This window comes from Cryptomeria japonica, chromosome 4 (genome assembly GCF_030272615.1).
Source record: "Cryptomeria japonica chromosome 4, Sugi_1.0, whole genome shotgun sequence".
Taxonomy (NCBI): domain Eukaryota; kingdom Viridiplantae; phylum Streptophyta; class Pinopsida; order Cupressales; family Cupressaceae; genus Cryptomeria; species Cryptomeria japonica.
Window position 1 is genome coordinate 735,312,384 of NC_081408.1, and position 72,089 is coordinate 735,384,472.

Here is a 72,089-nt window from a genome sequence, read left to right on the forward strand (position 1 = left end):
CCACACATACCTCGACTCCGCTTATTTGAATGCTATAGGGAGGTTCCCATCATTTCTTTGTCTGTTTTGAGGGAATTTCTTTATTGTGCAGTTCGGGTCCATGCGTAATCTGTCCAAGGATATGAACGAGGAAAAAGGGTCATTGCAGACAAGATAATTAATATTGCACATGAAAAGAAAGGAACTCTAATCTACCTGCTATGTTTGTAAAATGCTCAATGATGAAAATTAAGCTTTTCAAATCCAGTGACTAGGTTTCGGTTGCATCTCATTTTGCATTTTGTGAATTTAGAGTGATTTTGGTATAATAACAATGCTCTCTTTATCTTCTAAATGAGAGTTGGAAGCTTCATCATTTCTCAGCTAAGTGGTCTCTTTTTCATCATTGTTTCTCCAATTGAGTACTTGTGTATTGAGATGTTAGTTGCATACATGAGCATCTTCTATAGACCCATACATTTCATTGTATACTTATTTACATTCATATTATTGCATGAAGAAAAATAAACATTTGCATTACTAGTTACCCATTCTCCTCATTTATTTGCATAAAAAGAAACAAAAATAAATATCCATATTCCATTTGCATTCATTCATCTATACTGAAAAGATATGCATACATATAGAATAAAGCATATGGAACAACATCTCATAATCAATCAACACAAGTACGATGAAATCAAATCAAGAGCTCGTAAATCGGCTGTCCTAAGTCCATTTTCAGGATCGAAATCGAAATCTGACATCAATTCTCTCATCGAAATTTCACGACGTTGACCACTTAGCACTTTCATCAACTACTCAGTCTTTTCTTCAATTTGCGCTCAATTTCTCGTTAATCAACACTAAATCTCAATTAAATTCTCACATTAACTCTGATTTTTATCTTCAACATTAATCTTTGTGCTCAAATAAATTATCATCGCTACAAAAAAAAAATTGCCAACAATCACTGCACAACCCTTGCTATCTTTCAATTTCGCTCCCGAGGGGGCATACTCATGACCTCAAAGTTGAGAATTTCTTTCAAAAATCTTCGTTGCAAGTCGAGCAGCTAATCTTTTCTAAACATCAAACAAGACCTCATCACTAGGGGCATATCAACTTCATCGCTTTATATCAAGTTGAGATCTCTCGATCATCTAAATCGAATCAATCGCTAGGGGCATATCAGTTTTATCGCTTCATATCAAGCTGACATTATCTTTGTTTGAATCAGTCTCTTAACGTTAATCAATTTCATCGCTTTTCATCAAGTTGATTGTTCGTTTAAACTCAATCAAGGGTTTAAAGAGTATCTTTGATCACGCTAAATCTAAGCAGGTGTTCAGTTTCATCACATCGAATCAAGCTGGAGAGTTTATCTTCGCTCATCGTATCTTGATCAATCAAGTTCAAGATCGATTTTATCTTCACTCACTGTGTCTAGATCAATCAAGATCTAGATCAGTAAGATCTGCTTCTTGATCAATCAAGTTCAAGTTCGGTATCTTTTGTTTTCTATCATTCCTAAGTTCAATCAAGTTCGGGATTGGTATCGCTTTAATCAAACTTCATTTAGCTTTGTCGCTTTGAATCAAGCTAAACACCTCGATTTTCATCTAATTCGTGATTAATCAAGTTCAAAACTGGTATCTCCTAGACATCAAATTTTCTTTGAACCAACGCGTTGCTCGCACATTAATTCAAAGAGGGGCAAATGTAATACCGTAAAAATGGTCATCTAAACCATGAGCCCCTAATCTCGACAACATCACCAAGGTCCTAGCCAAAGGCAATTAAATAAATCTTGAGCACACAATTAATTTCTAAAATCATCAAATGTCACATGGCAAAATTAATCACTCAATATTAATTAAATATTTATTTAATTAATTAATTATTCCAAGTAAATCATTTTAAACAATTATCAGTTTTTTCTTGATTTTATCTTAATTTTAGTTCAATTTCCTTTAAAAACTGAGAAAAGCATCCAATCACATCAATTCACCTAGATTGTGCTTCCTCTTGGAAAATCTTGACCGCTCATCATCATTTGATCTCAGCCATTGGTTTCTTTCTGAATTTTCTATAAATTCAGGCTCTCATCTCTCATTCAAAAAATCCTGGAGAATTTATTGTTATTATGTTGTTTTTGCTCTAGGTTCATTGATATGTGTGCATTTAGATATTCACATATTATTTATTGCATACATATTTAGATCATTTAGCTCATTTATTGCTTAAATCATGTTAGATTAATCTTGCATATCTAGCTTAAATCTTGCATCCATTTAGCTCATATAGATTTAAAAATCCTTCGTTTAGGTGTTGTCTAGTCACTGGATAGCTTAGCAATCTGAGAGGAATCTAAACTCGCATCTACTAGAAGACAATGGGTCGCTTTGTAATGGTTTATTATTCATTGATTATTGATTTACTAACCATGCATCTAATGACTTAATTGAAGTGTTGTGTATTCCAGATACAGATACAGGTCCACTTTTCACACACACAAACCTCACCCAAGTATCCATGAGCACCTACAACTAATCAATCCATGCTAAGCTCCAAATGTTACACAACACTATCATAAAGCTCTCAAGTACATGACCAATGTACTCAAGACCAAGAAAACCAACAAGACCATTATCAAAGCTCCAACTACACATCTACAAATTTAGGAACCCAATCATGACATCATGATATCACATCTCCTAGATCTCATGCATGAATGCACACATCCTAGTCTTAGGAGAACATGTATCATGTCAAAACTCTTATCTAGAATCAAGAGTAAACTAAGACACAATACCAAACATTCTCTAACCCAAAGATCGGCATCTCAAATCACATGAAAATAACCATCTCTTGGCCATGAAACTAAAAATGTAAAAGAATGCTCACTATAAAAACATGATCCAAGAGCTACTCCATGACACCAACCACCACTATATAAGATCATCCATCACTAGTTGGTGAATACACATCACTACCAAAGTTACTACTAAATCATGATACAAGCTATCCATGGTATCATGAAAAACTCTCATAATCTAAAGATCATCATGGTCCCCACACATAACTATAATGCCAATAACACCAAAGCATAACTAAGATCTTAAGTCAAGAAGATAAACCATCACTACCAAAAATTCACACAAAATTGTGTATCCAAGCTATCCACGACGTCATGATAAACATACTACAAGTCCCAATAACCAACTATCAACATACTCCAATCATGCATCTTCCCATTTCAATGCATACATACCAAAGCACAAATGATTATTAAAAAGACCACCTAACGAAATCTACGTCAATATTGGATCAATCTCATGGATATAGATAGTCTGCATCCAAGTCATCCCACTACAAGCAAATTGATAGCTAATCTTCAACTTGCATATCTCAAAGATCTAAGACAATGAAACATGCAAACTCATCATCACACTAGTAACCTACAAACCAAGATATCAAAGAAGATAATCCTATAGACCTCAAAAAGAAAACACCAAATCAAACACAAATCTAATTTGCCAAATAAGTCCACAAATGAGTAAGCATAATCGAGAAAAAAAACAAGCATCTAGGAGATAAGAACAATTTCCATATATTGAACCACACCACCGCTAATCAACCACATGCATGATTATGTTGTGGCAATACTCAAATGTATCTACATATTCATTACACCATAGTCATCATCATTGTTGTACCTATACTCAATTCTCGCTATACCAAAACTCCATCTCCACACGTGTCAATCTGTTTCCTCAAATCAAAAGACAACCTATGTACTTCAAAGTCCAAACTTTGAAAACACCTATAAACTTAAATCAAAAGTACCAAACCTAATAATTTGTTGTATTATTATCTATATCTCATAAGAACATGCACTCCCCCTCAAGTTTTCACCTCTTGACTCGTCTAGATGCTCACAGAATCACACACCAAATCTTGGGCATCTATATGTAATCAACCAAATGCAAGCCTCTATACCTCAAACTAAAATCTATATGATCCACTATGTAATACATTACAAATACTCTTTGCCTATTTGAAATCAAAAATCCAATTTCGTAGGCAAAAGTTATGACCAAAACCATGTTCCAAATAAATATCTAATTTCATGGTCCCAAAAATTAATGAAAATGAAAAAATCATGGAACCAAACATGTACCACTACATAGTGCTTGAAGAGAGCTTTCCATCAACTATTGGAAGTTGAAAATCCAACATTTTAGGTTGAAGTTATATACATTTGAAAAAATAGCTATATTATGGCTTATGAAAGGCAAACAAAGCATTTGTACTATGGTAGAATGGTTGACCGTTTGACCGTTTGACCGTTTGGATGACGTTGTTGAGCGACGCTCGAGGGCAAACTCGGGCAGCAAACTTGAAAACCATTAAAAGATGTTACCGCCTAACTCCACGGCGGGATTAAAAACAATGAATTTCTTTTGATTTCCTCCTACACTAGGTGAAGATTAGGCCCTTCCCGACCAGGGGATGGGACCAATGGACTAACAGCTCACTAACCCAATGACTATCAGCTGAGACTGATTGGTCACAGGTGGACAGCCACACAAATTGACAATGTCTATGCTATTTCATTTTTGCCCCCTTCGCATTTTTTCCATTTTAGCCCAAGCGATTATGTTTCTACCTCCTATTGCAACCAGCAATGCCTCCACAATGAACAAAATATTGATTTTTCCAGATGCTCCCTTCTACACATCAATGCCCCATACCATCCGATGCAATTCCAATGTCCAATAGTCTATCCCATGTTTAAAAACCTCCTAAAACACACCATTAGTACAAAAAATATATAAAAGTTATTATAACAAGAACTTGAAGAGCAAGCCGAAAGTGGAAAATAGACTTGACAGAACTGATATTTTGTATTTGTATTTGTTTATTTGAGCAATATACTCCAATAAAAAAGCATTTGCCACTAACATCCAAATTTTTCTCATTGGGCCTTCGCAAGATGAATATTGTGTTTCTGTAGCATTTTTTCATCATTTATGAGATAATCATTATGTTTGTGTTGCATCTTTTCATCGTTTATGTTTACAAATCTAGTTCTGCATTCGCACTGTCATAACAAATAGCACAATAGTTTTAATTGTTTGATTCATGATTTCTACTTGAAATTAAAGGAGATTACCGATAAGTACATTGCATAAATATCAGTCCCCATAACATTTTTCAGACATGAAAAGGCCATTTTAATAATAAATGCAATATGCCTATGATGCAATTGCAGAGAGAAAGTATAGAACCAAAACTGTAAGAAGTAATTAACCATTTTAGAATTTTCTAAAATATGATACATAATATATATAGATATCAAATTGAATCAGATGTCGATCTAATTGTGGCCTTAACCCGTAGACATGGAAAATGATAAGCAAGATAAGTTCCTTGATCAAAAAGGTAAATGTCGTCAACAATGTGCCTAAGATACAAAGAAGCTTCTCACTTAGAATCAGGGAAAACTCTATTACTTCTCTCTGACAGCTGTCCTCCATACAACAAAGTACCTGCTCCTATACATGCTGGTCAAAGATTATAATGCAGGCACTCGGGCATCATGATGTCTTCCTGTTTTTCTACAACTTGCATTGTCATGTTCTTAGATGCCACAGTAACAGCTGAGCACCTGGCTTGATAAGTTGCAATGCAAAATCATGATTGGACAATGAAAGAAACTTAGGAAATCCATAAGCTACTGAAAGCTTCTTCAAATGCCCTCTTTCTACATATTTCAAAACTCCACCCTCCTGCTCTTGCCGCTCTTTCAGCCCGTTGTCTTTGAGTTGCTTCATCCTCTGGCATGCCATGTGCATTATTGCCACCTATAGGTACTGGTTGTACTCCAGCTCCCGTTGGCCTTGGCTGCATAAACATTGGATTATACTGTCCAACTCCAGTTGCCTGAGAAGGTTGTGGTAGACCCTGCAAAATGCTTTTTAGTAGTTAATGATCATATAGCCAAAACATAAGAAAGCAACTGGTCTTGCAGTCCATGTTCCCGTCAATTTTTTTCAAATTGTAATCAAGCATGCCATTTGGAAATGGACAATAGCTCTCTGTTTTTAAGAAAAAATATTCAACTCTTCCCATTCTCAAAAACGAAACTCATTTACCTTTAATTCCAAAGTAAATTATACTTAATAGACTATTATTCTAAAGCATAGAAGAAGAGATGAACAAGTAGATATAAAGTATCAATATCACATCTGAATGAGCGCAAAAAATGGTGATACGTGATACACAAGGTCTGGAATTTATGTATCTAATGGCAGCATAGCAAATTTGTGGATAAGAAAGGACTTATATGAGGGAAATTGTGCACATATATGGTTCAAGACAGCATAATAAGCTTGCAATAGTAGATGATCACCACAAAGCCATATCCATGTGTGGGCATCCCTTGGCTTTCTTTGTCAATCACATCATGGGTCACTAATTTCGGTCAACCGATTCTCAACCTCAACTATCCTCAATTAATAAACAAAACAATAGAAACCTCTAATGGCTTTCCTAATGGTTTTGTCTATACGCTTCCAAATTATTCATGTTTTCAACAAATGTGCCACAGGTGACTAAAAGATCTTATTTTCAAGATTCGTGCCAAAAGAATTATGAATCAGTGCTATGGCCAGAAGGTAATATTCAACATCTATGTTGATGGGCTGACATGCAGGTATTTCACAATTCTTGTGCCTGTAAGCTTACCCATAAATCTTGAATTCCCAATTCATGTGCCTTTAGGCGGACTTGTATGTCTTCTTTGCTTTGTGAGAAGAGTATTAACATTTTCCAGTAATAATATTCACACAAAAACAAGAAAATAATACGGCAGCAAAATAAGTCCAAAATGATTTTTAAGTCAAGACCATATATTGCAGTCAACGCATAATCACATTTTTAGGTCACTCGCATCACACTGACATCACTTATGTATGTTAACAACAGTAGACTCATAGATCTCAAAAAGGCTCCTTCAAATGCAAGAAAGTCAGGTTAAATGCATTTGAATTGACTTTTTAGGATGCCAGTGATATCATCATGCATGACTGCTACCACAGGCATCAGCGTTTTCAGAAATATGAACATAAATCAACAAAAACATCAATGACTGGGAAGCATGTGAGATGAGAACAAGGATAGCTACAGGTATGGGAAGGTATGAATAAAGGCATCATCAATCACTGGGAAGTGTGTGACATGAGGCCAAGGATAGATAAAGGTATGAATAAAGGCATTTGCCTATATCACACTTAAAATAGTCACCTGGAGATGTGTGTACACAGGTAGAGGCTCACCATCCTGAACCCGAGTGTCTTGGTAACCATACCAAAAATAATCATAATATTAGAAACAATGAAAATCAGAGAAAACTAACATTCAGTTTCAATTTCATCAAATCGAAAGTCTATTTATTCTGTTAAAAACAATTATGCCAAGATCAACTATTGAATATTAAATCATTAAACAAACGACAAATTACGACAACAAAGTTTGAGACAAGATCTTTGAAGTGGAATGCAAATTTTGACCAGACTTACAAAAAACCATATATCATGTAGCTCAAATATTATTTGTGGACTACGGAACAAACCAAGCAATAACATTTTCACTTAGTTTTGAAAGAGAAATGTTGACTTCCCTTATTAGAAAGATGAAATTGTATCAAGGAGGGGAGAAGGGCAAAGAGTTATCTGATGATTTTAAAATGCGAAACCTGACTTAACAATTAATGGAAGCACAAGACGGATAAGATTCTAAAAAGTTTTTTGTATTAATGGTTGGCTATTATATTAAGCTCTTCTCAATTGGTTTACTTCAGCAGAACTTCATTCACTCTTCTATCTTCTGATCACTCATTTCATGACGATGGTCTAATTTTGTTTATTTTCCTCTTCTTTGTAATTATCTCTCTTTTATTGATAGGATAATTTGTTTTTCAGAAAACACCCTTTTCAGCTTTTAGGATCAGGTGCCAAACTTTCTTCCGGCAACAATCAATTTCAGTTTTGATACCAAGTAACTACTTTCAAGTGTTCCTTCACAGAAATAAAAGTTCTAGACTAGAATTCAAAACATTTTCACCAAACTCAACACATCTTACCAAGTCATTTGGACCACTAGCTGTAGCTTGTTCTTGATGTTCCCTCAGAGATCTTGCCACTTCTTCGGCCTACACAAAAAATCATCTGAGAGGGTGAGCTTGGATAGAAACAAAATTTCAGCTCTTACTGAGTACATTGATTATCTAGTAGAGCTGAAAGATTTCAAATATAGTTTGCACAATACAACTACTGAATTGGGATATAAAATAGAGAGCATGTAATTAATGACTTTAATTTCAATGAAAAACAATGTAAAATCTTTTATAACCACATCATTAATTCATTTAACTAATTTCATTGGTTCACTCAGAGTGGAAGTCTTCCAATCAATAAGCTCCGTTTATCCTAGTATTAAAAAAATAGATGCATCACAAATATCAACATTGAAGTATTACAAATTGGCTGAGGGATTTACTCTACGGATGTCTAAATATTGCAATAAAGTAAAAAATGACGATGCTATGAATTCAATAAAAGATGCATTCAGGATCCACAATTGACCAAGGGAAGCTAAATCATTGACTTTTTTTAAAACCATTGCAGGATAGCTGGCATGTGATAGCCCAAATCTTAATGACAATCTGCAAAAAGATGAAATGTAAATACCCTTTGGGCTCGAGAATTTATTATCTGTTCAGCATTTTCTTCCTGATACTTTGCAATCTTATCTTCAATGGCCGGGACATCTGTTCCCTCCACCAATTTAAATGCTGCACACATGAATTAGGATAGATATTAGATCAATAACTAAGGTGTTCTTATATATATTATAGATATGTGCACTGTAGAAGGTATTGCTTAAGCATACATCAGAATCATGCTGAAGGATTAAGTTTCAAAGTTTTCATAGTACTACCATGTTTGTAACATTAACAAATAAAATCATTTCAATGCTTTAACATGCCCCCTATATGTATTGTCGCAAGAAAACAAACTACAAGTAAAAATTTCAAAGCTAAATTAAAAACAAAATACGAACCCAATACTCAAGTAAAATTACAAGTGACTACCAACTGCTAAATGCTATGCATCAAAATTTAGAGGCTCCAAAGGTTTCATTATAAGCTTTACACATTTAGTAATATGAATAAGTAACTGACAAGGAATTATATCTTACTCATGTCCTCAACCTCCTCCAGATAGTCATTATACTCTCTTAGTGATAGGAAGTCTTCTTCTCTCTTATTATATCTGTATTCACAATAAACAACCAACTTAGAAAAGAGCCTCACAAATTTCAGTTGTATAAGAATCTGTGCAAGTCACTGCAAACACAATAGTAGCAGTATACTTTAGTGTAAGATGAATTCCATGGTACAAATAATATGAATGCCCTCATTACTTTTACTATCTATGGTGCAACATTTAAAACTTCAAACATTGACAATTGGATATAGATAGACATTTCCATTCCAGAGGCAGAAGTAAAATGGATATCATTTAGTCACCTTCTAAAAAACCAATATATTAAGAAGTTGAATTGCGTGTCACTGGCAGCATGTTATCAGCACCACTTTCATGTTGAAATTAAAATGAAACACTAGTACAACCAGAATAGGAATATGCTGAGCCATGACTATGAATTTCAAATATTCTATTGCAGGAAATGGCTGGATGATATCAGCACCATGTAAGGTAAGTGTACGTAAAGTCACTTGTTACAAAACGCAATTACCCATACAACAAGATACACAAAAAGTTTGCTAAAAGTACCCAACGTAGCATTCCATTTACACAGCATTGGCATGGCAAAACTCACGTGTCAATGGAATTCAATTAACTAGTAAAAAGCGAGAAATACCTAAAAAATTAAAAACCACTGAAATATTCATAAATATGAATTTGATGAGTTTTGCAAGCATGTAGATATAATCCAGCAAAAGATTACTCCATACACACCTCAACAAAATGGAGTGGCAAAAATAATGAACCAAACTTTGATGGAAAGAACCAAAAAGTATGTTAAGTGGTGCACAGTTGGATAGATGTTTTTGAGTAGAGGCTGTGAATGCTACTACTTACCTGATAAATAGATCTCCTTATAAGCTCTTGATTCAACACCTTATAAAATGTGAACAAATAAGAAACCTTTTGTTTCATATTTAAAGGTTTTTACTTTTTTGTTGTGAAGCTTGTGTTTATGAGTGTAACAAAAAGCAATCTATGTTAATGCATGGTAGCTTATGCAAGATAAGATCTTCCTAAACCTTCCTTGTTCTGTTATTTACATGCTTCATGTCAGATTTATATTGCATATGATTATCGGATTGTACAAACATCACTTATCATTATGCTATCGGGCTAACAACCCGATAGCATATTAATGTCAATTATTAATTGGCATTAATATGCTATCGGGGTATTAACCCGATAGCATATTAAATGCTATAAGTCATCGGGTTATTAGCCGATACATACTTGCTATCGGGTGCATAACCATTGGCACCGGTTCACATCTGTTATCAGGCGTAATTATATCGGGCATATTTGTTATCGGGTTTAATGAATACACCGCTCCATTTGGAATTAACATTAGTTAACAACTGCACCGGTTGGATTACATATATCGTGCACTTTGAATCATCGGTGTTTATATGAACCGATTCATTACATTGATCAGTCATTATATTATGATATTACAATATGCTATCGGGTGTTTTGAATCGATAATCAGCATTGTGTTAATGGTATAATTACAAAGGCACCGATCAATGGGTGCATTGATCGGTCATGCCTAAAAAGGCATGACCGGTCAATACACCAATTGACCGGTTGCCTAAATGATATATATGCCAATTGAATTCATTTGGAGTAGACATAGAAAATATTAAATGATCTCTCTCCTTCAGACCTGCAGATAAAATCAGAATTATCAGACATTGACATAATTCCTCATATCCATTTATAGCATACATAGTTCATAACTTGTTCTTTAATTAAAATTGAAATAACTTTACATGGTATCAGAGCCAAGGTAATCGAACCTAAGGCTATTCAATTTTGATAAAATTCAAGGACTAAGTTACAAACTACATCACATTTCCATAATGGCCAACGCTATCAGATTCGAAGATAGACTCGGAGGTAGCGAAGATTTTTCAGCTTGGAAGTTTAGAATCAAAATGATTTTAAGAGAAAACAAAGTTGATTCATATGTCCAAACTGAAAGTGCACAACCAGAAGATGAAACCGAGAAATCCACATGGATCGAGGGAAATGATAAGGCCATTAAAATAATAGTGGATGGGGTAAGAAATAATATAATGCCCATCATTAGAAAGCAGGAGACGGCTTATAAAATGTTCAAGGCACTTGAAAAGACATTTGAGATATCAAATGCAAGTCGTACTCTAGCACTAAAACGAGAAATAAATCATATCACCATGAACAAAGGGGAGGCAATCAACGCCTACTTCATGCGGATATCAGTTCTAAAAGATGAACTTGCAACTCTGGACTACGAGATCCGAGGCAAAGAACTAACACTCATTGCTTTAGATGGGTTGCCTAGTGGATGGAGCACATTCGTCCAAGGCATCAGTGCAAGGTCTAAATATCCTAAGTTTGAGAGACTAAGAGAGGACTGTCTACAAGAAGAATCCCGATTGAACAAGGTAGGAATAAAACAGAAGAATATAGATGAAGACTTGCAAGTCCTAAATACAAACATCAATAAAAAATACAAAAAGAAGCAATTCAGGAAAAGAAAAGCTAAACAAGGCAAGAACACTTCTAAGAAAGACCTATCACATGTTCAATGTTATAGGTGTGACAAATTCGAACACTATGTTGCAAACTGTCCAGAGAAAGGGAAGCAAGCCACATTTGCAAAAGTGAAGAAATCTAGAAAAGAAAATGACTCCGAGAACTATGTCCTCTACTCAGCACTTACAAGCCATACTTCAAACAAATCTAACTCATGGGTGATCGACAGTGGTTCATCCAGACACATCACCGGCTTTAGAGAAATACTAGACTCCATGATAGAGAAAGATGATGAGGAAGTAACCATCGGAGACGATTCTTCACATCCAGTCAGAAGAATTGGAACCTGCACCATCAAACGGAAGTCAGGCATGTCACTACAACTTGAAGAAGTACTATATGTTCCAGGCATCAAAAGAAATCTAATCTCCATATCAGCACTAGAAGATCAAGGATACAGAGTGACCTTCATGGAAAACAAGGTGTTGGCTTGGCCAAAGAGATCCTCCATCAAAGACGCTAAGGTCATTGGTCGAAGACAAGGTTATTTGTATGAGCTATGTATAGAGCCCAATCTAGCATTGATCCATGAAGCAACTAATGCAAATGAAGTATGGCACAGGAGATTAGGTCATCTGAATTATAGAGCTTTGTCAACCATGGGAAACCTTGTCACAGGTCTACCTAAGTTGAAGCAATATCATTCAGAGGCATGCAAAGGGTGTGCCTTAGGTAAAAATACCAAAAATGCATTTCAGAACAGTACTAGGAAAACTAGCAAAGTTTTGGAGTTAATTCATTCTGATGTATGTGGACCTATGTCCGTACCCTCGCTAGGGGGATTTTTGTACTATGTAATTTTTGTTGATGACTACTCTAGGAAGACATGGATCTACTTTCTGAAATATAAAGAATCAGAAGAGATCCTAAGTAGGTTCAAAGAGTTTAAAACATTAACAGAAAATCTCTCTGAAAACAAAATTAAAACCTTAAGAACTGACAATGGGGGGGAATACACATCAGAACTATTTAAAGACTTTTGTAAAAATTCTGGGATTAAGAGGGAGTTGACAATACCTTATAATCCACAACAAAATGGAGTAGCTGAAAGGAAAAATAGGACCATAGTAGAAGCTGCCAAAGCCATGATACTAGATCAAAATCTAAACTTGAACCTTTGGGCAGAAGCAACTAACACTGCTGTGTACATACAAAATAGATGTCCTCATTCACACCTTGAAGATAAAACTCCTGAGGAAGTCTTTACCAAGACAAAACCAGATATCAGCCATCTTAGGATATTTGGGTGTCCGGTCTATATTCATGTACCTAAAGAGAAAAGACTAAAACTAGAACCCTCTGGAAAAAGGGGAATACTTGTAGGATACAGTGAAACTTCTAAAGCCTACAGAATCTATGTACAAGGACAGAGAAATATTGAACTCAGTAGGGATGTAATCTTCGAAGAAGATTTAGCCTTCAAAAGGGCCCAAAATACAATAGAACCTGAAATTCATAATCCTACTCCTAACCTAGAAGAAGAACCTACTCCTGAGCTTCAGAGGGAGTATCTTGAGGAAACTATAAGTGAAACACAAGACCCACCTATAGATAATCGCAAGAAAAGACCACTATGGGCCACCAAAACTATAGTAGAAGCTCAGAAGTTCGCTGCTCCTTCAGGAACCTTCAGGGAAAGCAAGAGGCCTAATAAATTCATCAACTATGTTGCACTTATGAATGATCTATCTAAAGCTGAACCTAACAATGTTTCAGATGCACTCAAACATCAAGTATGGATAGATGCCATGACTGAAGAATATCAATCCATTATGAAGAATGATGTTTGGGAGATTGTTCCTAGGCCAACCAAGAAGTCTGTCGTGTCTTCTAAATGGTTGTTTAAAATCAAGCATGCTGCAGATGGCAGTATTGAAAAACACAAGGCCAGATTTGTAGCTAGAGGGTTCTCACAGAAGGAAGGAATAGATTACGAAGAAACATTTGCACCTATTGCCAGGTACACATCAGTAAGAGCTGTCCTAGCCATTGCAGCAGCAAAGGGGTGGAAGGTACATCAGATGGATGTTAAGACAGCATTCCTAAATGGCGAGATCATGGAAGAAGTCTACTTGGAGCAACCTGAAGGGTTTGAAATTCATGATGCAAAGTTTCATGTGTGTAGACTCAAGAAAGCTCTTTATGGGCTCAAACAGGCTCCCAGAGTCTGGTATGAAAGAATTGACACCTATCTCTCAAAGCTGGGTTTCTCTAAGAATGATGCAGATCGTAATCTCTATCTCAAAAGAAATAAAGGTGATATGTTAATATTAATTTTATATGTTGATGACTTATTAATTACAGGAGATAATCACCTAATAGATCAATGCAAGAAAGATCTATCCACAGAATTTGATATGAAAGACTTGGGGCTTCTTCATTACTTCCTAGGATTGGAAGTATGGCAGAATTCTGATAATATTGTACTGAACCAAGGGAAGTACACCTTGGACATATTGACAAGATTTAGAATGCTAAACTGCAGACCCATGACCTCTCCTATGGAAACCAACTTCCATAAACTTAAAGAAGCAGCAGCAGAATCAAGACCTACTGACCCCACTCAATACAGGCAGATGATTGGGTCCCTGATGTATCTAGTAAATACAAGGCCAGATATCTGCTATGCTGTTAATGCCTTAAGTCAGTTCATGTGTGAACCTAAGGAGATACACCTGGTTGCAGTAAAGCATATAATGAGATATCTACAAGGTACCCTAAAGCTTGGTCTTAAATATGAAAAGGTTGACATAGATCTACATGGATTTACAGATTCAGATTGGGCTGGCAGTGTGACTGACAGAAAGAGCACTTCAGGGTGCTGCTTCAGTTTAGGGTCAGCCATGATATCCTGGATCAGCAGAAAACAATCTTCAGTAGCTCAGAGTTCCACAGAGGCTGAATATATTGCAGCTTCAATGGCTGCCCGAGAAGCAGTATGGCTAAGGAAATTGCTCGTGGGATTATTTGGAGAACCTATGAAACCTACAGTCATTCAGTGTGATAATCAAAGCTGTATAAAACTTTCTATAAATCCAGTATTTCATGACAGGTCCAAACATATTGAGATCCCATATCACTATGTACGAGATATGGTTGACAGGAATGTGATAAAGTTAGAATATGTGTGTACAGGAGATCAAACTGCAGATATTCTAACCAAACCACTTTCCAGAGTGAAGGTTGATCACTTCAGAAAGGGTTTAGGTATGATAGAAAGGTAATCTGCTTTGTAATCTATACTTACATATATTTAAGATGTTTAATGTGTAAACTTCTTTGTCATGTCTGGACTATCTCTTGGCTTCTTGCCACCTGTGTTCATATCTAAGAGGTGACGATCTCTTAGACACTGAACACTTGTATATAGACATCATAAGGTGACGATCTTATGATAGTCAAACCAGTAATCATGTTGGATCACTGGTAAGTCATGGATGTGTCATGACTATGTTGTGATACAACATTTGTACAAATGTTATTGCATTATCACAATTTGGATATAATGAGAACTTAAACACTTCTCATATGGTTATCCTTGTATTGCGTGTTAAGCAATACTGATATCACGTGTAGGTGATATCTCAACCATTGATCATGATTGGATCTCTGGTAAGTCATGGATCTGCCATGACTATGTTGTGATAAACATTTATAAATGTTATTGCACTTATCACAACTTGGATATGATGAGAAACTAACCTTTCTCATAGACTTATCCTTAAGTATTGCATGTTAGGCAATACTAATGTCACGTGTTAGGTGATATCTTGATGAATCTTACAGATCACATGTTTTGATGATTTCTCACATGATCAGGTGATGATTCTCTTACTTTTATCACATGTTAAAATAATACTTTATGTCACATGCTCAGGTGATGTTCTTCTATTTTGTATCATATGTCTTGATGGTACTTCTCATGTATAAATGATTTTTTGCTGACTGACATTATCTTAGTTATGAAAAGGAAATGTGATGCAGGTTGCCTTATCTATCTTCCAAAGCTAAGAGGGAGTGTTAATGCATGGTAGCTTATGCAAGATAAGATCTTCCTAAACCTTCCTTGTTCTGTTATTTACATGCTTCATGTCAGATTTATATTGCATATGATTATCGGATTGTACAAACATCACTTATCATTATGCTATCGGGCTAACAACCCGATAGCATATTAATGTCAATTATTAATTGGCATTAATATGCTATCGAGGTATTAACCCGATAGCATATTAAATGCTATAAGTCATCGGGTTATTAGCCGATACATACTTGCTATCGGGTGCATAACCATTGGCACCGGTTCACATCTGTTATCAGGCGTAATTATATCGGGCATATTTGTTATCGGGTTTAATGAATACACCGCTCCATTTGGAATTAACATTAGTTAACAACTGCACCGGTTGGATTACATATATCGTGCACTTTGAATCATCGGTGTTTATATGAACCGATTCATTACATTGATCAGTCATTATATTATGATATTACAATATGCTATCGGGTGTTTTGAATCGATAATCAGCATTGTGTTAATGGTATAATTACAAAGGCACCGATCAATGGGTGCATTGATCGGTCATGCCTAAAAGGCATGACCGGTCAATACACCAATTGACCGGTTGCCTAAATGATATATATGCCAATTGAATTCATTTGGAGTAGACATAGAAAATATTAAATGATCTCTCTCCTTCAGACCTGCAGATAAAATCAGAATTATCAGACATTGACATAATTCCTCATATCCATTTATAGCATACATAGTTCATAACTTGTTCTTTAATTAAAAATTGAAATAACTTTACAATCTAAACTAGATACAAAAACCAAAAAAATGGATCTTCATTGGATATGGTGAGAATGTTAAAGGTTACAAGCTTTGAAATCCTCCAACACTGAAAGTGTTCTATTCTAGTGATGTGATTTGCAGAGAATTTAGAGCTATTTGTGTTCCTAAATAACCAAAAGATAAAGAAAAGAAAAAGAGAGTGCATTTTGAATTAGAGCAAGAAAACGCACGTGGAAGAACAAAATAATAGAATATATTCTATTATGACGTAAGACATAAAGTGAAAATACCTTAAGTAAACTTAACTGACTAACGACTTATCAAATTCAAGGCCTAATTTCACAATGCACCATACATTTGAATCTCACACGAATTGATAATGTCATGTATAAGATTATTGGTCAAAGGGACTGCATGATTAGGGCAACACTGAGTTCTTGCTCCACTCATCATAAGAGGATCACCTACACATTTCATTAAGCAGATCAAAGGTGAAATCCAATGTACCACATTTATAGTTGGTGCCAAGATATTTCATCCTTGATTGTTTTAAAGTATCATTCATTCTACATTGCAAGAGAACTAGAATCAAGGAAGCATGAGACTTAAGTACGATACCAAGAGTTCATAAGAAAAGAGAGCATCTTACAATGCATATCAGCTCAAACGACATTGTTTTAGGGAACCACACACTGTTTGTGCATGCTTTTCATTATATTTCAAAGCTGGGGTACTATTCTGATTGTAAGCCCTTTTAGCAAAGAACGTTGATATATTTCTTCCCTTCCAAGTTGGTGTAAGCATTACACACATGGTTGCAGTCATTTTGATCATCTATTCCAGCACTGCAAGTGTTAAGAGGGCTAAAGTATTCAGCCCACACACTTGGAGGAGTGTAAGTGACATCAAAAAATAAAAAATCTAAAATTAGCACTCCTATGTATGTGAAGTCCTTGATGTAAATTTTGGAGGGGATACTACAGTAACTTCAGCACTTCCACAAGATAAATGTTTATATACAGTTCAAAGTTGCAAGCAAAAACCCTGTCCACATAAAGAGCATGTTCAAATAAGTCCCTGAACTCTTTGCAATGTAAGAGGAACAGCAAACCATTGTTTTGTGTGTGCAAGCACTCTTAGGAAACTAGAGTCACCTACATTTAAAATAAGCATACCAAAGAATACAAGTTCAACCGTGATATGTAAAGAGTATGTCATACCTCCCATTCTTGGAATGTAAGAGGGCCATGCACAAGGATAAAATCATACTTGAGTAAGATAATTTAGGAGAGGCAACAGATACCACTTCAAAGTACACTAAGCAAAAGCAATAAGGAAAGTGGACCCTACACTCACATTCAAAAGTTGTAAAAGGGCAGTAAATCACAAATGCATTTCTAAGCGTTGTTTTATTGGTTTGCTGAGCATATATATATATATCGCACACAGCAGATAGGTTAATCGCACACAACATATATCTATCGTAGCATTTACCCAATCACACCTGGCAGACTAATCACTCAGATCGCAGCAAATATGATGCAGCCTTATTATCTTTCCTAATGGCCACGACTAGAAGGTAAAATACCCGATAAGGGGACGTGGACTGTCATGTCCCTAACCGGGGAGTCACTAAGAAGGGGTGCAATTAGTTATGAGCAAACACCCGATATATTATGCAGTCAATAAGTAAATGATATTAGTTATCCAATAACAAAAATGGATACAAACAAAAAAAAAGAACTCTCTTAATAAGAGTTGCGACAGCAGTCAGGAGAAAGATATATCCTATCGCTACAACATCAACACTCCCTCTTAGCTAGTATCTTTCCATATATACTTGTCATGGAGTCTCTCAACATGACATCCACAATGGCTACTCCCATTTGTGAAAAAGGGTTCATCACGGAGTCAGTCAACGTGATGTCCACCATGGCTACTCCCATGTGTTGAAGGGAACAAATACACAAGTGCCCATCACGGAGTCACTCAACGTGATGTCATCATGGAGTCTCTCAACATGACGTCCACCATGGCTACTCCCAAAGGATGGATAAACACAAGTATAAGAGAATCATCACGAAGTCTCTCAACGTGATGTCCACAATGGCTACTCCCATTAGTGGAAAGAAACACGTCATGGAGTCACTCAACATGACGTCCACCATGGCTACTCCCAGAGGGTGGAAAGAACCACATCTCCGTCTCAGAGATGGACAAGGGCTTTCACCTCAAATTTCTCCAACTTGCAAAAAAATGCATTACAAGGGCTTTCACCTCATGTTTCTCCGTCTCAGAGAAACATACGCTACAAGGAATCTTCATGATGATGAGACTCCCTCTGAAGCTCCAAGTACTTGCATCAACATCCTGACCTCCTCATCCAAGGTTGCCTCTATTGGTTTGTCAAACTCCCTCTGAATCTCCAAGTACTTGCATCAACCTTCTAACCTCCTCATCCAAGGTTGCCTCTATTGGTTTGTCAAACTCCTGCATTGCGCCACGAGAATATCTCGCCCCTTATATTCTCCCCCACTTAAAACGGGTGACATCCTCGAGGCCAGCTAAGCAATCTCAAGGTTCTAATGAACAACTTCCCATTTGCCATGTCACTTACCAGCAAAATCTTTGCCTTAGACAGGTAATACGGCGAAAGATCAATGACGACATCTCGCAGAATACTCTTCTGAATCAACAACACAATGCATCTAGTAGCCTTGATTGTTAGACACAATGCACCACTGAGAGGGGGGCAAATCAGTGGTTCTCAAACTTTTCCCTTTAACAATTCTAGATGAGTATACCGGTTAACCTATGTTACCCCAAGTTTCCGGGACGAGGACGGCAGGGGATGGGGGTACGCGTTTCCGGAACAATGATTTTTTTTGCCAATTTTGGGGACGGCTAGGGGACGGCAAAGGGGACGACTATATAAAAGTAGGGAAAATTAAAATATATAGGGAAATTTTAAATATTCATATGAAAACATGGATAAAACATGCACATATCCATTATAGAACCTTAAAATATAAGAACTAGTAGAGTTCTTATGGCAAATTTGTGTTAAATTGAGAGTCAAAGTCAATTTGCTTATAGAATTCATTGTCAAAATTCATTGTCTATATGCAGAATTTATGGGGACGTATGGGGACGTCCCCTAGGAGTCCCCTATCCCCGGGACGGGGACGGCTGAAAAAAAATACCGTGTACATAGCGGTTAACAGATCTAACTAAATGCAAACTTACCGATTAGAAGGGAGACTCATCACAAATGCACTCACGTATGAAAGGACATCTCATAACACCAGCATATACGAGGAAAACCCAATATGGGAAAAACCTCAGTGAGAAATGCTACTGGAGACTACTGCTCCAATCCAGCCTCACAATCAATCTCCGATTACAATGTTTAGGGCACCAACCCAAGGAGCACCAACCCCTGATTTTAGGGCACCAACCCAAGGAGCTACAACCCCTACACTGAGCTCCAACTCAGTGATTACAAAACATAATCATTTACAAGTTAATAGCCTTGTTACAAATGGATTTTGTAACACTTCTTCAAATCTCTCTACTGGATCTTCTATCCAGTTCACTGCCAGTTCTCTCTCTGTCGGTTCTCTCTTCTGGTTGCCTCTTCTCTCCGGTGCTCTCCACCGGTACTACACTATGTCGGTTCTATGTCTACCTTCTCTACAGTTTCCTTCACTTCTTCTCTGTCGGTATGGTCACTGTCGGTTCTGCACTTTTGTTGCCGGTTGAACTAACCCTGTTCTTCCTCACACTCAGTCTCTTCTCCTTCTTCTTGATGAGCACTTGACTGATTTCTCCTTGCATGCAGCAACACTCCCCTTCAACAACACTTCGCAATAACTTTGGCTTCCATATTTATAACCTGGTTTTCCCGCCAAAACTCAATTCAAATTCAAGTAGTTAGGGTTTCCTCATCAACCTCGAGGCAAACCAAATCCAATCTGATCTCCCAGACAGTTGTCTGCACATCACCGCCATTAACGTACCTTCCAATAGACGTTTTCTAAACTTAGCAAACATGGTCTTGTATATCGACATGCAGCTATCAAAACACCATAAATAATGTCATAAATATCTCAGTTGTTTCTTTTGACAAGCGAGCACAAAGATCGAATCCTCCTTCCTTGATCCACTCAACAAAAATTGCTCCTTCAATCTGCTTCGATCTGCAAGATCAATCCTTTCTGGATTTCTGTTGTTTTCTTCATCTCAAGCTGCACACTCAATATTTAATGTCGACCAATTGCCAGCTACCTCACCGACACGACACTTCACCAACCTCCGCGAGCTTGCCACTTCATCTCCACGTGGCATCCATGTCGACATCCACCTTTGCTAGGTCATTGTGTCGGCTAGACTCGGTCACCGACAATCAACACACAACCAATCCTTCCTTTCTGTCGGTTCACTAACCTTGTCGGTTAAACCCTCAAACCAGTCTGTGGAACACTCAACCGGTCAACACTCTTGCTAACCTACCTTGTGCACATCTTCATCAGATGGGAATCTTCCGCATCTGCACCTTGTCCATATTACCAGTGGGCATACATACCGGTGGGCATACATACCGGTAAACACCTTGATGACACCATGTCATCAACCTTCCACAGACTCGGCCATTTTCCTATGTTTGCATCTGCTCAGCTTTGCCTTCTTCTTGATCAGCTCGGACCATATCTCAACCAGTTTGTCAAACTGACAAACCCAAAACTCTTCATCTGTACCGGCAACACAACATAACTTCTTTGTCGGTCTAGTGCATATCCTTGATCTCATCCACTTGAGGCATTCCTTTGATTCACCGGTAGATCCGGTGTGAGCCTTCAAACACCTGCCTTTACCTCTTCTTCCTTATCTCACAGAACTATGATGCATACTATGCATAATAGGAGATAAGTTCCACTTACTGGTGGAGTGATTCCTTGTCATCTACATCTTGCAATGCACTCATGTGGCTTCCCTATTTGTGCAGCATATCCTCAAACAGGCACATGTGATCCTATTGGGGTACATTCACCGTCAGTCATCTCTTCACATGATGACTGCATCTCTATCTGGTGGGAGTCCTGTTGTTTTGCAGCCACACAGCATATTGGTGACCTGTACATCCTTCTCCTCCTATGTTGATGTGATTTAGGTAGCATTCTGCCTCTTCATCACAAACAATAGCTCAAGCACCTTGCTCACCCTGTTTGTACACTTGTCATAAGCTTGCCAGTTGACATCCTTTCCTTAACGGTGATAAGCTGTACTGGTAACCTGTCCATTTCATCCACACAAGTCAGACACTAACTTGTGTACCGGTGACTCCAGTGATCATTCCTCTGAATGACATTCTCTTCCTTACCGGTGACTTGCAACACTAATTAACATGAATGATTGCATGTCAACAATACTCCCAAACCGGTTGTCCTTCTATACCGATTGACATCAATGACAACAATGCCAACATTGATCTTCTTTATCATCCCTAGAATACTGTTCATCTCCTCCTTCAAAATCCTATCCATCATTGTATAATCAGAAACCACAATGTTCTGCTCGATGTTTGTCTTGGGAGGAGAAATTTGGAACTGTATGATGCCAATCTTGGCGTTCTCAATCTTGGTAGACCCACTGGCCGTATGGCTTGCCTTCTTATCAAACAACAAATACTAGGAATTGCATTAGGTAAGAAACCGTTTGCGTTTCAATCACAGACCAAGAGAATAATCTACCAATGTGATGAGGTTGCAAGCCATTGCAACATGGGGCTCCAAGATGAAATGGAATCCAGTCCTCAGTTGCATTGCCTCAGTCAGAGATATTCTACTCTTCAAAGGCATGAGTCCGTTGCCGCCAAGTATCAGTTGAGAAAATCTAACGTCGATGACCAGGTTAACAAAGGCAAGCCCTTGCCACAAATTGCAGAAGATGGAATAAGCCTGAAAATGAAGCGACCCAATCTTGCACGAGTACTTGATCAAGCATTAAGGTCCACAACCATCAAATACGATGAGAGCCAGGTCAAAAACCACCACGATTACTACACAACTCTGATAATGAGCATCCAACATTTCCATGTGAATGGAGACGTATTCTACATCTTCAACCCTTGGTTCGGCATAATACATGCCTATTTCTTTGCCAAGCTTCACAAAGGCCGGTCAACAGTGAATAAGGAACCCGCCATGCAAATGAGAGCTGATCCAAATGCACATATATGTCCACTTGCAGTAGACAAGAAAGCCACCCTTTGTATATGATGTCGGCCAATAATGGATGAAGCCTCGGATATAGAGCCTTCAAAACATGGTCTGCTAATTCACAAATAGAGAGGTCGACTCAATAAATCTGATCCACAATTCATTCAATCAGAGATCATGGCTCCCACATATCAACCAGTACTGCTACCGCTCAGGAGGAAAACAAAACAGGAGGAGCTGCAGATATATCCTGCTCTGATACCATGTTGTTTTATTTGTTTGCTGAGCATATATATATATATATATATATATATATATATATATATATATATATATATATATATATATATATATCACACATAGCAGATAGGTTAATCACACACAACATATATCTATCATAGCATTTACCCGATCACACCTGATTGCAGGAAATATGATGCACCCTTATTATGTTTCCTAATGCCCGCGACTAGAAGGTAAAATACCCGATAAGGGGACGTGGACTGTCATGTCTCCAACCGGGGAGTCACTAAGAAGGGGTGCAATTAGTTATGAGCAAACACCCGATATATTATGCAGTCAATATGTAAATGATATTAGTTATCCAATAACAAAAATGGATACTAACAAAAAAAAGAACTCTCTTAATAAGAGTTGCGACAGCAGTCAGGAGAAAGATATCTCCTGTCGCTACAACATCAAGACTAAGGATGTATATCAGCATGTACCTCATCAAAAACAAGTAAAGAAAGCAAGCATTGGTTGTATACCACCACAAACACAAGTTATGACAGGAGGAGCATGCATTGAAACCAAGAAGAAGACAGAAAGAGTCCAGACAACAACTCGGAATGGTAGAGTACCGCAAGGACACATCAGTACAGGAAAACCACCATAATCAGCCAAAAGGAAGAAAAAGAAACACCAGATAATGCAGCTCAAGTCCACAAGGCAAGAAGGGAAGTACCTACTTAAGGGAGGAAGACCAAGCAAGGAAGTAGTCTGATAGGAGTGAACTTTCTCCAAGGAGGTGAAATACATGCATGAGAGGAAGCACAAAATGTGAAATCCACTCCACTTAGGAAATAGTCTCTGAAAATAAGTAGCCTTCAATGTAGGGGAAGAACTCAAAGAGAAAGTGTAACGTAGGAAATTTGACTCTAACAAAAGAAAAGCTAGGTTCCTTTGAGAGTAAATTTCACTAACTACACTCAGATAAGTTAAACTAGCTAACTAGCTAAAATTAACTTTCCATATAAATGCTTCTAAAAGGGGACTTCAAATTTCTGGGCATCTATTCCCAAGAGTTTTATGGTAATCAATCAATATGAATGGTGTTCCATAAATTCACTTGTTCACATGGCCACCACACCTTATAAAATTTTGTGAATTTACTTTCATTCATTGGCTAAAATTACTTTTAATTTCAAATGGCCTTATATAATACTCAATAGCACCTACTCAATCTGAAATACCATAATTTTTGTGCGATCTTCACATAGAGCTTGCTCTTAGAGGACAAATGGCTCTTAAAAGGCTTTTAGCTTGCAAGATCAAATATGTGATTGTCTATGTCTATTAGAATGTGCATTTGTTTAATTATATTGTGACAACCCTTCACTTTTAAATGTCTTTCTTAAGAAAGCCTCGTATTACAAACCTTTCACAACAACAAAACCTACTAGCCTCTATGTGAATTTACTTTTTTTATTATGAAAAAATTAATTTTAGTTTTCATGGCCTTGTATAACTCTTAATAGCATCCACTCAATCTTCAGAACCATGACTTTTGTGCGATCTTCACATGAGGATTGCCCTTAAAGGAAAAGAGGTTATTAAACAGGCTTCAGCTTGCAAATTGTGTGATTAGCAATGTTCCACGGGGACACGTCCCCCTCCCTTTTTGGTCGCCTCCCCCCGTCAAAGACGTCTCGGGGACGGGGACAGGACGCGACGTCCCCCGCCACCGCCACCCAAACACTGCCGGGACTTGGAGACGTCTCCGCGTCTCCCAGGGAGACGTGGAGACGTGGCGACGTCTCCTTGGGAGACGCCTGGGTGTCTCCCCATCCCTCAAGAAACGCCCAGGCGTCTCTAGAGGGGCATCTCCCGCATTCCCATGTCTAAACAAACTGAAAAAGCCATTTTTTTAAAAACATGTGCCTTTTGGGGGGGTTAAGGGGCAACCTGTTGACGTGTATTTTGTACACCATCATACACAGAATAAAATACCAATAGGCATCTTATCCTCTCTTGAGAAAATAGTCTCTAACTGCTGAAGATTCGCATAAAGGATCAGTTAGGAAGACTCCAAGGTTCTTTTGGTAGGGTCTCTACGTGTGGACAAGCTCCAGTGGTATGATGTGATTTGCTGGAATCACAAGGGGACTTACATCTGATGATTGAACTTCCGATCTGCTTTGCTGAACACAGGCTCTGACTAACTTGGATTTGAAAAAAATGAAAAAAGGGTAAGGGCGAAGAGAGGGTCTAATCCTAATACTAAGAATGTAGGAGCAATGATTTGATTTTTGATGAAACTCTAACTAGATCTTGTTTTGACATCAATGGAACATCTACACAAGGCTAGTGCGATCTTCTAAGGGGAGCTTTATGATGTTCAAATTATCACCGCAGGCATAGACACCATCCAAGTTGATGCATATCAATGAAGAAGCGACAAATTGAAATTGAGCTTAAGCTAAATGATTCCAGTTGACTACACAAGGCAAGTCTGCAATCAACAAACTGCTAGTAGTATGGATATACGAATTCCATCATCAATCAATCACATTTCCTCCATTCATCTAATCATCTACCATCTATGATTGAAGACTCAACAAGAAACCATGCAAATTGCAAGAAAACGACATATTTCACCATTACTTCAATGAAAATGGAGTTTGTTTACAATCAATGGCAACAATTTCTTGCCTTGTCTTCCTATTCTAGTCTAATTACTATTCTATCAACTATATTCTAACTCTTCCAACTATTTACATGCTATCCCTAACTTATTGCTAATTAATTAGCCTTTACAAATGAAATGCCTGGGCTTATATAGTGCCCACAATACAATTCGATGGCTCAGATCAATTCAAGATCAATGGCCAAGATTCAACAATGAAAACCCTAATTAGGGTTTGTTACAACCATTACATAACATTTAATGCTTGACCAATGACAAAATTGTATTGCTTGGACACATGTCCTTTCTAGAAAAATCGACCAATGGATAGCCGAGGTAGGTACATCGGAGTTTGTGCCACCTTCCCTGAGTTAAGTACATTGAATCTGGACATGCTGAGGTGGACCTCACTGATTGGAGAAATGATGACTAGGATGCCACCTCATTTGACACTTGTAACTTGGTAGATATTCAACTTGATGTTGTTGAGAAGCTTGCTTCAATTAATTCATCTGGAACTATTTACTTCTTCAACGAGCCCTTGTTCTAACTCCCTGTGTCCTTGATGTGCAGGATGATGTACCTCGCCTTGGAACGCTGGATTGAAAGAGGTCGCCCCTGTCCTGGCTTGATCGTCCCGGCGAAGATCGTCCTGGCGAAGACCGTCCTTGATCCGGCTTGATTTTCCTTGAAGAGATCTCCATTTGATGCCTACACAACATTTCAAAATTAGTAACATGATTTTGCAATACATAACATAAATTAGAGAGCAAATTTTAGGAAACTTAATGATAAGTCCTTTATTAATCATTTCCTAAAAACGACTATTGAGCTATGAATTCAAAATTTCAAAATTTAAGGCTATGACGATCAAAATTCAAAATCAATAAAACAAATATCGCCATACCTCAGTTGAGAGCTAACTCTAGAATGCAAAACAAGGAATTTGCCTAGGCAAAATCAAAATTAGATGGCTTCAACGTGATCTTCTTTAAATGAACAATCCCTTTATCAATTCATCACCCTTGAGGATATCTTTGACGTGGTCTTTGGCAAGTTCGCCCAACTTGAGACTAAGCTCGCACTCCTTTGATGATGTCTGCGCCCTCCTCTTGAATGACAATTTCGCACCAATAGAATTTTCAAGTTCGCACCCCTTTTGAATATAATTCGCACCTCCTTGTCTTCTCCAAATCGCATGCTAATGAAGGATGTTAAATGATGATTTGAAATGAATAAACCACCTTCCCTTTATAGGCGCTTACCTTCATATTGATCTTAGGCCGACTTTGGTAAATAAGACAAATTTAAAATAAACTTAAAAGGCCGACCCTTGTAAAATGAAACAAATTTTAAATCAAGCGCCCCATTTGATTTTTTATTAATTAATAATTAATTATTAAATGCCTTTATTATTTAAATTAATAAATTTCGATTTTTATAAAGGCAAAAATAATTAATAAATATCAAGCGCAAATTTTAAATGCCATTTTTAATTAAATTTGCAATCCATCGATTTTAGCATTTAAAATAAATTTAAAGAAATGTGTTTGAGCGCCAAATTTTTTGAAAATGAAATAATACGTACCTCATCGCCCTGGTCCCTGACTAAGGGACAGGAGCGATCCATCAATTTGGTCTTGATTCTTGCAATTTCGACGTCCAAAGTCTTCATCTCCACGTTCAAATCGACATTTTTGTTAGGTCCTTCAAGCTTGATTAACTTTTCCTTGCGATTGAATGTCCTTTTGTGGTGATATCGCCCTGGTCCCTTAGAGAGGGACAGGAGCGATCCATGTGTTTTCTCCATTTCAAGCACAAATTGGTAATATTTAACATCCATCTCCCTTTGTATCGCCTTCCAAATGATGTTTAAAACCTTGTACAACCTTGTTTTGATGTGGTCTTCAAAGGATTATAAGTGTTTTGGCAAACATCGCCCTGGTCCCTTGGAGAGGGACAGGAGCGATCTCCATGTCCTGGCTCAAATTTGCAAACACTTGATCTTCGTTCTTCGTTCATTGTCTTCCAAAGGACGTCCTTTACTTCGCCAATCCTTGCATTGTCTTGATTTTGAAGGAGCATGAGTGTTTTTGTAAAAATCGCTTTGGTCCTTGTCCAAAGGACAGGAGCGATATAACTTTCTTATTCAAATTGGTATATTTTGACGTTTCACACCTTTGCATATCACCCTGTTAAGACGCCTTAGATCTTGTGTGATCCTACAAAACCTTGACTTGGCATGGATTTGAAGTAAAATGAAGGATCCTATGCAAATCGCCCTGGTCCCTTGGAGAGGGACAGGAGCGATATAGCTTCTGTGTTCAATTTAAGGATCTTTTAACGTTTGAAGTCTTTGTATATCACCTTCTAATCATGCCTTGGACCTCATACGACCTTGCAAAACCTTGACCTAACGTGATTTTTGCATGAATTGGCCAATATAATCAATATCGCTCTGGTCCCTTCCTGAGGGATAGGAGCGAACTTCAACATTTTGAGCTTGTCCTTGTTTCGACCAACTTGTAATTACTTTTATCGTGTAAAATAAAGTCCCTCGATCCCTTTGGACATTTGGAACGTGATCAATTTTCAAAATTTAGAGCCTTTATGCAAATTTCGCTCTGGTCCCTTCCTGAGGGACAGGAGCGAACTGGGATATTATAGTGCAAATCTTTCAATGTTGGCGACCTTTGATGTTTTGTGCTTGATGAAGATGCTTCGAAACGTCCTTGCCACCTTGTTCTTCGCCTTGAAGTGTCTTGAATTTGGAGGAAAAGGCAACATAACTAAGATATCGCCCTGGTCCCTTGGAGAGGGACAGGAGCGAATTTGTACTTGTAGTCTCCATCACACTTCGCCAGCTTCCAAATTTATCTTCAACGGTCTCGTAATGTTCCATTCCATTCATCCATGCCTTGGGTTTGATTGTAACTTAGCAAGAAATTTGTCTTAGACAAAAATCGCTCTGGTCCCTTCCTGAGGGACAGGAGCGAACTTAAGCATTTTGGTCCTTTGTTGGCATTTGGTAATCTTCAATTTATCTTCAATGAGTTCATTTCACCTCCTTCCTTGCCTTCAAACATAAAACTTGCTTGATCTTTGCCCAGATCGTACCTTATGAAGAATTTCGCTCTGGTCCTTCAGTGAGGGACAGGAGCGAAATTGACCCTCTAGGCAAAACTTCATCATTTCATTGTTTTTGATCAAGTCTGGATGTTCTATCATGCTCATTTCGTCCTTCACCATGCCTTTGATGTCTCGATTCGTCCAAACAAGGTCAGGAATGGCTCAACTAAGCATTTTCGCTCTGGACCCTTGGTGAGGGACACGAGCGATTCGCCTTGGTCCCTTGGAGAGGGACAGGAGCGCTTTTCGCTCTGGACCCTTGGAGAAGGACACGAGCGAAATTTGACTTTTCGCACTCTCTATCAGGATAATTTTTATGGAATATAACATTTAAGTATAAGAAAGAAGAAACATTTCCTTCTTATACTTTAAGTTATATTCCATATATACTTTCAGGATGTTTGAGAGTGGTTTCAGACCTCCAGGAGTTATATTGCAAAATCTAGTTTTTGGAGGTTTTTTTTTCAGTTTCCAGACTTAGTCAAATTCAGGATCAGGGCATTCCAGACTTAGCCAAATTTCAGGATCAGGACCTCACTCAAGCCGGACTTGCTTATCCATGTGATCCCCGGGCGATACTCAAAATGCAAAGGCTAGCTAACAAAACCCTAAAAAACCTAAAGAAGAAACATTTCCTTCTTATACTTTAAGTTATATTCCATATATACTTTTAGGATGTTTGAGAGTGGTTTCAGACCTCCAGGAGTTATATTGCAAAATCTAGTTTTTGGAGGTTTTTTTTTCAGTTTCCAGACTTAGTCAAATTCAGGATCAGGGCATTCCAGACTTAGCCAAATTTCAGGATCAGGACCTCACTCAAGCCGGACTTGCTTATCCATGTGATCCCCGGGCGATACTCAAAATGCAAAGGCTAGCTAACAAAACCCTAAAAAACCTAAAGAACAAACCCTAAAAAGCAAAAAAGCAAGGGTCCCCATTTGCAATGGGGCGATGTGTGAAAACGTCACAACACAACCCTAATTGGACATGGGCCCCACCCAACCCCCCAAAACAACACAAAAGCATGTTTCTTTTAGATTTAACTCTCATTTTGGAAAACTGATTTTTTTTCCAGCAAGATGAAGAGGAGGAAAAACTTGAAGAAGACTCATTGAAGGGGTGAGAAAAGTTGATTGCAAGCGTGATAGGAGCTAGAAGAAGCAAGAAGAAGAGGAAGAAGAAGATTCTTCTACATTTTGGAGAGATTTTTCAAGCACAAGGTAGGGTTTTTCAACTTTTTCTTTTTTTTTTTTTTGTTTTTTTTCTGATTTTCATTGTTCTATGTCATTTTTGGAAATTTTTTCCCTATTCATCTCAAGACTCAAAATGAAATTTGATGTTGAATCTTGAGGGCAAAATGATTCAACATCAAATCTCATTTTGAGATGAACAGGAAAAAAATTTAAAAATATATTGTTAAACTAGGCTGATTTTATTTTTATTTTTATTTTGTGAAATGCAGTGTCAATTTCACAATGAGCTCCCAAGGCATGAGTGAAGATGACATGGAAATCCATTCTCATAGTGAGAATGATTCAGAATATGAACCTGAAAATGAGGGGGGTGACCATGGGGCTGATCCTGGAGCCCAATCTAGTTCTATGGCAAGCGCACCAGCTAGTACAGGTTGCCCTTCAGAGTTGTTGGCACCATATGCTAGGGGTCATTTTGATCCTAAGTCTCCTCTAAAACAGTTTGCTTCACGAATATCAGTACAAGGCATATCACATTCAAGTGGGGGAACAAGGAAGTGGAAGTGCAATATTTGTGACACAGAATGGTTCGGTAGCATTAGTAGGGTGAATGCACACTTTCTGTTTTGGAGAGGAAAAGGCGTGAAACATTGTAAGTTTTTGGAGGAAGCCAAAAATATACAGTACAGAATTGAGTTTAACAGGCTTTGGGGGGTTCCAGATGACACAAATATTTCAATGCCTACTACTTTGTCTGCTAGGGCAACACTTCAGGGCAACCAGAATGTGCCACATACTTCTCATGCTTCGCAGACGGGAGGAATGATGTTTGGATCTCCATCCACTTCCACTTCTGCTAGGAAACATAGGTTGCAGACACCACAGAGCAACCCCATTGCTGATATGTTTAATGTGCAGCTGAGAGATGAGATAGATGAATCCATCAGCAAGTTCTTCTTTGCCAATGGAATTCCATTTCATGTTACACGGTCTCCTTATTATAGGGAGATGATGGCTATGGTGGCCAAGGGAGGACCATCTTATGTGCCACCAGGGGAGACGAAAATGAGGACCTCGATCTTGGATAAATGCTATTCCAAGATCAATATTTTGATGGAGAAGATGAAGGCATGTTGGGTGGCATCGGGGTGCAGCATAGTTATGGATGGGTGGACGGACATTAGCCATCGTCCACTCATCAACGTCATGGTCACATGTGCAGAGGGCCCATACTTCCTTAGAGCAGTTGATTGTACAGGGCATCGTAAAGATGTTGATTTCCAGTTTCAGGTCCTCAGGGAGGCTATGAGGAGGTTGGGCCACAAAATGTGGTCCAAGTAGTGACAGATGCAGCCCATGTGTGTAGAGCAGCAGGGAGACTCATTGAGGCAGCCTATAGACACATTTGGTGGACCCCATGTTGTGTGCATGCCATGAACAATGCACTCAAGGACATGGGGAAGATGGACTAGATTAGAGGAGTGGTCACCGATGCGAGAGATGTGCAGATGTTTATCTGCAACCACCACACTTCACATGCACTCTTCAGGACCTTCGCGAAGAAGGAGTTCTTGAAACCAGTTGAGACTAGATATGCATCATATTTCATTCTCTCCAAGAGAATGATTGAGTTGCAAGAGGCATTACAACTCATGGTTATGACTGATGAGTGGAATAGGTGGGCTGAGGCCAAGACAGAGCAGGGGGGAAGGGTGAAGGAGATAGTGAAGAGTGATGTGTTTTGGACTGATGCGAAATACATTGTCTCTATCATTTCTCCAATATTCCAGGTGATCAAATATGGGGATGGGGATGCACCTAACCTTGGAGAGGTGTATGAGTGCATTGACTCTATGCTTTACCAGATGAGGACTGTTGTGCGAGTGAAGGACCCCTCGTTAGCATTCTACAATGAGCAAATCCAGCCTATCATTCAGCATAGATGGGACAAGTTGAACACTCCTTTGCATATGGCTGCCTTTGCCTTGAATCCTAAGTGGTACAAGGCTAGACCGGGTAGACTGACACCGATTCAGGATGATGAGGTGAAGGCGGGTTTCTTTAGATGCATAGAGAAGATGTTTGATTCCAGAGATGCCGGCACAATGCGCACTGAGTGGGGAAGATTTGCCACTCTTAGAGGTTATTCAAATGTGGCAAAGATGGATATAGACAGCATGGCACAGGAGGACCCACTTTTATGGTGGAATTGTCAAGGCCCGAAATCTTTGACCACCACTCTAGCCATCCATCTGCTATCCCAGGTTTCCAGTTCTTCAGCTGCTGAGAGGAACTGGTCTACATATAGCTTCATCCACTCTCTTAAGAGGAACAAACTTACCTCTAAGAGAGCAGAGAAGCTTGTGGTTGTACACAGTGCTTTGCGTCTCATGGACCGCAAGACACTTGTGTACAAGGAGAGTCCAGTGGCACGATGGGATGTAGAGCCAGAGGAGCCTTCACAGATTGATGAGGATGATCCTACCACTTCAGATGCAGGGCTAGTTGGTGTGAGCTTGAGGGACCTTGATCTTCAAGAGTCCAACAGTTCCAGTGAGGAGGAGTTCGCAGATGATTAGAGGCCTCCATTAGCTACATTTTGAGTTTTGTCATTTTGTATTTGACTCTAGTCTCTTTTGTAATGCTATTGCTACACGTATTTGTATTTGGCTACTCATTGTAATGATGAATCATGTAATCATCTTTATTATTATAGACTTTGCAATGGCATCAGATATTCGTATTTTCGTTTTCCTTTTTCGATATTCATATGATAGAAATGAGAAATCTCCAATTTGACAATTTCATTTGTCAAATTTTATTTACTTTTAGCAATTAGTATTACTAATCTAAGTAATCTTGGTATTTCCTATAGTTTCATTTGAAATCTAATTCTTATACTGTTATACTGTTATACATCTTTTCAAAACTAGTTTTTCAAGTACTATATGTATATGTATAAGTATATGAGCACCACCACCCCACCACCCCCCACCGCCGTCCCCAAATTTAGACCCTTGGTCCCCCCGTCCCCCCGTCCCCAACGCCCGTGGAACACTGGTGATTATCTATGTCCATTATAATGTAAATTCGTTTAAGAACACGGTGATAATCATATGCTATACAGGTCTTTTATACAGAATCCTCACATTGCACATGTTTAATAAACCATCACATTACAGGTGTAGCGAACATGACACCAAGATTCCTCTTTGGAGAATCAAGAACTGCAAAATCAAGGAGTCAACTGGTAGGGGAATAAAAAATAACCAAGGTGTGTTGCCGGAAGTGTTTGATTTATTGTTACATATTTTTATGTTCTATTTTTATGGTTATTGTTTCTTAAAATTTGACACAGAAAATTTTTCCTCACTTAAGGAAGTCTATTGATCATTTCAATAAGCATTACTAGCAGTGAAATGTCTACAACTGCATGACTAATACTATTGCCTAATATGCATTGTTAATACTGCCAATGACAGAAGGCCAAAAAAGTTTTCTCCGGTTGTGGTGATGGGAAATCATTCAGTCACATTACCAAATTTTTTGGGACCCTGTTTTCAGTTAGTCTTGGAAATGTTTGTAGGTAAAATATTGAATGCAATCATAGTATTAATTTTATGTGCATGATCAGCAATAAAATTTGAAAACAAACAAAAATTCACAAAGCACTATATAATTGATAATTCAAAATATCATAAAAGTCTAAAAGGAATTGTCCGAGAAATGTCATCAAAGGATGCAGTACATTTCCGTGAAGATTCTGACATGGGGTCAGGATCAGATTGGTGTTGTCTCATGTATGGAGGTGTCGAGTAGATTCAGGTTTAGTGGCCCATTTCCATGAAGATTATGACACAAGATCAGGATCAGATTGGGATTGTCTCAGGTATGGAAGATTCAAGTAGATTCAGGTCAGTGTTCCACGGAAACGCATTCCCCCCCCCCCAGGCCCAAGTCCTCCCATCCCTGAAACCCGTCCCCGAAACTTTTTCCCTTTGTCCCCCCGTCCCCGAAGCCCGTCCCCCCGTCTCCCTGTCCCCAACGGTCGTGGAACACCGATTCAGGTTTAATGGCAATGCTTTCAAAAGAAAACAATTTCTAATGGTCGTTGTGGTCAAGTTATTCTACTCAATGCCTCATCTGTTAAGTTTGTTTAGGGGTCAGTCAGGCGGTGTTCTGGTGGCCCAGCAATTAGGATAGATCAGACCCTAATTTTAGTGATTAATTATGCCTCCTGAGCACCAGAAAATCAGCATCTCATTTTAGTTTTTTTAACTGCTGTTTAGGCACAGATTTTCTTCTTGGATTAGATGATTTTATTAGTTTTCTTTTGTCGCTGATTTTAGACTATTCTTAGGCGCTGCTTTGCTAATTGTCTGCTTTATTCTGGGCAGACAGCTATGATATATTTTAAAGTTTCTATGGGAATATAGTCACCTATAAAAATATTTTTGATTTCTGATTGCCCAAATTGGAGACTATGTAGGACCCTGGTTACTCACTACTTTGTATCAAAACTGCAGAAACAAAACTCACAAAACATAGATATTTGAACAGCTACTATCATTTTGGTTTCAGTTTCATTTATTATTTTTCTTGTACTTTCAGAAGCCTATGTATGCAGGTTATAGTACTCAAATTTGCAGGTTTAATAACAGTTTAAGTAAGCCAATTTATGTCAAACCCTAGTGTGCAGAATCTGGATAACATGCGCTGATTTTTAATATCATGTATACTTCTCATCTTGCAAATTTCCGTAAGATACTTCTTGATAAGAGTTACTATGATGGATCTTCAATGAAATGATTCCTTGGGAGCAGATTATCAAAGGCTTTACCATTTAGATAAGGGAACCAAGGCCATTAAGAATTTGCAAGCCATGATTGCTACTGAGAATTTAATTGCAGTGGCAGTGATCCAAAATGAATCAGCTAAGTCTAAAAGCTATGATAAAAGACACTTACACTAAAACATGTATTCACACTCCAAACTGTTAGTTGAAGATCAATTGACAAGACAGGAAGTAAAGGGGATCAAGACAATCAGTGACAAAGGCAAAACTTGACCAAGGGAAAGCCCCAAGGAATGTCTGAACCCTCTACAGCTTCTTTGCAAGCAAAGAGACGATAAAACAGCTAAAGTGGAGCCCAGCAAACCCCTTCTTTTTGGCCCAGTCTGACGAAAGCAGATTCATCAACTGCCAAATCCATCAAAATTAGTCAGTACAGATTCATCAAATGCCAAATCTGTCAACAAGAATGGATCCCCCAGTTGCTGAATCCATCAAAATACAACTGCAGGGAAGAACTTCCCAGAATGTAAGACAGATTGATTCCGAACTCCCACTGCTGAAATATGTTGTATACTCAAATTCTCTGTAAAACTTTATGCAGGGTGGAGGCAGAGTGTAATAGTGTCACATTGCAAAGCAAGTGTGCAGGTCATTGTAGAGGATATGTTCATGTCCCACATTAGTCTTAGTAAGCTCCATAATTGATATTGGCTTGTAATTTTGAAAGTTTGGCAATCTGAATGGTGGCTCAGCCACATCTTTGATGGAGTTCTCATCCCAGGCAGCTTGTTCCAGGGGATATCTTTTTTTCACAGTGATGTGTATGCTGTAGTCATCTTCTTTTGATTGTTTTTGTTTCATTTCTTTCCTGTTTTTTTCATTTCCACCAATTTGGAAATCATTCTAACTCTATGTTAAAGCAGTTTCATAAACAAAGCGCTTAGAAACAGTAACATTTCAGTTTAAATTCAATCATATGTAATTAAGATCTGTTTTGATGATTTATGCCTTGGTATAACCAATCTAATTTCAATTCAAGGAGAGTTCTTGTAGCTCTTATTTGAAGCTTTAAAAGATGCAACGGCTTCTGCTACAGGCAATAAAACCATAAACTGGACAGATAGTTCAGGCTTGCTTAAACATCATGGATGCCTGATTAAATATTGAGATTGAAATTCCTAGATTCCCAAAATCTTAAAAATGAACTTTTCAGGGATGAATATAAGAAGAAAAAACTAGCCCTAGCAGGAATAATAATTTTGTTCGGTGCCAGTTTCTTTAATTTCTTTAAATATGAATAGTCTTCCTCAGTATAACCCTTCTCTTAGGGCATTTTCGAAATATCTGTTGAAAAGTAGAGTCCCTGTCCTCTCAGCATCATATATAACTTCACTGCAGTTTTCGGCAGGGTAAGAAAATACAGTCACACGGGCACAGATTTTCATATTTTCTGGATGAGTGTAGAAACACAGAAAAATGGAGGAAAAACTGAATATTCAATTATCTTAATGTCAAACATCCATAATACAGCTGTTTGTTGCCTGTTTAAATGTGGCCATCCATAATGGCAGCTATTTAGGGCAGTTGGATCTGCAGAGTTGAGCGGATTTGAAGATCATATTTTCATAAGTAACTTTAGATAGTGCTGTATATTTTAGGGCAGTTTCTACAACTGCATGTTTATATATATGATCAATTATTCTATATTTTTTCATTATACATAATCAACTATTATCTGATGTTAACAATATTTTACCTTTTTTCCAAATACATCAGTTCCTTCTGCTACATTATATTTCTTCCATATTCAAGACCAACTGTACTAAAAGTATGAGAGTTGTTAATATTGTTTTTCAGTTATAATGATGAGGCCCCAAAACAAGCCCTGTTCTGTATTTAAACAAGCAGTCTATGGTGGCCACATAAATTTACATACTTTCATATGGATATCCAGACAATGCTGGGTATTTTCATTTTCAAGCAGTTTCCACAAGTCTATCACTACAAGTCTCTATAATTTTCAATTATTGTACATTTTTTTAACTATAGTTTAACTTTTTCCCCAGATCTCTTGGTTCTTTCTAGTTTTCCATATTTCCTCAATATACAAGACCCACAGAAATGAAAATTCCATATGAGACATGTTGCCATGATTTTCGTTTAGAAACAATTGAGGCCCCAAAAGAAGCCCCTCTTTGAATTACTAGAAAAAAAAAATGTGACTTAACACTAGCAGTAGAAAATGACCTTATAAATTTACTGTTACATATTTTTATATGTAAATCATTTGCAGTCATAGAAACTGCCCAAAAATAGCCAGTAGATTACATTTTGAGGCAGTTTCTATGACTGTAAATCTCTATACATGACAAATCGTTCTGTAGTTTTTAATTGTATATTACCTTTTTGTCTTATCTATCAGTTTTTTCCATATTCAAGGGTCACTTGATTGAACGTTCTACACAAAATTTGTTACTATAGTATTCAGATAGAATGAGCTGAAGCCCCTAGAGAGCCACTGTTTTGAATTCTTGAAAGAAATGGAACATACTTAAACCCAGCACTAGTAAAATTGCCTTGTGAAAGGATGAAAATTGCAAGAGGTCAGAATGGCCCAAAAAAGGTAAATGTTATTTATTAGGTCATCATATGTCCAGATGTAAATTTGGCTTACATTGTGTTGATAACTTGATATATTGTTAAAACTTTGTAGATGACAAAGTTCGAGTAAACCAATTATCCACCTAAGTACACCCACCCACATCTAACTAGACTGGAACCAAAGTATTCAATTATTGGCATATTTACCTTCTTTGTTCGAACACTTCAATATATCATTGAGTGTCTGTCCCAGTTAAAAAACACATAACTCTTCAGCTGTGATCCTTTCCAAGAAAAACAAGTACAAGGTAATGAAAAAAAAATGCATTTTGTACACCTAGGTCTCAAAATAGTGATAAATCTCAAAAGCTAACCCAAATTTGTCAATTCGCTTGTGTACATCCACCTACATCTATGTAGATTGGAAGCATCGTATACAGATATTAGTCTTTATCTAGGGCAGTTCGTAATATCATTAGATGTCAATTCGCTTGTGTGCATCCACCTACATCTATGTAGATTGGAAGCATCGTTTACAGGTATTGGTATTTGTCTAGGAAAGTTGGTTATATCATTAAAAGTTTGTTCCAGTTTTAAAATGCATAACCCTCGGGCCTTAATCTATGCCAAGGAAAACAAGTACAAGGTAATACAACAAAAAAATTAAAAAGTAATTTGTATCCCGAGGTATCGACCTCATGGTGAAGCTCAAGAGTAAACCCAAATTTGTCAATCCAACTACGACAATGTAGGTTGGAAGCACCTTATTCAGATACTAGCACATTTTCTTGTTTGTCTATTCAGATACTGGCACATTTTATTGTTTGTCTATTCAGATACTAGCACATTTTCTTGTTTGTCTATTCAGATACTGGCACATTATCTTGTTTGTCTTGGGCATTTCGACAAAACATTGGCGATTTATCTCAATTAAGAAATGCATAGTTTTCCTTCCAAGCAAAACAAGGGAAGGAGACTAATAAAAGCATCCAGGCCTAATACTAGAAAATCTTCTTCATTACTACCCAAAATGCAAAGCAAATTACAAACTTTATAGCAAAAGCTAGTGAGTGACTTGTCAACACGAACTTTTAGGGTTTGAAACATGAATTTAATAAAATTACAGACAATCGCAGTGATCAAAAGTAATTTATACAGAAAGAAGGAAAGTAAACAAATCAGAGATCCTCACATATTAGCGATTCTCCTTCGAATTGAGACTTCTTTACTAAATAAATTGCTTGCAGAAGCCACCACCATTGTGTTGGAATTGTGGATTCAGAATAAGGTTTGTTATTTGACGATGAAGAACACAAGAAACTCCTTATTTCACATTCTCCACGCAATCATTATGTTTCTCAACATTTTTATATGTCGTCAAAGCAAGAAAGGAAAATCCCCCTAAAACCCCATAATTTTTAAACGATGCAGGCTCCAATCTCCTTTGATAGCGATGTGTTCATTACACCAAATATTTTTATTTCTAATCAAAGTATATTTTAACTTTTTTATTATCATTTATTATGCTTATATATCTTTGTCACCCGTTCCTTTCAAACGGAAAGGTTTCCATTGAGAAAAGAAACGAAGTTAGAACAGCTCGGAAAGGTGCGCCTAGCAAACCGTTTAGCGAGGGATTGTAAAGCTAATTTTCAATGGAATTATGAGGAATTGTAAGAGCGTCATGTTGGTGTTGATGGTTTGGCGGCTTTGCAATATGGCTTCTTTAATCAAATGTCTCACGAATTTTGTCACAAAGGTATTTCATGAGTTATGCATTATGAACTTTCAATGGATGTGGTTTTGTTCATCCCTAAATTTGATAGTGCATGTCACTAGTCAAAACAAATTATTCTTATAAGCTATTTTGTGGGGAGAACTCCTCTCGAAAGCATGCTCCAAAAATGGATTAATAAAAATTGGGCCCTCCATGGCATCCTACTTGATGCTATTCAAAACCTCACTAAGGGGTTTTTCCTTTTTCTTTTCTCTAAGGCTCAAATGTCTTGGGAAATTTGTTGCAAAGGTATTTCATGAGCTATGCATTTCAAACCTCCAGCGCATGTGGTTTTGTCCACCCCTAAATTTGGTAGTGCATGTCACTAGTTAAAAAAAATTACTCTTATAAGTTATTTTGTGGGGAGAACTCTCCCTAAAAGCATGCTCTAAAAATGGATTAATAAACATTAGGCCCTACATGGGATCCTACTTGTTTTTCATTTTTCTAAGGCCAACCATGTTGAGGCTATCCTCGAGCATGGTGACCCCTAGTATGTTTGTTCATCCTTGTTGGTTTTCCAACCTCGGACATAGGATTTCATAGTGTAAGATGACAAAAAACTTTTGTGTACCCATATGGATTGAATTTGTAGGTCTTCCTCGACCTTGCTAGCATTTTTTGCACCATATTGCCTTCTCTTTGGGTAAAGTTATTTGTGTTGATCCTGGTCATTTTTATCAAGCTTATCTTCAAAAGTGTATCTTCACTAAAGTCAATTTATCTAAAAACTTAAAAGAGTCGACATATATTCAAATTTAGCAATCTTCATCACCCTAGAGGGTCTACCTTAATCTTTATATCAATTGTTTTCAGTGTAAGTCTTCTGAGCATAAAATCAAGGATTGTACTTTGGCTATTCATCGATTCAAGTCTCCTCCTTGGGTGGCTCAGGTTCCCCAGTCTACAAAGGCTACCACCTTCAAATATGAAAAAAAATGGACTAGAATCACAATGGAAAGGTAAAACTGCTAACTCCAACAAACCCCAAGTTAAAACTTATCCCTCTATGGATTCTCCTACTACTAAGAGACATCGAATAGCTATTTTAAACCCTTCCAAGAAGGGAAAGATGTAATTTCACCCTTGGGTGAAGCATATTATAGACCAAGGTTCTCCCAAATACCATGTAGCTAGCATCAATTCTTTCTTAGCAATCAAACATGCCAACTCACTCTCCCTCATCGTCAAAACATTTGCAACGGCCTCACTACCCTCTTGGGAACTTGGAGGAAAGTGAATATGTTTCATAGAAATGGAAAATTTCATCTCCTAGGATTCAGTTGGGTTTTTCCTCCCCAATTTTTTTATAGAATCACGTATCCATGCTTGGGAGTCACATAACAACGATATGCTTGACTCATGCCCATGAATTTCCTCTCATGGAATGTTTGAGGTCTCATGGACCTCCAAAAGAAGTATTCCATGTGGGATACTCATCAAAAACATTCTAGTTTAGATGTATTGTGTTTACATGAAGTGAATATTTTTGGTTTCATTATTTTTTCTATGTGTCATTTGGCCTTCTGGTACTATGTTCCATACCAATCATTTTTCTAATCATGAAGGGGTTGTCACATTTCTCTCTCCTAGGTGGCTTTTGCATCATTTTTTATCACAATTATGAGTCCACTAATTGTATGACCTAGATCCTCTCAAATATTAATAATCATTCTTTTAGGATAATAAATGTTTATACTTCCAATGATGTTGTTAAGAGATATTTTCTTTAGTGGTGGATTATGGATTCATGTCAATTGCCACTTGGATTATGTGTGAAGACTTTAATATGGTTGAGATGGCACATAAAAAGGATGGGACGTTTCCTTTTCAAACTGGTGAGACAAAGGCATGGTATTATGTGCCAACTTGGGTCACCACCACACTCACCCTTTTTGGCATATGTGGTGCTCTTCTATTTTTGGGTGGGTTTTGAAAAGGTAGAGAGATGCTAAAAGAAATTAAATGAAATCCTATTCTAAGGTGATGCATTAAGACTTAAATAAGTTTTCCTTACAAACAAAGCATAATGTAACTCATTAGCAATCATTGAATTTAAAAGAGCACATGCATGGTCAAAAAATCTAGTTTATAACTGCAATGTTAGGAATTACATAAATAAAAAACTAAGATAACATGAAACAAATATTGTTAAATAAATTAAGCACAAAGTGTCATAGACTCTTCATTGTTGGAGGGAGAAAATATTACAAAAGACTATAAGCACAATTTAAAATTTTCAAATCTATTCGTGAGAAGCACTCACTAAGGCTTGCTAGAAAAGTATGTTCCTATTATCTCAAAAAACACTAGAAATTTTATTGAGCCCTTTTTACATCAAAATACATTCATTTTATAAAGAAGATAAAACTATAGTCACTATAGAGATTTTGAATGTAACTAGAACTTGTTGAGGCTCCTAGTTGTATGCAAATAGAAATGGTAGGCATGCAGTCTTTACTGCCAATAACTCTTAGTTATTTCTCCCTTTCTTATGACATGCTTCAAGGGGAAATTATGGCATAAAGGAACCAATGGAACAACTTAAAAAGGTGTCAAATTATCCCTCATCTTCAAGGGGCGATGTGTTGCAACATGTCGCATTGTGCTTCTTTCTACGGTGATCTCACTTCCTGACACCTTTAATGCTTGACTATAGTACAATAGTATCATGTACCCTTTGCAATGAGCTCCCAAAACATGCACCCATGTGAAAAGTGGTGCAATATGGAGAAAACCTTCCTCAAAAACATTTACAAATCAAACTTTTACCAAGCATGTGCTAGGTTGCCATGTTTCTTGGTGGTGCTACATGAAAGGAATTTGAGCATCCCTAATGAAGAGAATGTGCATCAAGGTGACATGCATCCCACTTGCGAAAGGCACTTTACTTAGCCAAAATAAATACAAAGCCAATAGCTCCAAAAGGACAGTCCCCACCTTTTCAAAATATTATCATTATTTTTTTTCAATGCCTCAAGCACGAAAACACAAAATGTAGAGAATTTATATACTTATAGTGACTTGTAGGGGATCTGCACCTGTGGAGTTAAGACCCAAAAATATCTAGTTGTATGACTCAAAATGCAAAAAGGCAAAAAGGGGCCCTAATTAAAACTACAACTTTAAAGCTATAACTTCTAAGGAGCGAGTTGAAGGGATGCCCACTCAACCTTAGAAGGTTTCACCTTCTTCTTTATGGCTTCAAAAACACTATCTAGATTAAAAATTTATTTGAAGGAGAAATTATTGAGGTTTAAAATGAAAAAAGGAAAAAAGGGACCTTAATCAAAATTGAAACTTTAAAATGATAACTTCTAAAGAGTGAACTAAAGGGATGCCCACTCAACCTCAGAAGGTTACACCTTCTTCTTTAGGGCTTCAAAAACCTATCTAGATTAATATTTTATTTGAAGGAGAAATTATTGAGGCTCTACACCATATCTTGCATTTGAAACCCAAGTTGCACCAACGGCTAAAGGATAACTTTCACTTCCTTAACACTAGGCACTTGGCTCAGACCCTGGAAGACACTCTAATATTTTTGCTTATTATCAAGTTACTCTTAGATTTGAATTTTTTAGAGTATTGTACTATCTTCCAAGAAAGGAGAGGGGGGTCCTAATTGGACCAACTACTCAATGTGTCCCTTCATTTCCTTCACCATCTACTCCAAGGTGTCCAAATTGGCTTAACACTTCAAGGAAGTCTTGTTGTAGGCAATAAATTCCTTAACCTTTACTACTACCTATCTCCTATTTTCAACATCGATCACCTATACAATCTCATCTTAAGCATTTTATAATTTATGCACCAACAATTAGGAATTGGAAACCTTGGGTACAACAAAAGAGAGTGACTAATCAACCATTGTGCTCACCTCAAGACTCAAAGTTTGGGAGTCAAAGAAAAAATTTAGTATTGGATTTTAATTGGAGGCTACCTCTTTGATGCATTCCCAAAATGAAAAATATGATTTCTATAGCATCAAAAGGAAATTTGAAGCTTAGGAACTCTAAGCCAATTATTGCTTAAGCCAGGCAATTTGTTGGTCTTTGGCTTGAAGTTCACGGTTAGTTGTTATTATTGATCCTTAGAGTTTGAAAGACTCTTATGAACTTGAGTTAGTTCACTTATTCTCACTTTCATCTTTTGGTCAATGGTGTCCTCTTTCTTCAATGCTTCAACTTAGGCTCAAACTTTGATAACCTCTATTTGTAAATTAGCCCTTTGATCTTGCTCTAGCTTCAAAGCTTCTTTCATTACCTACCCTTAGAGGTTTGTTGTTAGAATTTTTATTTATTCTCAACAATGAGCTAGTTCACATTCCCTTTGACTCATGTCAACTCTTGTTCTCTTTTGTCCAAACATTAGTTGAATTTAAGGAAGTTTATAGTGATAGACTTTTAAGTTTCCTCCATTAATTCCACCTTGTCTTGAGGCCTTGTCTAGCCAAGATTTAAAACAACAAAATGGAGGGAATAATCCTCGAACCACATATTGGCATCATATGATAAATCATTAATTATTGTTGAGCAAGATCATATAAAGACCTCATTCGAGATACAAGGGATTTCCCTACTTTTCTCCTCTGCTTTTCTAGCCAAGCTTCACAGGCTTTCGTTGTAGTCCCAATAAATTGGTTGAACTGGATGGGAGATCAAATGAAATCCCTATGGGAAAGAAGATCCTTATGGAAAACCATAGGGAATGGTCACCTATTATTGTGAATTGGTGGACTCTATTCCCATAGTGATAGAGGAATGGATCATTGGGGTTAATGGAGAAAATGGGGGTAGATTGAAAAGTGGATGAGCTAGAGTTATGCACCATGATTGCGAAAGAAAAAGCGGGTGTAGGAGTGGTAAGATAAGTAGAAGAAACGCATGCTTGCATGGATATAAAGAAACAGGATCTAGTAGAGGGGAGGGGGGAGATAAACTTACCTTTGTAGTGTTTTTGTTGGTAGAGAGTGTGTGGATGGTGTCGTAGCTCCATTTCTACTACTTCTTCTCCGCCTCTTGAAGATTTAACCAATTCCTTCCTCTTCTTTTCGATTTTAGAGGAAGAGGTGGATAGTATGACCTCTATGCCAATTTTCTCTAATGTTGTTTCAACCTAATCTAAAACAAGTTGCTTCTTATGTTAGCTTACAAAGTAAAGGGGCTCTGGCCAAGGGAAAGATCAAGATACATCATACACATTCCAATTGTTGTTCTTCATTTTTTGATTTCTCTTCCACCACTATTTATTGGTGAATGTGGCTTGTGTCTGATGGGGATCTAGGTGGCTCATGAGATTTATTCTACATGATTTCCCATTCTTAATCAATTTCAACTTCTCAAAATTCTTCTCCATCTCATTTATCTCTTGCCTATAGTTCCAATAGGCATCAATTTTTTTCACCCTCCATTCCAATTTAAGTAGCTACTATCTAAGACCCCTCGTCATGTATTTGGATGGATCAAACTGTTTGACAAGCTTATAAAAAGATTCCCATGGCTAACGAGGCTTGAGAATCTAAGCTATATTTACATACACTAGACTTATCATTGGGAAATACACTAGACTTATTATGTGTGTGGTGCACATGGACATGTATCACATAGAGATTCTATAGGAATATTATCATAGCCACTTTTATGTTGTATTGCAACATTGTAATATTATATTGTAATTATTTAATATTGGGGAAAGATAATTGATAAGTGTAAACATAGTACCCAATATTAAATGTGGGGGCAATAGTCAACTAGTGACTGGTCTCTACTATATACACAAGGTTGGCATAATATATTAGTGCACTAAGCTTGGTTGGAATGCCCACATGGAGTGACCTAGTGTTCTAAGCAAAGGCTGATTTAATTATTGACCGGGGGCGTATCTTATTGGATGATGCTAGCACTATATGTGCAACAAAGGATTCTTAAGACTTCTGTCAATTGGATAAAGGGAAATACTAACTAATAAAAATGTCAATAATGCTAGAATGGAAATCATATTTATATAATATTCATTGTGGATAACTTGAAAAGTGACTTAGTAGTGGTTGCGAATAAATAGTAGAATGACTTGGTTACCATTAAATATATTAATAGAACACCTAAACTAATTAATAATAACTCTAAAGAAGTAATAGTAATTCAACTAATGTTTTATATAAATAAAACTAACTAGAGAGTTACACTACCTCAAGTGACCCTCGCTTAAGGAATTGCAATCTCCAAAAACAACAATATTTTAACTCGGAGTGTAACAATCATTGCTTTATTCATATTCATTAATACATATTAACAATAGCATAGAAACTCTAGAGACAAATATAATCTACATCATGCATAAAGTGTCTAACAACTTAAAAATAAAGAAGTTAAATAAGAAGAATGATTAATTCAAACAAAACTCTCTTTTAAAATAGTCTAAGAGAGTGGAGCATTTACTTCTTTAGAACCAACCTAAGACATGTGTCCTTCATCCCCTTCATTGAGGATGACTTGTTCCAAAAGGAAACTATAAATGCAACTAATTCTAGCAAGAGTCCTAATCTAGATTGGACTCTTTATTAAATGACAATATTAAATCAGAATCATGCACAAATGCATTTAAATGGATTTATGAAGTATAACTTCACCACACTTCAAACTCCTATAATTCTTCTCTATATTTATTTGATAGACAAGGTCAACAAGGCTTTAGCATAACCACATCTGATTTATCAATCATTTGACTGTTTCCATGCAAACAACAAGGCATTTCTTCCTTTGGCTTCAAGCTAACAAACTATGTGAAAATTTTCTACAAGTGGCTACAAGTTTCCTTTCATTTGGTATCAAAGCCAAGGTTGTGGTTGCATAACCCTAGGTTGAACAAATCTTTGTTAATGTATGCTAGGAAATCGGAAATCATCAAAGCAAATCAATATTAATCTAGCTCAATCACGAAAGCTCAAATGCAATGATCAATCCTAAATACACTCAATAAAGACATGAAAACAAGACATCAAGATTGAAAACTAAGCAAACCAAATGCAGACTTGAATGTCTCCTTCATGTGGCTCCATTGTCCTTCTTTCTCCTTCAAATAGCTTTGTTTGTGGATCTCACCTACTAGTGCATAAGCATGATATGAAAGCAAGTAGACAAGATTGTAGCGCAAGAATACTCGAAGCGTGATTGATTCGACCAGGTAGGGATTCGAAAAAGTGATTAATCGATAATTTGATTAGTTGGGATTGAAGAAATTCATCCAATTTATAGACAAATTGGAGAAAAGATCAAATTAGCATGAAGAGATTCGAATGGAAATTGCAAATCAAGAATGACAAATATGACAAATTATGACAAATTTGTACTTTCTATGCAAGATTGATTGATTGATAATTCATGACGAAATTATGACAAATTTCTATGTCAAAATTGATTGATTGTCAATTATGACAAATTATGACAACTTGAAATGTCATTCCCATGAAATTAGGAGGAAAATAGGAGAGAATAAAAAAATAGATGAAATAGAAATTAGGAAATTAGAAAATGAGGAAATTAGGAATTAAGTGAATTAATTAACAATTTTTCATTTATTAATTAATTCACAAAGAGGGAGAAATTAGTTAGCCAATTAAATGAATATTTAATTGTGACACGAAGACTTAGGATAAATAAATAATTTATTAATCCTAGAGGGGGAAATGTCAAACAGGGTTAAATGAATAAAATCATGAAACCCTAAAAGATGAATTAGAAATGCAAGGATGACAATTAGGTCCTGACAAAAGATAATTGATATCGATTCGACTTGATCATGATTCTGACTAGATAAAAGACCAATGCTGACAAACGATTTGATTAATAAATGCGCCAATTGATGAGGAACAATGACTAATTGATCCAAATTGACACAATTGAGAAAGACAACGATTGATGACAAATTGATCGCAAAAATGACAAAATTGACAAGAAGACAAGGATCGATGACAAAATAGATTGCAAAACGACAAGATTGAAAATGTCAACGATCGATGACAAATCGATCACAAGACAACAAGATTGATGACAAATTGATCAAAAGACAAGGATCGATGACAAATCGATCACAAGATAATAAGATTGAAAACGAAAACGATCGATGACAAATCGATCACATGATGACAAGATTGATAAGAGGACAAAACCCTAATTAGGATTGACGATGTCCAAAATGATGACAAATGAATATGCACATTGATGCGACAAGATAAGATTAACCAAAATCATGACAAATATTGTTATCAACAAGACCAAATTTGAAAGCGAGACAAATGGAGAATGCAGAAGAAAGACTCGATGCTCGCAAATGATAAAGACCAAGTGCGAATCATAGGAGAAATGTTAATGCGACTCAAAAACCCTAAAATAAGGCAATGCGCAAATGTTAAAGTATGACTCCGCAAGCGCTGACCATTTTTAGACGTCTACAGTTAAATTTGAATCTATGGCCTTGCATGAGAAAATGAAAGACATGACAATATATGAGGATTTTGTGGGTTGTTTATTACATATTTGAGGGTTTTGGCTTTGCTATTATGATGGGTTTGCAGATTTGGGTTAGAAAAATGTTGGATCAAACAAGTTTCTTGGTTGTGCATTCACATGAGGGTTTTTTGGGGGAAGTCTTGCAGATGACTTCCTAATAAAAAATAGACCTCGTGGTTGGATTTATGTCGATTGGGAGACAAATTTTGATATAAAATTTTCCTTGTTTTGGAAAAAATTGAAAAAAAATACAAAAAATTAGCCTGATGATTGTATGACCGTCGAGCTTAAATTTGCAAAGAAAAATTTAAAAACTATATTTTATCCCATCGAATATTTTATTAACCTTCAAATCTGAAATATATACATATATATATATATATAATTAATGTCGGGGGGCGCTAATGAAGTTTATTGAAATAAATATATATTTTTTAATTTTTATCAGGTGGGGGAGGGGGAGCATACCCCTACCCACACACACACACACACACAATATATATATATATATATATATATATATATATATATATATGGTGAAAATGGATAACAATAATAACAATATTGAAAGGCTAAATGAAGTCAACCACAAAACCCTAGCCTAACAATCAACAAAGATCCACCATAACATATGAAGATTACCTAAGACAATGCAAATCAAATGAAATCACAAAGATTATACCATCACATGTCCAATAGGGTTTGAATCTCCATTCTTCCTATCTCCATTGATCTTGCTTGATATATTTGCTCTCAGATTTTATGTGCACAAGAGCTCAACAAAGAACGGAATGTGGTTGCAAGTAGGATCGTAGTGTAGTCAATTGTATAAGTTGATTCCTTAGGCTCAGTCATTAGGCTTTGATAATGAAGGAAGCATCTCCTTATATAGAAGACACTATATGAAATGGAGGGATAAGATTGAGAGGTGTAAAAGGAGGTCGGCTATGATTAGAGGGTAGGTAAAAGAAATAATAAAATAATGAAAGGGGTAGGTAGTGTATGAATTAAGAGATAAATGACATGTGTCATAAGTAGAAAAGGTTAATGAATTAATTAAATAAATAAAGATTTATTTAATTAATAGAAGAAGTGAGATAATTAAATAAATAAGATATTTATTTAATTTAGGAAAAGGATAATTTAAATAAATAAATGTATTTATTTAAATGAGAAATAAGGCTAGAAGAGGATAAATGAATTAATTAAATAAATAAAGATTTATTCAATTAATAGAAGAATTAAGCTTAGATAATTAAATAAATAAAATATTTATTTAATTAGACATGACAATTTTAGGTGTCTACATTTTGCCCCTCTTTGAGACAATGCGGCTTGTCGCATTGTTTCAAAGAAGATAAGATGAACTGATACAAATTTGCCCCAAGATGGGAATGATATGCCCCCTCGAGAGATTGGATGAAAATGTCTGGAAAGATCGCAGACAATCTCTCGATAAGAAAGAAAGGCTAGAATGGGCTGACCGGATAAAGTGACAGAGTCACGGGATAAAGAAGTCTGACTCGGGAAACGAGGGCTAGGGCTAGGGTAGGCTATAAGATAGACCACGAGGGAAATACATCCTCATTGTCATCCACACATCCAAGAGAGCAGATTGCAGAGCAAAAATAGAGCAGCAGCAGTCAGCAGCAATGGCCTTCATTCACAGGTTCGACTGCGTTCGCCGATTTCAGAGGCCAGCAGAGGCAGGAGAGCCGGTAAGTACCACAAAACCTCCTCGTACTTTGACACATTTAATTTTGTCATTAATGCATGCTAGATAGGGTAATAAATGCGCTTAGACTAGGGTCCAAAAAGTGTCAAAAAAACGTCCAGGCGCGTCTGCGTTGGTGCCAGGCGCGTCTGTGCTTGCGAGGCGTGTCTGTGTTTGTGTCAGGCGCGTCTACGTTGGAACCCGCGTCTATGTCAAATGCGGTCGCGTCTATGATGTTCAGGCGCGTTTGTGCCAAGAAGGCACGTCTATGTAGCCCAGGCGTGTCTGTGCAAAGCATAGGCACGTCTGTGTCTTTCAAGCGCGTCTGTGTTTTCCAGGCGTGTCTATGCAGTCTTTAAGCGCGTTTATGTCTTAGTTTTGTCTTCGAGGTCAAATCGGCAGTTCTGTGATGAACATACACTGTCGATTGGATAAGCTGCTGAGAGGATACACTCAAGCAGGTCCTCTAGGGAAGACTAGGATAAATCAAGGCACTTTGTGATGAACAGTGAGTACCAAGATAGAGTACTTTGTGATGAACAGGGAGTACTAAAATATGAGCAGCACTTTGTGATGAACAGTGAGTGCAAATGTGAGTAACACTTTGTGATGAACAGTGAGTGTCACACACGTAGTACTTTGTGATGAACAGGGAGTACCACTAAGATAGAAGCAACACTTTGTGATGAACAGTGAGTGTCACTAGGATAGAATGCCATATGCATGTAGATAAAAAGCGCGTTTTTGTTTAGTTTTGTCTTTGAGGTCAAATCGGCAGTTCTGTGATGAACATACGCTGTCGATTGGATAAGCTGCTGAGAGGATACACTCAAGCAGGTCCTCTAGGGAAGACTAGGATAAATCAAGGCACTTTGTGATGAACAGTGAGTACCAAGATAGAGTACTTTGTGATGAACAGGGAGTACTAAAATATGAGCAGCACTTTGTGATGAACAGTGAGTGCAAATGTGAGTAACACTTTGTGATGAACAGTGAGTGTCACACACGTAGTACTTTGTGATGAACAGGGAGTACCAATAAGATAGAAGCAACACTTTGTGATGAACAGTGAGTGTCACTAGGATAGAATGCCATATGCATGTAGATAAAAAGTAGCATTTTGTGATGAACAGTGAATGCCACTATGACTGACATGAGTGATTTGCTTGACTGCAGGAGTATTTGTCGATGTTGGAGTCACGGGAGAGATTCCCATCGACTCAGAGGTTGTGACCTAAGTTGTCTTTCGAGGATAGAGCTGCCATCGAGGAGATGGGATTGAGACATGTGCTATATGTGCCTGAGTTTCGAGCAAACATGGGTTTGCTGACTGCATTAGCTGAGAGATGGCACTCTGAGACATGCACGTTCCATTGCCGATGGGGGAGATGACAGTCACCCTGGAGGATGTATACAGGATTCTACGAATACCGATCGATGGGGAGCTGATCCCATACGATCGAGATGGAGACAGGGAGGCCCTGAGACAGGTGTTCCAGGACCCAGGACTGGAGATGAGGGCAGGACATGTGGCATGGGACACCATGACAGCCACAAGGTTAGCATTGCCAGCAGTGGTAGGAGGAGCGATCAGTGGGTTCCTGTGTCCGGATAGGGCAACACGGGGGTTGGTTGTGGGCTGGGGAGGAGCACTAGAGACACTGGTGACGCAACACACCAGATATGCTTGGGGACCGTGTGTGCTGGCACACCTCTATTACGAGCTACACCAGTTCGTCTACCATGGATCAGTAGGATTGGGCTGCAGAGTGACATTGCTACAGGTATGGGCCTATGAGCATCTACCAGTTACCCGACCGATACACTTCAGGGGCAGGGGTCATGGACGCAGCTTTGTCCATTTGTATGACATGATCACATCACAGCCACGGATTGACAGGTTGGAGCACTGGCGGTGGGTGATAGATGACATTGACATGGTCATATGGAGACCATACCTGGGCTACAAGCAGTGGGAGGATGATGCAGTCGAGCTACCTTACACTTTCTGAAGCAGGTACCTGATTGGGCGGATGCCCTATGTGCTGGAGAGGCAGTTGGTGGACAGGGTTGGCCGACAGTTTGGCCGGATTCAGAAGATGCCCCGAGGCTCAAGCTTGTATGCACGGACAGTCAAGGATCAGGCATAGTTTGGGCCTTTATTGTCATATGATCAGGCAGTGACACAGCTAGTAGAGATGATGCCCCTACCTTGGGACATGTGGCCGGAGATTGAGGACGCCGGGATGGATGCTGAGTACACAGCATACTGGGCAGAGCATCCATTCCCACGGTTGACGGATCCGGGAGAGCCATTGGAGGGAGATGGGGGTGGAGATGATGATGATGGTGGAGGTGATGGGGGTAGAGGCCGATGGAGGAGGAGGGGAGCAGTTGGAGAGAGGCGGGTTTCACCTCGGAGGGAGGGTGGTGAGGAGAGGCAGGCTCAGGTGGTGAGGGGTCGCGGTGGATTGCCGCTACAAATGCCAGCAGCACAGGGTCCCATACAGGTACAGGTGCAGGGATAGGGACAAAGATAGGCACTAGTACAGGTATAGGCACAGGCACAGGGGCAGGCACCCGTACAAGGGGAGCCACAGGCAGAGGTGGAGGGGGCTGACCCGGTGGAGGATGAGCTGCTAGAGCTGAGGGACATCTGCCAGGGCCAGCCAGATGAGATCTAGGAGCTGAAGAGGGAGAGGGATCAGCTCAGGATGAGGCTCAGAGATACTGAGCGGGAGCGGGATCAGGCTATCCAGCGCTATACAGAGGCTGAGACAGCACTAAGGGCCGGGAGACAGGCAGCGGAGGATACAGGGGCAGGATATGCTTATGTCCTGCGGGCAGGGGAGGAGATTGCCTACTGGAGAGACCTCTATTATGGTGCAGTGCTAGCAGATTAGCGGGTGAGGAGATCCCATAGACCGTCGCGTACAACGATAGCTACGGGAGGGAGCCGGAGGAGACAGGCATCGAGTGGTGGGGTTATGGGTCCTCCACCACCACCGGATAGAGGAGACAGGAGGGATGTTCCTGGGGCGGGTCCTTCAGGGGCTCAGATTCCATCGAGGCCAGGCGCCTCTGAGGGAGGGAGTTCATCATAGCCATAGAGGGCTCCCTATGTATCAGTTTTGTACCATTTTTGTATTGTAGACACCTATGGGTGCTTTTGTAGCCATATGATTTTGACATCATTGTATCATGACACTTTATGATTATATATATGAGATGATTCACTTTGCGGCAGCTATATGCATGTGTACCTATGTGATGAGATGTTCTTATGTGATTTTTGTTTTATGGATGCAAATATGTATATGATGCAATGCAATATTTTTGTTCTTTTTATGTTTTAAAATGTTATGCCAATGCAATTGTAAATGTATGTAATGCAAATGAATATGATAATGCAAATTTAAATTGTGCTAATAGGTGTTGTGTGCAGGATGTGATGCGATTGTGATATATATATGTATGTATGAAATGCTTATATGTGATAATGCAGGTGTAACTACATGAAATGCAAATGTTTTTAGTGTGTCATTATACTCAGTCATGTGATAGCAGGCTACACGGACTCGAGAAGGATGATGGAAGTCAATCAAGAAAGGGGGATGAAAGACAGAAGATATGAAAGTGAAAGAGCTTCTTGTGCGTTATCATCATTGAGCTTTATTATGGCAAGTAGGTTATGACAATCAAGGCATGTGTTTGACCTAGAAAGTCATTGTACCTATTTGCATGGAGATAAGACAGTCACAAACAAGGAATGCCCCAGTTCACACTAGACTCACAGTGTCCTCATGTCCTTGGACAAGTCATAGCATTACTAAAAGACAATCCACAGACAACAAATACAAATAGGTGACGATACCCCATCCTCGCCTTTCTAGTCAAAGACATCCTGGAGATAGAATCTCTAGTCAAAGACATCCTGAAAAAGCTAAAAGACATGTCACCAAAAGATAAAATCAAAAGAAAACCAAGACTTGACACCAACATCCACTGTAGTCCTCAAATTTAGTGTCTCTTGTCACTTGTATAAGTCTTATTTGATTGTGGTCACAATGTTTTTACTTTCGCAGAAAGGATAGATAGCACTGAACCATAATGTTGTCTAAGTCTGCTGAAAGATTTGATTTGTTAAAGCCCATTGTTGCTGCTGTGTCTCATCTGAAACTGACTGAATCCATGAAACTGATACTTTATTGCGGAGAAGACGAAACTTTATTGCAGATTGGCGATGCAGATGTTGCTTTATTGTGGATTGTGTGCGGATAGACTGAAGGAAGCTGGAAGAAACTGTACTCCTCGAAACATGTGATGTTCTCAGTTCCACACCCATTACTAGACGTAGGATTTGCCTTAGCCACAGATAGGATCTGATTTATTATGAATAGAAAGGGATGAAAAAGGAGGTTTATTATGAATGGCGAACTAATCTTGGGTAGATCAATAACAAGCCATGATGGGAATGGATAAGTTTATTATGAACGAATAGGTTGTGAGTGTGTGCAAAGTGAAAGGGTGAAAATGAATCTTGAAGAAGGGAGGAGCAATGTTTCTACGCATGGCGCTGGTGACCCAGTTTTCACCATGGTACTTGCCCAAGGCACCACTGAAGTGGTTTTCATCGTTGGACGAAATTATTTCTCTTTACTTTTTTCGATTTTTCAATGTTTTTTGTGTCACAAGGCGCCTGTTTGCCAGGTTTTCACCAAGTAACGATTTTTTTTTTTAATAATTTTTTTGTATTTTTGAATTTTTTGATTTTTTTTTTTGTATTTTTTTGAAATTTTTTATTTTTTTGTATTTTTGAATTAGGATATTCCAAAGAGTTATGTGTAGAACCTGCGAAGGTGCATGCTGTTGATAGGATCCTCCAAAGGTTCACCTTCTGTAGTTGATAGCTAATATGCACCAGATCCATATGCTGCTATGATGATGTAAGGACCAAGCCAGTTTGGTTCGAACTTTCCCTTCTTCTCTCTGTCTTGCTGATTTTTAGGATTTTCTCTAAGAACCAAGTCACCCACCTAAAATGTGTGAGGCTTCACCTTATGATTGTAACTGCATTGTTCCTTGACTGAATGATGTGTAGCTCGAGTGACTATCTTCCTTGATAAAGGATCTGAGATAGAATTACTAGTGTGTGGACTACACAAGCCCGTATGCGTGTCACCTAAAGAAGTTTGGGCATCCCTGATAACAAAGTCCTTCGAGGAAGCTCCATTGAAGGTTCCTAATGTGTCGCCAGAAGGAAAAGGATGTGTGGAACAATTGGATGAGTTATGAAGGCTTATGATTGTGAAAAGAAGTGAAAGTAGGATAGCATGATTGAGACTTAGGAACAACAAGTATGCTTTTTGACTTGAAATTTTAGAACTTTTGCCCCCAGTTATTTTGGTATTAGGGGAGATCATCTCTTGTTCTTTTTTCTTCATGGGATTTTTATCCTTGACTTTGATTTTTGTAGAGTCTAGTAGGTTTTGATTTTGATTTGGACTAAAGGACTTTTCTTTAGTTTTGACTTTTAGATTTTTCTTTTGAAAGCTTGATTTTTGATCCCCAATGAGTAAGGGCTTTTGTAATTCTTGTTGATCCAAATCTGGAAGTGGAGTGGAAATGGAAGGAGTGGATGAAATGATAAGGCTATGTGAGCTCTCAAAAAGATTGGCGATATGCTCAGTAGATTCTTTGTTGGAACCACTCTTAGGACTATTGATATCAAGAGTTGCTTGCACCACTAGAGGAGATTTGCATTCAGACTTAGTAGCCACAACACTAGGTGGTTCATACCCAATTCCTTGGCATTGCAACTTGTTTGTAGACTGTTCCTGTTGACTGAATACCTTAGGAGATAATGGGAGTTGGTCAACATGAAATATATACTCACCACATCCTAGGTCTTTAATCTTGAACTTTTCTTTTAGCTCTGCTTGTTTGGATGTAGAAGCTTTTAAGGATTCAGGATCCACATATGCTGATGAAGGAATAGCTTCTCGATTGACTGGGATTGTTATTTCTGACCGAGGTTGCAGATTGTTGCAATATATGAATGGATTTGGATCCGCTTTGACGGTCACTTCAAGTCCATTGTGTGGAAACTTGATACATCGATGATATGTAGATGGTACTGCACTCATCTCATGAATCCAAGGACGTCCTAGCAATATGTTGTATGTGAGATCCAGGTCTAGGACTTGACAAACCACATCCTTTGTAACTGGCCCAACTCTGAGAGGTAAGGTGACTGTACCCTTGGATGAACGCTCTTCATCATCATATGCTTTAATGGTGATTTTGTTTGTAGAATTCACGGCTTTATCAGAATATCCCAATTGTGTAATAGTGCTTAATGTGCAAATGTTTAGACCTGCTCCTCCATCTATCAGGACTCTTTTTATTCTATGTTTGTGTATGAAGGCTTCAATGTGTAGTGGTGCATTATGTGGCTGACTTACGGAGGCGTCATCGACTTCTGTGAAAGTAAGGGAGTGTGGAATGGAAAGGTATCCCACCATGGCTTGAAACTGGTCCACGTTCAGATCAGTAGGAACGACAGTATCTCTCAAGATTTTGTCCAGAATAGCTTTATGTGCGGGAGATATACATAATAGCTCAAGGATCGAGATGAGCGCGGGTGTCTTCCCTAGTTGTTCTACAAGGTCATACTCAGGTTTGGTTGATGAAGAAGCAGTGTTTTTAGTTGGAGCACCTTGCAAAGTGATTTTACCTCAACAAGTTGTGACATTACATTCAAAGGTAGGTTTAGAAGAAGATCCAACACCTTTTAGGACAATCCTGGGTCTCTGAGTAGAATTCTCAAACGTTTTGTCCTTGATGATAATGGTGGAGATGTAATTGTCCATTGAAATGTGATTGATAGTTGAATCATAGTTGTAAGATGCTCTGGTATAGTTGGTTTGATCCTCTGTGGCTTTAGCTTTTCCCTTGTCATGTTTTGGGAATGGTTCCTTAAACATCTCATGTTCTTGATTAGACGAATGTCCCTCAATCTCAATGTCACCTCTATCAATGAGATCTTGTATGATGTTCTTTAGTCGATGACAATTTCCTGTCTTATGACCTTTGCTCTTATGAAATTCACAATACTCATCATCGTTCCACCAATTTGGTTTAACTTTTGGTTCATATGGAGGAAAATCTGGAACTGTGATTACCTTGTTTGCCACTAGCTTCTTGAAGACTGACTCAAGTGGTTCTCCCAATGGAGTGTACTTCCTTCGTGATCTGGAAGTTGTTTGAGTATTCACTTGATTGTTTGTAGAACTTGATCCTGAAAAGATGACTTTGGGTCGCACTGTGTTGGCATCAACAACACCATCATTGACTGTGTTCTTGTTTTTATTCCAAAATCTTGGCTTGTCTTTTCCTTTAAAGTCATCTTTGTTTTCCTTGAATATCTTAATAACTCCTTGTTCAATTAGGACCTTTTCTGTTGCTAAGCCTTTTTCAATGATGTCCTTGAAGGTGGACAAACAAGCTTTCCTTAGATCATAGCCAATGTCTTTGTTAACATTTTGGGTGAACATTTCTACCATTTGTTTTTGTGGAATTTCACAAGAGCATCTGCTGGCTAGATTTCTCCATCTTTGTAAGAATGATGCAAAAGACTCTCCCTCTTTTTGCTTGGTGTTGCACAAAGTAGTGACTAATATGTCTGTCTTTATGTTGTAGGAGAAATGTTGGATAAATGCCTCTGCTAAGTCACCCCATGACTTAATACCTGGTGGAAGTTGGGAGAACCATTCCATAGCTTGATCACCTAAGCTTTGTGGGAATAATCTCATCAAATATGTCTCTTCTGCTGCTACCTCAATGCAAGTTGTGAAAAATTGTCTTATGTGTGCCTTAGGATCCCCTTTTCCTCTATACTTATCAAATTTAGGCGTTACAAAGTGTGTAGAAAAAGGAGGCATTGGAATGCTCTTGTCAAATGGATAAGGACATATGTCTCTCATTGTGTATGTTGGCTTTGGTGTATTTATGTCCTCCATCTTCTTTTGTAAGTCCCTGATTTGTTGCTCCAAATTGTTCTTAGGTGGAGATCAACTTCTTGGACCATACCCCATGCTTGAGGTGCCCATTGGAGGAGGAGCATGTTGCATATATGGATGATATTGATCATACACATGTTCATATGGAGGAGGTCTATAGTGATGTTGCATATATGGACCACTTGGTATAGATTCATGTTGAGGAACGAAATATCTATTTTGTGCATGTATACCATACTCTATAGGCATGTCATGTTCTAATGTATTACCCCCAAATTTGACGCGAGGTTTCTTTGTGTCCAAATTTTGAGCATGCCTTTGAATATCCAATTGCTTTGGTGGTTGATCCTTAGCATTGCTATGTGATTGAGCATATTTCTCTCCATAAGACTTCCATAATGGTCTGCGAAGGTGAGTATCATATGTTTGACCATGTGTATGTGGGACCTCTGGTTTTTGAAGCAAAGTTGATGGTGATTCAGGTACCATATGTGGTCCTCTATTTCCTCCACTATTAGGTCTCCTTTGATCCATGTTGGAGTGAGGTTGTTGCAAAGGTCGATTTTCCATTATTTGAGACATGTCAAAATCATGAGGTATCTTGGCTCCACTTTGTGCCATCATTTGTAAGAAGTATCGTCTATCCCTCCTCATGATTTCCTCAACCAATCGATTGAAATGGGGATTCATAATGGATTCTTCCACATCTGCTGAATGTACTGAAAAGTTTTCCATATTGTCATTATGTGTAGCATTGTTGTTTATAGTGTCCATGTTCTCAACATTTGGAATGTTTCTATAGGCATCCATGTCAAGTAATGTAGCATGATCAGAATTGAAAAAGATCTCATTGTCATACTCATAAGAACTCATGTTTGCGGACTCTTGAGCCTCTTTAGTTTCTCTCCTAGATTTTTGAAGATGGGTTTCAACCATGAACTAGGTATTGACCAAGATGTGTGAGACTAGATGAAAAATGGAAAGAGTATGGAAGACCAAGAGTTGGATGAAATGTAAATGAATCTGAAGTGTACTTGCAATGTCCAAAGTGTAAGACCAAGTATGTATGTAGTAGAGTAGGTGTGACTTCCAAAGAGAGGATAGTTTCTCTTGATGAGGTAAGTTGACCTTGACTCTAAGTAAGACCAAATGAGACCCAAAGGTAAGAAACCTTGATGAGGGATCACTTAGCAAAGTGTTGTTGTATGTAGTGTGTTGACTAAGTATGATGAGGACAAGCAAGTGACCTTTTGACTCAAGCTTAAACAAATGTGAATGTAATGTAAGGTGTAAAGCAATGATGGACTTTGTGAGACCCAAAGACAGGTTGACTGGTAAATGAAACCCTGGAGAAATGACCTAGGAAGCTCAAGAATTCCAAAACTGACTGTGTTTGTTTGCTGGACTGTAACAGTGTTTCAATTCTGGACACAGACGCGCCTGTATACTTCACAGACGTGGTTTCCTGATGCAGACGCGACTCTGTTTAACACAGATGCGTTTCTGAGAATTTTGCAAAGTGTAGTGTTGACTATTGGAACACAGACGCAATTATGCCCTTCATAGACGCGGTTATACAACACAGACGCTATTATGTCCAACACAGACGCGTTTCTGTAAAATTTGTGCAATTTTTTCCAATCTGTGAAGTCGTTTTGTTGTGACCAAATCTGACTGTTTGACTGTTTTTCGTGACAAGAGGACACAGTGTTGATGAAGACCCAATGTTTGCAAGTGTCCAGACTCAAAATGACTCCAAGAAAAGTGTGTTGTTTGATGTAAAAAATGTTTTTGCATACACTTGAAGACACAAAAGACACAATGTTTTGTTGTTTGGTCTTGAATGTTTTGAATGTTTAACATAAGTCAAGCACAATTCTTATGGCTGGCCAAGACAATAGTTGTTGATCCCACATGGGGTTTTACCCCTGAGGCTACGCTATTCAGAGCGGATACTTAGATGCTTGACCTCACTAGCTCCACCCTCGGCACTCACTTCTCGGGTCATCCAAGCATCAGTCCCCATGAAAACTCCCCGTGGCGAACTTTGTATCTCTACTAAGAACCCTATGTGTGTGGGCCGCTACCAGAGGTCCGACCTCTTGCCCCCACAACTAGAAGGATTTGGGCTTCTAAAACAAAAAGGTGCTAGTAAGGGCATCCGCTCGTGTGGCCATACATGCGGCACTTGCAACTCTGTAAATACAGAAGGCTCCCAGTCGGTAGGGGTTACGCCCTACAATTAATCAAATAAATTTGATCAAATGGGTTTATGGGGAGACATAGTGTCGGTATGAACTAAATAACACACGTTATTCATAGTTTTCACCATGAATACATTTGTTTATAGTGGTTTGGAAGAGGTGGGTTTTCCTCACTACCACTTGAGTCGTTCTCTTCTCACTAGTAGTCCTAATGACCACACGGGAAGACAGGCCCTCTAAAGATTAAACAAAAAGAGCCTATTGCTCAAGACACAAAAGACAATGATTCAATTTTAGTGCACCAATGGAAGTGTTTGCTAGTCTATAAAAACAAGACACACAACAAAAATCCAAAAACCCTTGCCAAGGACCTGCAACAAAGAGTTGTTAGTAGTTTAGATTGTTTGTAATAATCACCCCTTTTTGTAAGCACACAAGTTAGGTAAATTTTAAACCAAAAAGACTTTGTGAAAATAGGGGCCTTCGACCAAATGATTTTTCTTTCAAGACAAGCTGCACCAATTTCGTTAGCTAGATCTGAAAATGTTAGCTCAAAATAAACCAGATCTGAAACCCTAAATGCAAAATCCGAAAAAAACTGAATCAATGAAAAACCCAAAATTTTGAAACTGATGAACACAGACGTGGTTACCCTCAACACAGACGCGACTGGGTGACACAGACATGGTTACCCTCAACACAGACGCGACTGGGTGACACAGACACGGCTCTGTGCGACACAGACACGACAACAGAACTCAGACACGCTTCCTGGACACATACGCAGATAAAAATATCTTAGACGCGACTTTACAACATAGACGCGCTTTCCTGGAACCTGCAAAATAAAATATTGCCAATAACACAGACGTGATTCCAGAGGTCGCAGATGCGCCAAAAAATCAAAAACGCTATCCGAAAGTACGCAGACTCGAAAATATCAAAATGCTGTCGAAAACGTCGGATCTGCAACTTCAAAATACAAAATCTGCAACAAAGAAGTTAAATGCAAAAGGGACAAGAGTCCCGCCAGGTGTGCCAAAATGTATATGGTGAAAATGGATAACAATAATAACAATATTGAAAGGCTAAATGAATTCAACCACAAAACCCTAGCCTAACAATCAACAAAGATCCACCATAACATATGAAGATTACCTAAGACAATGCAAATCAAATGAAATCACAAAGATTATACCATCACATGTCCAATAGGGTTTGAATCTCCATTCTTCCTATCTCCATTGATCTTGCTTGATATATTTGCTCTCAGATTTTATGTGCACAAGAGCTCAACAAAGAACGAAATGTGGTTGCAAGTAGGATCGTAGTGTAGTCAATTGTATAAGTTGATTCCTTAGGCTCAGTCATTAGGCTTTGATAATGAAGGAAGCATCTCTTTATATAGAAGACACTATATGAAATGGAGGGCTAAGATTGAGAGGTGTAAAAGGAGGTTGGCTATGATTAGAGGGTAGGTAAAAGAAATAATAAAATAATGAAAGGGGTAGGTAGTGTATGAATTAAGAGATAAATGACATGTGTCATAGGTAGAAAAGGTTAATGAATTAATTAAATAAATAAAGATTTATTTAATTAATAGAAGAAGTGGGATAATTAAATAAATAAGATATTTATTTAATTTAGGAAAAGGATAATTTAAATAAATAAATGTATTTATTTAAATGAGAAATAAGGCTAGAAGAGGATAAATGAATTAATTAAATAAATAAAGATTTATTCAATTAATAGAAGAATTAAGCTTAGATAATTAAATAAATAAAATATTTATTTAATTAGACATGACAATTTTAGGTGTCTACATATATATATATATATATATATATATATATATATATATATATATATAATTAATGTCGGGGGGCGCTAATGAAGTTTATTGAAATAAATATATATTTTTTAATTTTTATCAGGTGGGGGAGGGGGAGCATACCCCTACCCACACCTGCAAGTGTACCACAATTGTGGTACTTTGTACTTGTGATGGCCTCCATCGACAAAAAAAAGGGCCCCATCAAAACATAAAATCAAAAATTATTTTTTTCTCACCATTTCTTATAAAGTTTTTAATAAAAAACCTTTAAAATTTTGAAAGTGTCGCTCAATGATAATATGAATTATTTTGTAATAGGGGGTTGGGTCTAAGTTGACCCAACCTGGCCCTACTAACTTTTCAACAAAAAAAATGAAAATGCAAATTTAGGTGAATTGGATTTTTTTTGGAATCCAAATATACCAATTTGCTTGCATATAGTCTAATTGGTTGTTTTCATTCAATGGAGCATAACTTGGGTGTATGGTGTCAGATGTTAAATTAATTCTTATAATCATTGGAAAGGTGAATCAAAGCAATATGTAGTGGTGTGATTGATTTTGCCAGATTTTGTTGTCTGGGTAGTGAAATGTTAGTTGGAAGTCAAGGGTACCTTTATGACTTTGAGAGGTCATAACTTGAGCAAATAGAATTGGAATTTAGATTTCTAGTAGTCGACGAAAAGCTCATTCAAAGAGCTAAATAGTGGATTAGGTTTGGAGCCTATTTGACATAATTTATTTTCTATTTTACTGATCTGAGCTATTTATGGGTTATTTTGACTATGGTGGCATTATGGGTTTTGGGTATGATTAATATTGGAGATTTGGAGTTTATGTCATTGTATACTTAGTATGTATCTCAAATTATTCTCATGTTGACATGGTTATCAATACTTGGTTTGGATTTGTATGTTGCATTGTTGGGTCTATAGGTTGTACAGTGTTGTAAGTAGTCTATACTTAGAGGTTGTATATATGGCTTGGATGTTGGTTGTTTATGCCCATAAACCTTTCATTGCCAATGCATATTCAGATTGGTGGTTAGATTTAGTCACTTGGTTTACTAATTTGGTTGTCATGTTGAGGAGGAGAGATGGTGTTACTAGGTACAATCATGATGGAGGAGCTATGTTATTGAATATGTGATGCTTATAGGTGTGACACATTAGGAGTTAGATGCTTGTTCAGTGGATGTTGATGAGCTCAAATAATGGCTCAATTTTGTCTATGTTTTTTATACTTTTACTGGTTTTGACAAAGGTCTAGATATTGTCTAAGTCCTAAAAATTTTGTTAAATAATGGTCCTATTATGTTTCCATGAACTTGACAAAATAACATGAACTTACCCTTATATATATTCCTTTTTGGTTAAAATTATGATCAATGATGAAGTGGCCATCCTATGTGATTTAGCCATATTAAGCTAGATAAATGTTATTCTAACATGGAATAGATATACCTTTGTTTTGTACATACTAATTACATGATGCAGGAGTTAATGAAGAACAAGAAATGGTCAAAGATTCACAACGTGGAGGTTCATGCTAGTTAGTTAGTTGAAGACAAAGTCTTAGCAAGATGAGTATTGAAGGAGGCAATAGTTGGTTATCTACAACTCAAAGATTCTAATAATGAAACTTTGGTATTCATGTTTGTAGGAGAACAAATCTAGGAGGGTTAGTTATGCTAGATTTCCTTTGTAGTTGAAACAACTTGATTGTTTCCTATTCGGAGTGTAAGTCCATGTCATCTTTCTTTTGTTGTAATAAATAGCGTCCTCATAATGTTCTAGGAGTGGACCTTCCAATGGTTAGAGTTAGTTAGGAGTTTCTTTGCTATAAATAAGTTTAGATATCCCTTCTTAGGGACGATGAACATCAACTATTGTTATTTTTAGTGTTTAGTTTTATTGTAGAACAATTTTTAGCAAATACTATGACGTAACAAGTGTTTTCAGATTAATAAGATAATATTCCATTTTGTGGCACTTAGTTGAGTTTTGTGAAGACTTGTTAATGGGGTCCACTTAGTGAGAATTCCACCCTTTGTATTTAGCAGTTATTTTCCTTTAGTATTTAACTTGTTGTCCTGGCAGTTGACTATTCCTGCAGCCATTGGAAATCATCTTGTGACTATTCCTACATCCAAGTCAAACATAGTAGTTTCCCGCCTGCTTGCTATGGACTAAGTTGTTGTTGTTTTTTTCTGAATTCAAGTTAGTTTTTATTAAACCATTTTAGTTATTCCTTTTCCATCCACTTTACTTTTAGAAACATTTCCTTCTTAATAGAATGACCACAACGAGGACTTTAGTGCATATACTTTGCCGACCCATTTCAAGTATATGCCCCACGTTGACAAAAAATGAGCTTTCATGATGATAATATAAGTACTTAGTATGGATGCCCAATCCCTAAGTCATAGCCTCATTATCTATTATTAAAACCATTAAGAGGGACAAACAAAGGTGATCATGATGTCATAGATTTTTCTTGTGCTTAGGGACTTTGCATGACATGATTGGATTTGTAGATTCTTTGATTGGTAGTGATGGTTTTGAATTCCTAATTGGTTATAGCAGTGTATCTTCTTGTTTGAGGATCATGGTTACTTTGGCTTTTGGGAGGTCATGGTATGCATTTTGAGTTCTTTGATTATGTGAGGGCCTTGATTGATTCTCATGTAAGGATGGTGTATCATGATGTCATGGATAGCTTGTTTACACATTTTAGTGGGATATTTTGACAATGATGATTTAGTGGTGTAGGATTGGTTCTTAGTGGTTTTTTGGGTGGTTTTGTATCTTCTTGGCTTAGATATCTTAGTTTTGCTTGATGCTATTTACATTTTAGTTGTATGTGTGTAGATCTCAATGATCATTTAGGATATGGTTGTCATAATGCCATGTGTGACTTGGTATCATAATTTAGTGGAAGTTGTTGGCAATGATATGTATTCACTATTGGATGGTGGATGATCTTCTTTAGTGTGCAGATGTTGGAGGAGTTCTTAGATCTTGTTTCTGCATAAGGATCTTACATTTATAGGTTCACTTTTAGGAGATGGTTATCTTTGTGATATTTGGGGATGTGGACATATTGGATCCATGGAGGATTCATGGATTCTTTAGTTGAGATGTGGTTTTATGCTTTCATTTGACATGTTATTTGTGTATGATAGGATGGTTGTTATCATGTCATGGTACACTCTTGATTGTGTATTAGATTTTTGGCATATTATAGTTATTTAAAATGTTCATTTGAAGGGTGTTATCTTCTAGGAGGATATGGTTAGATCATGATGTCATGTTTATATTCTTGATTCTACGGTTGGAGATTTGACATTAACCTTTGGCAGTTCTCTTTGTATTGAGTACACAATCATTTGTTTGGTTACTTCATGATGGTGCTATGTTGTATTTTGAGTTTGGCATGGATTGATTGGTTACAGGTTCTCATGGATACATTAAGACATAGGTGATGCTAGTATTCTCTTGTGACTAGAGACATGTGTTGAGACGGTTGATGGTTTCAACAAGAAGACTAAGGATCATTCACTTGGTATGGTCATGAGAGGATATTTATTTTAGTGTGAGTCATGATGAATTGAATAGCTTGATGAGCATTCACATTCCCCACTCTTGGTCTACATAGTAGTTTATTACTTGATAGGTGTTTCCCATTGTTCCTTCCAAGTTGTTTATGCTTATCTTTCATAGATATGGATCTTGAGCTATGGATAGATGGTTAAAACTAGAGGATTCATTTTAAGAGATTTTTGGCATTGATTATCTCCTTGTGCATTTGAGTTGTTATTATGATGACATTCATTGATGTTGAATTAATGGTATAGTTATTGAGATTATTCTCTATGATTATGAATGGTATTGGTTTGATCTTCTTGGTTATGACAGGCTTACATCCATGTTGATTACATGATATTGTTTACTTGTTCTAAGAGACTAAACATATTTGGGTGTTGTTATGGATTTTAATTTGGGTCTTTATGGAAAAGACCATACTTGACACAGTTGGCATTTAAAAGTGTATGTAGAAGGACATGCTAAAGGTTTTTATTTATAGTGTCTCTCTTTGGCCTTGGTTATCTTCCTAGATATTTGGTTTCACATTACATTAGATTTGAGGTCTAGTTGGAGCTATGTGATCATTAGCTTGTGTTCATGTGTTGTCATGCGGGAGATGGCATGGAGGTTCCTTTATCTATTTCCTTTGTTGAGTGTGGAGAACATGGGAGAGAATTGGAGACTTGTGATGAGAATTGTACTTGTAGGTTATTGGTTTACAGGCTATGCATTTTTTTTTGGATGTTCCTTGATACTATATGGTTATGACTACACTTTCTATATGATGATATTAGTGGATTTATTTTAGTTTTGACATTACCTATGCAGTGGGAGTTTCTAGTTGTGTATGTGACAGGTATGGCATTTGGAGTGTATGATTGCATGTTAAGGGTTGTATATATATATTTTAGGTTAAATATCATAAAGTCATTACATATCACCGGAAATGTCTGAGAATATCCACATCTAGGCACTGTAGGAGGGTGCAATCACCAAAAATATACAGATCCACGAGTGCCTCCACTTATGGGAAGATGATTACAATAATTACATCATAATTTTATGAACAAAAAGATCAAAATAGAGAGATCTAACGGACTATAAGAAAGAGATTTTAGATTCTGGAGCAAATTTGTCTCCCACTGGTGGGATCCAGGCCACCCAGCCCATGTTTCCATCCTACCATACTTCCACACGGCCATCAAGTATGTCCTACTTGTGGGGGTCTGAGGTGCGCTCATGAATCAAGTCAGCTTCCTCCTGAGAAATCTCCATGTGTAGGTGTCTACGATCCATTTGTCTCATGAAGGCCATGAGTGCTTGCTCAAATGCAGCCTTTCTTGGTTCATCTCTCTCCCATGTGAAGCTGTGGGACAGTTCTCTGATGTAAACAGTGGTGGTACCTTCCTTTATCCACCTATCAAACTTTTTCGAGTCTAACTTTACAACCACAGTGACCTGCATTGAAACAATATGAAAAATGAGTGTCCTAAGAGACTTAGTGAGGTGCCTGGTGTTGCTATTAAAGACATCATCATTACAGTATTTCCAAATGATCCAAAGAACTTCTAAAGATAAACAAGACCAGAAGATATTTGCATTTTTCCTACAGCCCTTAATGTAGCCTAAAACAACATTTATGATTTCAACACAATTAGTTTCCACATTCAGATCGAACAAGTTCCATATTTCCTTTGCAAAGTGACAGTCAAAAAATATATGTTTCACAGTTTTTGGAATTCTACAAATTTTGCAATTTAGGTAGTTACCCTCCTTGTCCTTAATGGGGAGTTTATTTAACAATAGTCTCCAACCAAAGAATTATTTTTTAGATTCATTTTGAGTCATCCAAAATTTACCTAATCTATCTTTCCATACCTTTGGCTCCCATTTTAGATCCCAACAATTATTTAGGTGTAGAAAAATGGTATATGCCTCAGTGAGGGACGCATAAATGTTTTTTGCTTTAAGAGAGGGGAGAGGTGTGCCATCAACCCAACAAAGCGCAAAAAATGAGAAGAGGGGGGGGGAGAAGGGTGAGGTGGGGGAAGAGTATTGGCTATGGCTGACTTAAGGATGTTATAGGTTCTGCTCTAGGATAATGGGATAGAGAAGGTAAGTTTCAGATCCTCCCATGTTCTCAATTGACCATTCTCCAGAATCTGATCAAAATACTTGATTCCCATATTGTGCCATTTAAGAGCAGAGCAACCTTGAAGAGCTACCAATGGTTTCCCATTATGTATTAGATTCCACCATATAGATCTATCACTGGTAGTCTGCCCCTGTCTATTTCCATTTACATTGTACTGTACCAAGTGCTTCACCTGTTCCCAAGCTTTCCATAGGGACTTAAAGACCTCTGACCCAACTGGGACTACCCCTATTTGTCCAACAAGAAGGTCAATCATGGGGAGATCTTTCCATTTCTTGGCTTTCTTACGAAATGAGAATGAAATATTGTTCCTTATTAGGATTTTCCATGGCTCCTCTCCATCCATGTCTTTGAGGATCCATTTGGATGCGAGGGCTATCCCTTGTATTTTGAGATCTTTTAGCCCGATCCCACCATAGAGTTTATGCATAGTGCACCACTCCCATTTCACTACATGTTGCTTCTTGGTACCTTTTCCATCAGACCAAAGGAATTCCCTTATCTATTTTTGGATATGGTTAAATTGATAGTTCTTCAAGAGCCATGCAGAGGAGAAATAGATGTTATAGGATGTCAAGATCTTTTGACAGCCCTGAAATCTTCCAGCCAGAGATAGATAGTTCCTATTCCATTTAGAGAGCTTCTTCTCTATCTTATTCCTTACCCATTCCCACATTTCTTTTAGATTTGGAAGGATGGAGAAGGGGATGCTTAGATATTTAACAATATGGGTAGGACCTAGCCAGTTGAGAGAGAATTTTGAGAGCCAGTTGGGCTGTCATCCCAGCCAAGTAGGTTGGATTTGTGTATAGCAATCTTACTTCCAGAGGCTAGGCAAAATAAATCTATATTTTTCAGCATAGTAGTAAGGTTCTCTTCATCAATTTTATTTAAAATTGCAGTATCATCAACAAATTGGACATTACAAATTTCCTTTTTATTAAGTAAGGATATGCCCCTGACAGGAGGAGTGACAGAGGAGTCTTTGAGTAGATAGAACATTGCATCAACAGCTAGGACAAATAGGGCAGGGGCTAGGGGGTAACCTTGCCTGATTGATCTGGTTAGTGCAAATTTGGGGGATCTCATTCCATTCACTTCAACTGAGGCATTAGCATCACATAATAGTGTTTTGACTAGTTTGCAGAACCCAGGGGGGAATCCTAGTGACTGGAGCATCTGAATAATATATTCCCATTCTATTCTGTCATAAGCTTTCTTGAAGTCTATGAGTAACATAGCTCCATTCTGCCCTAATTCTTTTGCCCAATGGAGTGATTCCCAACATGTGATTAAGTTCTCTAGTATATACCATCCTTTGACAAACCCTGTTTGTGTAGTACTGATAATCTTAGGTAGGATTTTTTCCAATCTGCTTACTGCCAACTTTGCTAAAATCTTATATGACATATTTGACAATGTAATGGGTCTCCAATTTTTAACTAGGGTTCTATCACCCTCTTTAGGAATGAGTTTGAGAAGACCTTGATTTATGTTTTCTCCCAGGGATCCATTGTGAATAGCCTCAGAGTATAGCGCATGGAGATCATCCACAATCCATTCAACATTTTCCTTGTAAAATTCTACTAGGAATCCATCAGGGCCAGGGGATTTGTCATTACTGAGGGCCACTATAGCTTCTTTGATTTCTTCTTTAGAAATAGTTCTTTCAAGAATCCTGCTATCTTCTTTATCAATGAGTTTGGGGACTAAAGACATGATTAATTTTCTTGCACTATCCTGCTCCTCCCTAACAGGTTCTACAGAGAATAATTGCTTGTAGAACTGAGCAAAACACTCTAGAATCTCATTTGGCTCAGAGAGGTTTTTATTCTCTTCCCAAATGGTATCTATATTCTCTCTTGCTTGTTTCATTTTGAGCATCTAGAAGAAAAACTTAGATCCTAGATCCCCATAATCTAACCAGTTAAGCTTAGCCCTTCTTCTCCATCCTTTGATTTTCTGGTTTTGCAGCCTTCTAAGATCATTTTTGGCCTTGATTAGTTGACTAGTGAGTGTTGTATTTTCTGGATCCTCTTGAAGTTCAGATTCTGCCACTTGTAATGCAGTGTGCAATTGGATCTCAGTTGCTCTGACATCCTTAGCTTTCTTTTTACCTATCACCTGACAGAGTGAGGTCCAAGTTTTAATATTTTGATTCCATCTATCAATGTTTGACAACTGGTTGTTTCCACATTTGTTATACATTCTGATAAGGTACAGTGCACATTTTAGATCACCATCCTTTAACAGGCTAGTGTTCATTCTAAAATTTGAGTTAGGGCTTGGTAGGGCCATTTTACTATTAGTTACCTTTAGCCCAATCATAATAGGGTGATGATTAGATAGTGTATATGGTATGACAACATACTGAACACCCTCCTTATTTTTACTAATTTTAAAATAATCCTTGTTGAAGTAAAATCTATCTAGTCTGCAATATACCCTCTTATTGTATTGTTGGTGGTTACACTAGGTGTACCATATTGAGTTGTGTTCTCCCTTTTTACCTACTATTGGGTCAGTCAATATCAATTTGTTGACCATCCTCTCCCAGTGTATTCTCTCCACACCTTTCCATTCCACTTTATTCCCTCCTTGTTTATCTTGTGCATTGATTACCATGTTAAAGTCCCCTCCCAGGAGCTAGGGGATGTCTTCTAATTTTGCAATCCATTCCCACATCTCCCTCCTTTCTCGGTAGTCATTAGATGCATATATTGAGCAGAGACCAAATGTAGTATTTTCATTTTGTATTATTACCCATACTACCCTATCACAGGGGGATTGTCCCCATTGGACAACCTTGTTCGTCCATTTAGGACGTAGCAATATTGCAGCTCCACCCTTTCCCTTAGGGTGTTTGGTGAAGAAGGGGGTGGGTTCCCTCTAGATGGATTTTAGCCCAATTTCTAGAGAAAATCCTACTGATTTTAGTTCTTGGAGCATAAGGCAATCAATTTCCTTGTGCATATTTAGAAATCTTTGGACCACATATTTCCTATCAGGGGCCTCTAATCCCCTGATGTTCCATGAGATGGTTTATTACCAACTAGTTCAGTTCATAGTTGATAGTGGTCCACCTCTTTTTTTCTTGATAGTGGTCCACCTCTTTTTTTCTTGAGTTCAGAGAGCTGATCCTGTCCTAGGGATTCTTTCCTAGTTGTATTGTCCTTATTTACTTTAGGAGATCTTTTCCTCCTTTTTTTTTGTTTTATTACCAACTAGTTCTTCTCCCCCCTCATTAACTCCAACCTCAAAGGTTCTAGGATTAGGGGAAAGTCTCCCTTTCATTATTGGTAGTCACAGTTTCATCCAACTGCACCCCAGGTTCAGTACCATGCCCTTTCTCAAGGGGTTGGTCAGAAGGAGAAGTGGTAGGCCCCACCTCCCCATCAGTGTTATCAAAGGTTCTTTCAGTATAATTGTTGGAGTGTGGTTCTGGCTCCCCTCCTTCCTTAGTCTCCAATGGAGTATTTTCAATATGAGAGACACTCATATCCCCTGAGGGGACATTTATATTATCTTTAGGTCCAAGAGGGGGGTGACTAACCATCTCGATAGCACTGGTGGTAACATGAGTACCACCATCTTCCCCTCCGATCAACTCTTGGAGGAAGGGTATGGTACATGATTCAATCTCCTTTTTTTGGTTAATTAATGTTAATTCAAGCTGTTTTCTATGTTCTGCAGCCATTTTCAACTTTTCAAAGATAATTTTCTGAGCATTTTGCTTCTTGGGTCCACCTGTATTAGTGGAGATTTTGTTCTTATCTGTTACCAATGAATCAGGCTCACTGGTAGCCCGATTAGCTTCTTTTAATGCCAACTGGTACTTGAGTATAGATTCTGCAATTAAGGGAGGCGAACTGGATGGGCAGGGGTGGGTTAGAGGTTGAGACAAAGGGGGAGTAGGGTCAGATGAGGGTATAGATTCAACAACCCTAGGTTGGGAAGATGGGTCAAGAGGTGGGGATGCAGAGGGAATAGGATCATTCTTATTAGGTTCTTTCAACTCCGGGTGAAGGCAGTTTCTACTGGAAGTCTTCTTGAAGGAGGTACCATTTTTCTTCACCATCAGTGGGCAGTTTTTCAAGTAATGACCACTTCTTTTACATCTATAGCATGCATTAATCCCTCCTAAGTATTCTAGGGGGCATGAGAATAGCTGGTTTTCAATACAAATGTCAATACCAGAGGGGAAGGTTACTCCAGGGTTGAATGCAATGAGAACCCTCGCATCCATGTGGGGTAGCAAAGTAGCCAAGGAGTCAATTTTAATCACTTTTCCAAGTGGCTCCATGATTTTAGAAATACAGTTCCAAAAGAATGGGGGGACATTTTTAATAACTACCCATTTAGGGTTGGAAAGTGCCATTATTTCTTTGTTACAAGCAAGAGGGGTCCAAGGAATGACCTTAAAATAGGCGTTACCTATACTCCAACATTGTTTCTTGATAACCTTCCTCTGCATTTCTTTATCATTAAAGAAAATAAGAAATAATCCTTTTTGTAACATTCTACAGAATGAAAACTGAATTCCAAACTTAATACACCAAGTATCTTGAAACCATTTATTAAGATATTGTCTAGATGGTATTTTATCTACATCAAGGGTTGCTAAAAAAATCGTAGAATCCCTAAGCCTAGCAATCTCTTTAGAAATACATTCAGTCATAGAGGAATTAGGTTTAATGATGACTCTTGGGGCCGAGGCAACCTCACCTTCTTCGCGAATTGTTGCTGCATCTTGGG

At 37.8% G+C, this 72,089-nt stretch overlaps 1 protein-coding gene across 1 annotated transcript; it reads right to left on the reverse strand.

Moving 5' to 3' along the window:
• Positions 1 to 5,279: 5,279 nt before the first annotated feature.
• On the reverse strand, positions 5,280 to 39,020 carry LOC131027458 (uncharacterized). Its single transcript, XM_057957535.2, has 5 exons — positions 38,726 to 39,020; positions 9,247 to 9,320; positions 8,736 to 8,839; positions 8,129 to 8,197; positions 5,280 to 5,949 (listed from the first exon to the last, which is right to left on the reverse strand). Exons 1-5 carry the CDS (start codon positions 38,791 to 38,793, stop codon positions 5,704 to 5,706), a joined length of 561 nt encoding a protein of 186 aa, XP_057813518.1. The 5' UTR covers positions 38,794 to 39,020; the 3' UTR covers positions 5,280 to 5,703.
• Between the last annotated feature and the right edge of the window lie 33,069 nt (positions 39,021 to 72,089).

Coding starts and splice junctions, on each gene's coding strand:
- LOC131027458 (XM_057957535.2), bottom strand. CDS start 38,793: ATGGTGGTGGCTTCTGCAAGCAATTTATTTAGTAAAGAAGTCTCAATT. Junction 9,321..38,725: donor CGAAGGAGAATCGCTAATAT/GTGAGGATCTCT, acceptor TTGTGAATACAG/ATATAATAAGAGAGAAGAAG. Junction 8,840..9,246: donor GGAGGAGGTTGAGGACATGA/GTAAGATATAAT, acceptor TCATGTGTGCAG/CATTTAAATTGGTGGAGGGA.